At 51.5% G+C, this 51,029-nt stretch overlaps 4 protein-coding genes across 4 annotated transcripts; 2 read left to right on the top strand and 2 right to left on the bottom strand.

Moving 5' to 3' along the window:
- The first annotated feature begins 22,351 nt into the window (after nucleotides 1–22,351).
- LOC100901116 (trifunctional nucleotide phosphoesterase protein YfkN) lies at nucleotides 22,352–25,281 on the top strand. The gene is given in 11 exon segments (XM_018639468.2): nucleotides 22,352–22,502; nucleotides 22,629–22,715; nucleotides 22,809–22,836; nucleotides 22,838–22,946; nucleotides 23,045–23,480; nucleotides 23,568–23,770; nucleotides 23,928–24,047; nucleotides 24,478–24,657; nucleotides 24,747–24,874; nucleotides 25,010–25,115; nucleotides 25,207–25,281. Coding segments are annotated over 10 exon segments (1,446 nt in total). The 5' UTR covers nucleotides 22,352–22,502; nucleotides 22,629–22,654.
- Nucleotides 25,282–29,483: 4,202 nt separating this feature from the next.
- On the bottom strand, nucleotides 29,484–32,879 carry Hr39 (Nuclear hormone receptor FTZ-F1 beta). Its single transcript, XM_029111439.1, has 8 exons — nucleotides 32,723–32,879; nucleotides 32,039–32,451; nucleotides 31,495–31,939; nucleotides 31,233–31,400; nucleotides 30,942–31,143; nucleotides 30,518–30,842; nucleotides 29,869–30,400; nucleotides 29,484–29,740 (listed from the first exon to the last, which is right to left on the bottom strand). The coding sequence occupies exons 1-8, from the start codon at nucleotides 32,877–32,879 to the stop codon at nucleotides 29,484–29,486; spliced, it is 2,499 nt and encodes an 832-aa protein (XP_028967272.1).
- Nucleotides 32,880–40,253: 7,374 nt separating this feature from the next.
- Nucleotides 40,254–42,139, top strand: S2P (membrane-bound transcription factor site-2 protease). The gene is made up of 3 exons (XM_003743193.2): nucleotides 40,254–40,408; nucleotides 40,525–41,157; nucleotides 41,291–42,139. The coding sequence occupies exons 1-3, from the start codon at nucleotides 40,254–40,256 to the stop codon at nucleotides 41,925–41,927; spliced, it is 1,425 nt and encodes a 474-aa protein (XP_003743241.1). The 3' UTR covers nucleotides 41,928–42,139.
- A 453-nt stretch (nucleotides 42,140–42,592) lies between these two features.
- kel (kelch protein) lies at nucleotides 42,593–48,707 on the bottom strand. The gene is made up of 7 exons (XM_003743144.2): nucleotides 48,406–48,707; nucleotides 46,334–46,450; nucleotides 45,193–45,418; nucleotides 44,503–44,775; nucleotides 44,131–44,397; nucleotides 43,726–43,941; nucleotides 42,593–43,574 (listed from the first exon to the last, which is right to left on the bottom strand). Exons 1-7 carry the CDS (start codon nucleotides 48,435–48,437, stop codon nucleotides 42,894–42,896), a joined length of 1,812 nt encoding a protein of 603 aa, XP_003743192.1. The 5' UTR covers nucleotides 48,438–48,707; the 3' UTR covers nucleotides 42,593–42,893.
- Between the last annotated feature and the right edge of the window lie 2,322 nt (nucleotides 48,708–51,029).

The following is a 51,029-nucleotide window of genomic DNA, read 5'->3' on the forward strand; positions in this document are numbered from 1 at the left end:
CACGCACAAATTACACGCCCCTCTGGAGGCTGTTCGCGTACGTGAGCTCCCATAATCCCCGTGGAATGAAAGTCTAATTCAAATTTATCGTCGAAGCCGAAAGTCGACGGAGAGCTCTCGTCGGAACTCTCCGTCGTCGAACGTCCGCGGTAATTCGAATGAGTCGTCTCATCGACCCCCCTAAAGTCAGCTGCATGGAACGCATGTCTAAAGGGAACATCAGAAATTACGCCATGAAAAAAAAACGGTGACCGTGGGGTGTCCCGCGAAATGAGGCGATCACGTCATCTGTCGAGTCGTTCCGTTCGCAGAAGCCGCCGAGTTATTCATTCGTAAAGCTCAGTTTTGCGTCGTCACTCGTCGTTATTTTTGCCACGGCCCCAAGAGATCAACGCGCTCGAGAATTTCGTCGTTCGTGTTTCCCGGAGACTGCGTGGGTTGTCGATCGAATTAATTCATGCTGTTCGCTTCGTTCGCTCTCCCGGGAGCTGTCGCGCTCCGTGGGTCAGGTTGCACGTCCCTTAGTGAGTCTGGGGGTCGAAACAAAGTCCGGCGCGGTTCTGCGGCGATCGAAATCACAAGAGAGCCGCGTGGCCGGCGTACTTCGCCTTGGAATATACAGCAAGAAATTGAAATGCACTAAGTATGGATCCGTGGTTGAGGCACTATCAGAGGAATTTGAATCTGGATCAGGGGAAACATTCGCCAGAGTTATTTCGGTGGTACGACGACGGATACTCGAGCTCCCTTGATCTCTAATCTCAGACATGAAGTCGAAGTTGGATCGGCAAACACTAATGGCATCAATGTTCCCTGAAGAGCGACCGAAGCTATTCGATCCAGACTGAGACAGAACAATGAAGGCGCATTTGTTCAGCTCGATCAGGAAGCGGGAATACTCGCAATCGGTCGGATCCGGAAGATCTCGAGAGAGAGAACGCAATCTCGTTGGAAACATTAAGCTCCTTTCCAAGTAGAAAAGCTTTTCTGTCGGGGCATCTCCCCAATTCCTCATTGTTTCCGGAATTCTTCTCGGACCAGATGCGGTCCGCTGATGAGGTTATGATTGCGCAGGGAACTCTGGCGAAGCCGCGTTTCCATTTTCCTGGAGAAGAGCTGACATTTCATCAAATGTGCTCCAGGAATTTTTCCTCAAGCGCGGACCGCAGCGAAAGTCCGTTGAGCGGTCGTCGACGTCGACTCGGTGACGGCAGCTCTGACGATGCTCCCTCGGACGACTTTTGCACCCGTTACGACGCGCCCCAAACAAAAAACTTGCAACGAGTTTCGGAAGGAGAGGAAACGGCTTGCATAATCCCGGCGACCGACTCCTCGCCGAGGGAAAGTCAAGAAGCTTGCCGAGCAATTCTGATGTCCGCTCATCGCTCTACGACCATCGCGAAGTGGAGAAAAACATGGCTTCTACGAAACAAAGGGGAATCGGGTAAGTCCGGGCGAAACGTTGGCGCTCTCCTCTCGGAATTGCTTCGGGGCGTTTACTCATGTGTCTGTCCGCTTTGTTTGCTGAAAGTTTGACTCGACGCTACGACTTTCTACGCCGGAGCGACCGTGCGGAGATACAACGGAGAGTTTTCGCTTCCCGATGTTCCGGCGTTTGGAAGCCATTCTGAGGAAATGCTCCGAGGGTTCCGCGTACTTTCTGTCCTGCAGGCGCTCGACTACTTTTATTTTGGCTGAAAGGTCTGGTCCTCCACCGTGCTTCTCCACTTCGTTGCTCAGCCCGACACCTGTCTCGCCGCGTGACAATCTCCGCGAGTACCTCGTCGGAGAAGCAGTGTGATTTCCACGATTTCTCGCGGTTACAATCGATGCAGAAAGGTTTCGCGGATCGTACTCGGCTTTTCGCATTGGACTAGTGACAGAACGCTGGAACTCTGGAAGCATGAGCGATTGTGTATACGCGATACGTGACATTCCCCGATTATGGGGATTGGAGCCCGAGAGAAAAAACTGTTCTGTCCCCCTTCCCTCGTCCTGAGCTTTTTCCGTCACTCCGATCGCAGAGCGAGTACGTAGACGCGCATGAGCACTCGCGTTCGCTTTCATCCCGGGATTCGCCTTCCCTTTTTCGGCGTACTTGTCTCGGGAATGCTCCTCGCCGCGAGTCTATTCCAGGACTTGGAGCGTAACAATTTCAACCCCCACAGATAGACAGGCACGCTCGGGATTCCTCCCCCCAGGATGAACGGAGACGAAGAGGTGGCTCTCTGCCGTGCTCCGAACGGGCTCTCCACACGATAAAGGTGGAAAACATTCCTACTTTCCCTCGCGGTTAGCAGGATGCAACAACGACACAATGGAACGTCATTATTATTATTATTCCCGGGTTGCTTCGCACGGCTCATGTGATTCACGCTTGACAAACGTGCAAGGTATCGGTGACGTCGGTCGGCCTAACCCCCTCCTGTTCCACCGCCTCCGGCTGACAGAACCGGAGACGTTCCTCCTCCAATGATGAGGGGCGAATGTATAACATCTCCAGGGGTGCGAGCTTGTTTGGACGTTTCCGGCCGCTATTTCCGATTAGACGTCATGGGATTCAAATCCCGGAATCGGTCCTCTGGCGATATGAGAGCTAGCCGACATCGGGTCCCGATGCTTGGACGTTGTAAGGCTTCCGACATACACGGCAAGGCATCGCCGACGACGACGACGATTTACTAAACGAAGCAACGATTCGCTATCGAGAATAAATGGTTCCGGGGCTTATTTTTGGCTCGGTAAACCTTCTCGCAGCGTTCCTCCCAAACGCATATTTAAACACGGCATCGGCTGTCGAAATGGCGATCGGGACCTCCGAACCGACCGTTTCTTCTAAGAATAGCAGAGGAGTGCCGATGGTCGAACTGCGAGCGCGACCGAACGACCGACCGAGCGGTCGACCGGCGATCCGAACGCTCCTGATGCCTACGCTAAAAGCGGCCTACGTTGTCAGCCTCGTTTCCTATGGGAGCCGGTGGCCGAGTTCGTGGGACGGGAGCGGGCTTATCCTTCACCGTGAGGGTGGGCGGCCGTTTACGCAGCGAGTTAATTGGGTTGCTCGGCTGCGCCCAAGGACCACCAGCCGGGGTAGCGGCAAGCTAAGCCGTTGCTCTTGCCCGCCTTGTCTGAAATCTCCAGGACAGCCCTGTCATCGTAGTAAAACCGCGCGTTCTCCGACGACGAGCCTGTACTCATGGAGAGCTCCCATTCAAAATTTCCTCGCGGGAGAGCCTCTCACATTTTCAGGGCACGAGGACGTTGAGCGATGACAGTGCTCGCTCGGATCTCTGCGGAGAGGGAAGGCTACCAGGATCGTTACGAATGGAAGCGTTGTGGAGATCTCCGCTCAGGAGACCAGGATTGATTCTCTTCGATCGAGAGTTCCAGAACCCAGAAGTCGTGTTCCAATCGCAGACAGAAGAGAGAGAGCACCCTCAGGAGGGGAGAAGTAGCGACACAGTCCCCGGAATCTCGAAGATTCGGGTCAGAGGCGTAGTAGACTCCAGACGGAGAGAAATTGCAACGACTTGGGGAATTCTGCTCACTTCCTGCTTCCGCCGCACCACTGATCGCATTTCGGTCGTTGCTGCGATTGTCGAGCACAGGAGACTCGTGTTGTTGTCTTTTGAAGTCAGCCGACGCACGGGTGAACGAACGGACTCCGACCAACAAAGTCCTTCCGCTATCGGAATAAATCAAGTGTAATTTGTCGCCCGGCGAACGTCTGCTCCTGACAACAAGCCGGACGATAGATTTCCGCCTGTCAGCCCGCGTGCCTGCTTTTCGCCGCAAGTTCGGCATCGGTCGGGAGAAGCAAGAGTTTTCAACAGAAGAACAGAGTTTTCTTCTGTTGGAATCTCGAACGAACAGGGCGGACGCTCCTTCTATTCAACTTCTGCCTTTCGAATCACTGGCGACCGCTTCCCCCAGCTTCACTACCTCCCACGTCAGAAGAGAATCCATATCTGAAATCGAGACTTCCGAACCGAATTCCTGCGATTCCTGGAAATTATTACAATCTTCTCTCCATCGGAAAAGTGTCTGCTCTCTGCCCCTTCATTCCTTATGCCTAGCACACTTTCCCATCGTCTGTTCCTATCGATTCGAGCACCTGTTCCCCGCCGCCTGGAATTCCCCAGCTTCCGCATCGGGAAGGTTTCCCGATCGTTTCCGTGGGCTCCCACGATATGAGCAGCCCTGTATTGGAGTTTCGACGGTCCCTCTCCCGTGTGGGAATAATCAACGACATGACACCGCTCGCATGATGGGAATTTATGAGCTCAGGAAGTGCTGAGGTGTCGCTCGGAGTCTCGTCTCTGAGGACTCGGAGTTTCGAAGGAATCGAATCACTTGTCTCGTTCTCATTCTCTAAAACCTCGAGGCGTGGGTCATCCGATATCGGAGGCGACCTGCTCTCCAGAGAGCCCGAGAGAGATGAGAGCAGCTCGGGGGCGTTGTGTCCGTTGACCTCAGAGACAACCGCGTCCAGTGGGAGGCTGATGCCTCCTTAACGGTCAACCCGAGACTTGGCTCGGTCGACGATGGCCGTCGATCGGGACTTGTTTCGGCCTGGATTCAGTGAGGAGACTGATCGATTCGGCCCCGCGTACACGTTGGAGGGACATTCAAGGAAGTGGAAACCTCCGGTCCGACCGCCTCTCGTTTGACTGTTCAAAGAAGAAACGGCTGTGCTGAAAAGGAGCCGATTTTTGAATCGGCGGAACACTCTGAAGCTTCTGATTCGAATCACAGCGGAAATCCACCGCCTGAATCGCTCGTTCCAGAGAGTCTCCGGCGGAGGGTAAACGGAACCCGACCGAGAATCTGTAGCGCCTTCTGTTGAAGGAAGAGTTCTCGGAGCGAACACAATCCGAGTACGTGTTTATTGTAAGTACGTCGCGAGACCCTAATCCTCTCGAGCGTTTGTTTGCTCAGACGGGCACTCAATCGCAAATATGTATTTTGTAACATGACCGGCATAATTTCTGTATCGCTGAGTGAGAGCTATTCTCGATGGGGGAATTTTATTCGTCTCTTTCCAGGGATGACGAGTCTATTCCAATGGTCGAGTTTCTTCTGCTCTTGTCTCTGTCCGAGGGGGGGGGGGAAGGAACTTTGCAACTCGACGAAATGGAATCTCTCGGCCTTACGGCTCTCGGAGAACGCACCGCTCCGGTTGTACTGGCCCTCGAACGAGTCAGAGAAAGCAGGGAAGAAAGAAAAGGACCATGAACGAGCCGAGCACTGAAAGTACTAGCCGACTAGTCGCTCTAGCTGGACGTCGTCGAGCAGACGTGACGAACAATACGTGGGGTTCGCTCTTGTTTTTCCCCCTCCAAGTGGAACTCACTGCTGTGGGTCGACTTTGCGGTGGAGCTTCCTCCTCTTGACAGAGCTCCAGTCTGTTGTCGCTATGACTCAGATGACAAGCGACTATCGATTCGCATATCATACTTGACCGGGGGAAATTTCCGATAGCTATAACTCTGGTGATTCCTCGCTTGTTCCACGCGGGACCTCACAGTCAATCAAATCATTTGCGTGATCGAATCATGACTCCTCGTCTCACGAGCTCCATCGTGCACCTCGACTGGGGGCTCGCATCGCTTCTGCTCCCCGAAGCTCCCGAGTCGTGAACGATCACTTCGGCGAGTTCTTAGTCGTATTTGCGTAGGCGGGAACACGACAAGCGGAGTGGATGCACGATCCGTGTTCTCGTCTTGGGCGCCGGCTCAGAGCCCTTGGTCGCGAAGAACTGCACCCCGCATCGAGTATGCGTAGACTAGATCGCGGGGAGTACCGGAGCGCACCTATCCGTCGCGGGGAAGTCGCGAGGATGGCATCGGCTCGGCCGTTTTTACGAACTCGTTTGGAAGTCGGTGGGTGAAACGAGAGCCAATCGAGCCTCTGGTCCGCACCCACTCGTTAGGCCAGCGATGACAATTGTTTCCACCGAAAGAAAATGAGAGGTCTTTCAACGGGGTGTGTCATCTAATCTGCGGCGGGCGGGTGTGCGAGCCCCGGCCAGCCGTTCGCTTTTCCAGAATTGTCGAGGCTCGAGGAATGGTGAACTCGCGTGGCCCGCAACAGCGTTGACCACAGTCAAGTCATTGGCAATTATCGGCCGGACATGCATTCGTCAAAGGCCAAATAAGGCCCTCTTCAACGACGAACGTATCGTCTCTCCCATGATTGGGTGCGTCGATAAGGCAACAGCGGATTTCTGTTGATTTTTCTCTCGGCGTCGAAGAGCTGTGTCGCAATGATAACGTGTCGAAAGACGAATGTGGACTCTCGTGTAGTTTGGCGATGCTCTGGTGTCGTCGCCATCGACACGGGCGTTTAAGGCTCGGGCGGTCCGAAAATCGTTGATTCAGATAGAGCGCTTTCTACTCAATCCGGAATTCATTCAACAGCCATTGTTGGAGTTATCTCTACGAGACGCTCTTCACGAGAGCGTGCCTTCGGGGGCCTCTTCTACGTCGACTGCCGCTGTTGTCGACGCCTTCGGCCCGATCGCCGGACCGGACTTAACTCGACTTTTATGAGCTGAACCGAGCAGACTCCTGTAGGGACTGATAAGATTCGAGTAATGAGAACTTTCCGGTGGAGTTGAAACAATTCCCCAGACGGCAGCAGCCAGACCCTGATCCGCCAGAGAGGGAATGATTTACGCACTCTGGCACAACCTCGGCTCACAGACCTGATCTAGGAGCGCGTTATTCGAAATGAACGATGAGCCAAGAGTCGACTGCATATGCTTAGCTCATTTGCGATGAAGAGGAGGATCGCTCAGTGCGAAAGGAAGTCGTTCTCTGACCTCAACGAGCCCGATTGCATTTTTTGTGCTCGAGATAAACGGGAAATCGAAGTGTGAGATGTAGATTACTGGCAGCTTTCACTCTGTAACGATCCAAGGGAACTATTCGCTTCCCCGATGCTCCGAACTACCCCGCCGACGACTCTCTCTTCCCGCTCTCTCGTACTTTCGCGCTGAAAGAGTATGCCCGACCGAGGTACGCTTGTCCTTCCGTCTCAATTCGATATTTTTGTGAGAGATGAACAAGCGAACTATTGCAGCGTGACTGACAGCGTGTGCTGCCTTTCGAGTGCCAACTCTCACGTGATTCTCTGCCGCTTGTCCCTAACGAATGATGGAAAAGAACGTTCCGAAGCTAGCGGGATCGGAATGGCAGCGGACCGTAGGGAAAGGAAAAAAGTAGAGGGAAGCTACCATCGAATTGAAGAGAATTCTCGTTGTCGTCAGAGAAACTCTCGAGCGGAGTAGGCTTCCACAGCAAGATCGTGAAAATATCGAAACCAAAATTCCCTCAAAAAAGCAACCAGAGCTGTCTGGCTCATTCGCTCGCTCGGCTGCTTGGTCTGCTGCTGCTGCGTATCTGCGGGCGGCTGGTCGAGCGAACGGCCTGTTTGTCTGTTGTAAGGCAGCCGTTTCGCCGTATTTTGAGACTCGGAAACAGGTCTGGAAGAAGAACTAAACATAAGCTCACAAGCACGCCTCACACGAGCGAGAAGGAGCTTCTGCGTTTAGCAGTCTGGTTAGTCGCCTAGTTGGCTAGTTGCCACTCGGAACGGTGCTCCCGCAGGAATCCTGAGTGCGGAGCAGGAGGTGGAACACCCAGCGGAACGGCTCTGCCGGCAACCTTTGCAGCACAAGCCCTGGTCTCACAGCCGATTCCCCGCCGCGGTCAGAGTGACGCTATTCAGCCCTCAGCGTTTTAGACATTCTCTAAGAAGACTTCAATTATTATTATTACTCTCTGATGAATTCGTCTCTTCCATCCCGGCTCTCGATCCAACTCTCGAAAATCTTTTTAGCCTGATTGGAATACTCGCTCGATTGTCAGGAGTCGGGGTGCCCAGCTTGTTTCTCGCCTCAGAATAATTAGAGGTCTCTGTAGGAAGACAGCTGACTCGCAGAGCTCCAACTCCGAGACATTCCGTTTCTTACTTCACCTCTCGTCACATTATTCGTGGTCTCTCCACCCGTGGTGAACTCGCGTGAAATTTTCGCAATGTATGTATATTCGTGGTTCGATCGACGTAGCATTGAGAGATGAACTTCAAAGGGCACTGCTCAAAGAGAGACTCGTTTTCTGTCGGGAGCGTTCTTCGGTATCGGAATATATTCCCTCATAAACAGGACGGAGCCTTAAATACAGACCAGAGTGGTAGAAGCCGAACGTGCAGCAGAGGAGTTGAACTAGAGCATGCCAACGCTCGTTGGTCTTGCCGACCCGTCGCGTTGACGCTACAAAGCTTCCCGGACGGAGTCCTCGGACACCGAAGAGGAGTTTCGAAGGCAGGAGGAAAACGGTCAGCGCTATATTTAATTCCCGTGTCATGCAACGGGAATTATATATAGTACTCTCCCTCTGGGGTTTGTTCGGAACGGAAACGAGGCGCTCACTGCTAGAACGTCGGTGGCACGAGCAGAAACAACAACAGCTACAATGACGGAGGTTTCCCCTTTGTTCCCGAGAATGAACAAGTGCTGCGCTCCGATAGAGATTCTATCAAAGGGGAGAAGCATTGCGTAGATGCTATTGCCTCATAGAAAGAAAACGAAGTCGGCTCATTAATCCTGCAATCAAATGTCGAGGCAGCAGGCGTGCCCATGAGAGACCGAAACCAGGGACTCCATCGGGGATTCCTGGAAATCAGGACGTCTGTATTCGTTTGATTTGCCGGTGATGGACGGATATAGCATAGACGTCGACAACGTGAGCTCGTGCAGCGTGGGTCTCTCTCGAGGTTGGAAATACCTACATTGCAGAAGCCTTACACCGCAGAGGTCCGAATCGATTCGTTTCTCCGGCGGCTCATCGGGTTATCCTCACGCGTTTTATGGCAACACATCTTCATATGGTATGAAGAATCGAATTTATTTCCGATCTCGATGCCCCAGCCAGCTCCGCGCTGAGGATCTGAACTTTCGGGAGCCTGCGACCTTCCGAAAAAAAGTCTGTCCCGAACCGCAGGAATTTTGAGTCGGAATGAATATGCAGAATCGCGGGAGACGTGACAATCGTGGAAGTTTCCAAGAGGGAAGCATGGCTTCCCGCATGTGCTCGATGAATCGGCACGGATCGGTCTTGTTTTGCAGCAGGAGTGCAATCCTTCCTTCAACTTCGCTCTTGGACCGGAAACCCACAGACTCGTTGCGTAACTTTCAGAGCTAAATGTAAACCATGACCGAGCACGCCAGTGGACTAGTCGTCCTCGTTATCAAACGAGCAGGGTCTCAATGCAGAACCCTTATGCAATGAGCGTAGAAATACATTCAATCGAACCGCGGGCAGTCTACCCGATGAATGGACCGTTACATGAAAGGAAAGTTCCCACCGTGGCTGCAAGCATTCAATCAACTCGAGTGCTCGCTGCGAGACCCTGTTGCGTACGGCAAACGAACTCCCTCAACGAATTAAGCAATGTTGACATGATACGGGCGTTTGCAAAATCTCCTGAACATCCGATCTAGAAATGCACCGAAAGTGCGACGGAATATAAGAACGGAGCCCCGTACGTATATTCACGCGGTGAGTTTCTGTTGTCTTCACTTAGAATTTCCACCGGAGGAGCGGCGCGGTATCCGCGCCCGAGTGCAAATTCGGTTTCCGACGCCAACACCGCTGCAGTTCGTTGGACCGTTGGCGTATCGAGGCGGGTTTCAATCGCGGGGCTCGGACACGTATTCATGCGAGCTCCCTGAAGGAACGGGATCATTCGGGATGAAATGTTAAGACTCGTGTGGGCATAGCGCTCACTCGGTCGATCGATATGCTCACCGGTGTCGAAACACTAAGCTGATTCTTTCGGGCTATTCATCATGAAGAGCTCGTTTCACGAACCGCGAACTCGAACAATGCACTGGCTGAGGGTCCTTGCAGCCATTTTGGAAACAGTCAATAGTTTTGCATTTGCAGTTCTGTTTAGATGCTGTCAGCTGTCACGATGTTCCGCTCGCTTTGAGCTATCGCACACGCGGTTGTGCAGTCGCGAGCCACAATGTCTGCTGAGATCTCTGCGAGCTGCTGACTCTCCCCCACAATGGGTGAAGTGGTGGTAGGTACGCGTCGGAAAGGGCCGGGAGAGAGTCGAGACCCACCAGCCAGACTCTGCCACAGTGACCCCTGACATTTACCCGTAACGGACGAACCTACGTGCCTATAGGAAACGGCCCGACCTAGCCGACGAAACTCTCCCCGTCTGGCAACTGCCCGTCAGCATGATACCGCTGCTCTCCTCCACCTGACTACTCATTCACCGTCGACGTCCTCGATCGTTCTCCTACCCAATGCAGCCGCTTTCTAAAAAAAGGCGTCAGCTTACGTTCGAACAAATTAATTCACCGAGCTCGGAGCTCGAACGAGGTACTAGTGTTGCTCTTCGAATTAGGACAGCTGTGAGGCCGAGCCGGCTAATGATGAGGCTTATGCTGTAGAGTCTCATTGGCATCATGCCTTTTGACTTTTTATCTCACAAGGAGCGTGGATTTCGCATTTGGAGGATCAAGCTCTGGATGAACGAGCCGGACAATGCTCCGCGATCGCTGAGTTCTGAGCTCCTGGCTAACAGGGACCTTAAGCAGTGTTTCGCAAACGCATCGGCGGAGCTCTCAGTCGCGATTCGCGACTCTCCCCGTCATGCATGAGAGCTCGATCGTCGGAGCTCGATTGGGCGACACCACACGCTTCCCTAAGAAAAAAGGCGGATGTCGAAAATAATCTCTTTGGACCAGAGGTTCTCGACCTCTGTCTGTCTGTGCACCTCCTGGGGCGGACGAAATGACCTCTGCACCCCAAGTTCCGACAGGCAGCAAAGTACAAGACGTTCAATCAGAGGTGATCGACGGTGGAAAAAATGAAAAAATGTTGGAGCTTCGAACTCGAGGGAACGACTGGGCTTTTTAGACATTTCATCTCGATGCTCAACGACGCCAATGTTCGCATCGGCTTCGAACGTTCTTTCAGTACTATTCCGCGTCTGAGATCATCCTCGCGAGCTCAAATAGCGAGTGACTCACACTTGGGAAACTTCCCGTGCACCCCGGGAATTTCCTGTGCACCTCGGTCGAGAACCCCTGCCCTAGAAGTATTCCCGAGAGAAAAGTCAGCAAAATAAAAAGGAGATCTCTCTACGACGCGGCGTGATGCGTCGGTCACATTATTCGGCCGCCGCTGCTGCTGAACGCGACGCCAACCTCGAGTTTCAATCTCGGAACAAGGCCTCTGCAGAAATCTTGTGAAGAGAGCCGGGACCCTCCCTCAGGATGATTCTCGAAAGCCGGGGAGGGGTGGGGGAAGGGATAAGTTAATCCGACGTCAAACGATGAATTGTTTCGATCGGGAAGCTCGTGCTGCGGCAGAGCGGTAAAAATGTACCGACGAGGAAATGAAGTAGAATCGGTTTGAAGAATCCTAGAATAAATAGACCTCGTGAGCCCTACACTCCAGCTGCTTCCTTGACGCCCTTCCGACACATCGACTTGTATTGACCAGATTCCCTCCGAAAAACTTGCTCTTTCGCCGCGTGGTCTGGAATGCCTCCAAGCTTTCCTAGCAACTCCTCTCGAGGTTTCGCTCATGCAAATCAATCCCTCGCTTCGACGTACAGGAAACAGGGCCTGAGCGGAAGAGTTAGACTCAAGTCGTGCCTCGACGTCAATCGACCAGTCAAAAATTCAAATCACTTGCACGTCAGAAGGAATCGCGAACGTACGGAACACATCGTCCTGAGCCCATATTGGAGCTCTCGGAGCTGCCACCGAGCTTCTGTGTCGAGCAAATCTCAGGCCGTAGAAATCCCTCATGCGCTGCTCAGATTCATAAGGGAACTTTCAATGAAGTCGCGTCTCGGTGGTTAGCGTCCTTGAACGTTGAATATTGCGATTCAGGAGGTGCGCGTTCTCGCTTTCGGAGTCGAGTCTAGACGCCGAGTATTGAACCATGGTGATCGCGTTAATTATCCAGAGCGTGCGCCGAGTTGGTCAAATCCGAACGAAGACCGCTGCTGAACGTCCAGGCGCCGAGACGAGGGAGCCGTTTCCCCAAGAGGGAAGAAAAGAATCCCTGGCGACGTCAGCGGCGCGTACCTGGAACGGAACACATGGAGGCCTTCGGAGAAAGTTGTCTCTGTGCTCCACAGTTTTCAGACTTCCTTTTTGATCGGAACTCCGGAAACACATCCCTTCTCTTGGATCGTCGATCCCCTTCAACTGCAGTGACACCTTGCGTCGAGCGCGGAATTTCCGTAAGCCCCGAACTCAATCTGCGAGGGAATCCTATCTGGAAGAATAACGAGATGAACGGGATGAAGCCGTCCAGACAGCGATGCAACAAAGCGGCGGGAGCGGATGAGAGTCGTCGACCTTCTTCCCTCATGTTCTTCTTCCAGAGGCCTTCTCTAGGCGCAAGGCTTGTTTCACTTGAGGGAACTTCCGGGGTGCAATCTCCTTTGTGCGTCGAAGCAGCACGAGGAAAGCATTTCTACCAAAATGGTCGGGTGGAGGCAGCGAGGAAAAGGCCTCGTAAGCGAACATCCCACTGCGAGTTTACCGTGGGAAAAAAACTGTCAAGCCTCGTCCTAGAGGAGGGTCGCTGAAGAGCCCACAATTCCCTCGGTACTGCATGAGAGTGCTCACGCTCCCCCTTGCAAGGGGAACGCTGAGCTGTGTTCCAGCTGAGAGACGGGCTGATTACTCGGGATTCCAGGGAGCCGTCATTCGCTCATCATGAACATGCATGGAAGGGTCTCCATTGAAATAAATAGCGCTGGCGGCCCACGTTGGTATCAGGGAGATTCAACGAGCCGGTCTAGCCTTTTTTTTGTGTCGTCGTTACGTAATGCCGAGTGCTTAACATGTATTGATGGCATGCATACCGGTGCCTGTAAATAATCGTACTCTCTCCGTGGATGTAGACATTCGCTCGTCCGTCTGGCTGCCTAGTGATCGGCAAGCCTTTCATGAGTGTGCAGACGGCCCTCTTTTCTCTGCGAAAAGGGCTCCTCGAGGGCGTCATTGTGACGTCAGCTTGGCAGCTGGCCAACACCTGTGCAGTTGAATGTAGGAGTCTAAGAATGGAAGAAATGCCCGATATAGAATCGGCGACAGCTACGGAATCGACCAAATTAATGCGTGTGACAATGGTGCCTCCGACGACAACGCCGACACCTACAGCTTACTTCGAATCGGGAATTGTATAATGAGTTTCGTGTGGAGGAAGTGGATCGAAAATTCCAGAATTTTAGAGAAGGTCAGAGAGACAGAACCTAATCCAGCAATGCTCGCTGAGGCTTGTTTTCGATCGCCCGTGTACTGAAGAATCGCCATAGACTCCGTGGTGACAAAGAACCTTCTCGAGGTTTCCGATGACGTCAATCGGTCACGCCAGCATTTCGGCACGGACTCTGGCTGGTCGAAAGGAGAAAGGAAAAGGACGCTGAGCTCAGATTACCGCATCAGGCCTACTCTGAACTCGAGTTCGTAATATACAGACCGAGGGTCCGGGATGTCGAATGTGATTTCGCCCCCAGAAATCGCAGGCAATCATCGGTCTCCTTCTCCGAATTCGCGAAGGAAAACATCGTGACTCGATTCCACACCGGGCACCATCGCGCGGTCAGCTGACAGCTAGAATCGATTCCCGTCGAGGGAAAAGGCATCGAACGAAAGGAAATATTGTCTCAATGGATCCATCGGGGCCGAACGACTGTGCAAAGGTCGAAGTGTTCCATGCACGCAAGCAAGACCGCGACGCAGGACAGCTCTGGAGAGAAATATCAGCTCGGTCAGCCAAACGAGGGATGAGCCAGCGCACCGGTACGACTCGCTGCCTCTGCTAAGGTTTGAGGGTCACACCCAAGTAATGATATCCATCCACGAGTCGAGCCCGCACCCCGGGCCCATCCTCCTTTGTCAACGACAGCGAGTAGCGGCAGCCGCCCGAAACAAGTTCAAAATGTCAGAGATATTCTTTCGGTCCGCGGAATCGCCCGCTGAGGAAATCACCTGTTAGAAAGATCAAGGTCAATAGGAAAGTTCCATGGCTTACAGTGACATGTGGCAGATTGACGTTCGGAGTCAATGTTCTCAACTATATTCCCTGGGGACCGTCTCGCCTCCATTGATGACCCTTCAATAAGCTAGGCGGTTAGAACCTCTTCGGCCTTGGCTTTGCGGACCGCGAACACTATCTGACGTTAGACCTGACACCGGATTCTTGTGTTTGAGATATCAAGGCCCTGAGTCAAGACTGTGGAAACTCACGGATTCCGTCGATGACGGAAACGGCAACTTTATCGGGAGACGTTCCTGTCCACCCCTGTGAAGAGAAGGGTCATCTTTCTACAGCGCTGCGCGACGGTCTCACATTTTCGATTATGAGGGTACAGCGTGCACTCCTTGGTGTTGCACTCCGTCCGCATGTAATAACCGCTGAATATCCGCGTTCTCAGCCTACCAAGAGAGATTCGTTTCCGCATCGGGCGAAGTCGATGGCACTCGGTGAGCACGCACTCTCCCGAGACTCCATAAGCAATATATGCATCAGGAGAGAGGCAGCAATATATTTGCCTGATGGAATTCTCTGTCCATGGGGGTTCGATGGAGTTTCTGGGACTTCAAAATCTCATATGCGATGGAGCAACCAGGGTGGCGCTATGTCGCGCAGGGATCCGTCTCCAGAGTATCTAGAGGTCAAGACTCTCAGCAGATCACCCAGCCCTGATACCGACCGCAAGCCAACCCGACTAGATCTACCCTAAGTAGATTCATCTACATATGTAGTTCTGTCAACGAGCCAGTCAAATTCTAAGCTTGGGATTGGACAACCAAGCAATGGCTAATCCAAGAACGCTTCGAGGGGGAACGTGAGACTCCACATAGTGTACAATATTATTTTTCTCTGAGGAATATGATTGGAGACAGCTCTCTCTGGCGAGAGGAGACATCGCCGCTGGAGTCGCAGACAGGACGCGGAGCTCAAAATCGGAGCATCTCGCGGAATCGTTCCGACTTGAAGGATATCTCGACGGGAATTCGTATTTCGGAGGAAAAAATCCTCAGAATGAATTGGGGGGAATCTGGCGGGGAGAATCGAACGCGCGAACGTTGGTCTCGAGCGACCTTCGCGCGCTCGATTCTGCTCGCACCGCTGCTCATATGCATTCATGTAGGCTCAAGCGCAACAAGCTCCGGGACGCCATGATGGTCACTGGTGACGACCTAGATTAGTTATGCTTGTCCGGAAATAAACTGGAAGAAATGGAGGAGGGAGTCTGTTTACTCAGAATATGACAGTTTCACAGACCACGGCGCGGCGCCTTGTGCAGTCTCATCAAATTAGGACCGAGTTGCCCGGTCTACTGTACTTGCGTTGCCAGGAAGTCCGACCCCGTGTCTGGACGCGGAGGCATGAGCCGGAACTGGAGTCCTTAGCGGCCCCTTCAGACTCCGTGTGGAACTGTTAATACGACCGAAACTTTCACTAGTTGGATTCCAAGGAAACGTTCTCTAGGTCACCGTTAATTCAATTGAATATACCGTTCTTTCCACGTGGCTTCTCGAGAAGGTTTCACCCCAACGAGTTCCTGCTCATGACGAACAGGGGGAAGCGCCAAGAGTTGCCCACGCAGACGTACTCGGAGCAAACGAACAGGCTGAGTGACGGAAAAGGGACCTCTCTGTGAACCGGAACAAATCAACTTCGCCGTTCCAAGCTACCAACGCTCGAGTTCGCAACACTCCATCTTCGAGGAACAGAGAAGGAGACGCGGATCATATTTAGGAAGCACTAACGAAACGTTGGCAAAATTCTCCCACAAACTTCATAGGTCAAAGTAGAGCCCGGGAAGGCGCCTTTGCCACGCTTATAAGACAGACGCAGAACTATAATTAAGCCGTGGCCCACGGAAATAGGATCATAAAACTTTTCCACCACGTGACCTATCAAACTCTGCGACTGGGTTCTCTGAAGACGGCGGACCTGAGCCCGACTCCATGGCTCGGAAACTCGGGAATTTCGGAATTCGAAAAGATATGGCAGCGCCTCCGGAGCATCTGTTTCTCCCCGGAGCTCCGATTCATTGATCTACATTCATTGATCGCGTCCTACCGAAAGAAAAGAGTTGCTTATCTGAATGAAGGAATACGGAATCATTATCATAATAATAACGATGAGCTCGACTCGAGGCATTCTTCATGATATGTCTTCAACCGACCGTCGAGAAGTTTCGATCCCGTTCATCCAAATGCGTAATTCAAAGCGGTTCGAGGAACGCCGCAGGAGATGCACATGAACATTAGTGATGCACATGAACGATTAATAACGGGCGTCTTCGTGTGATTCAGAAGGCCTCACAACGATTTTTTTCCGATCTTGTCGCCTGAATTGACGCGGCGGCCGACTCCGTCGTGCGAGCCGACTGTCGCAAGCTCGTCTAAGGATTCTCCCTAATGAGGTGACCTCGAAAGACTCCACCACAAAGAAGCGTCTGATTGAGTTGAGGCAATTTAGTGATGAACTATATCATTCAAAATCGGCGTTTCAGGTCGTTGCTGGTCGTATTTCACGCGGATTTTCCAAAGCCACCTAACGGAGCTCGAATGATTGACATACGGAAGCCAACAATTGACTGCCAATCAAACGACGAGCCATCAGCGAAGTCTGACTTGCTGAGCCACGACCTGAGTTGGTGACCTTTGCTCGGAAAGTGTGAAGCGAACCACAGATTCCGAGGGATAGTGGGTGTTCACAGTAGCCGGAGTCATCGCAGAGGTTCTGACGAGGTCTCTCGAGAAAGTCCCCCTATCGGCCAGGAGAAACTCATCCACTATTATACCACGAGGCTCATCAGCCAGAGCGGGCTTCGCCGCGAGGCCATCTCAATGATTGGGACTCGACAGAGTGGTCGTCGCCGCCTCCCTCTCGTCACCCGCTACAAGATCCCGCCGATAAATCCGGATTGTAGCCAAGAGAAGAAGGGCTCGTACGGATAGAATAAAACAGTTGAAGGCACACCTCAAACACCGAAACGAGAGGTGGCAAACCTAAAACCATGAGGTACGTCGCCCTCTTGCTCTCAGCGCTCACGGCATCAGCTCGGGCACAGGGTGAGTACGTCCGCACGTCTGATCGAGACAGGCAAAACGCTTCCGCGGATTGAGCCTCGTACTCGATCCGTCGTCCATACATAAACGCTCTGACGAGAGTCTCGAGTTTTTCTTCTGACATGCCCCGCTGAGGTACTCCCGACGTTGGTTGCCGGTCGGCTGAGAATCTCTCGTGGAGAAAAGAGAAAACACTTGTCCGCCCTCAGCTTGATGGCCCGGTCTCTCTTTTCGAGACCGAAATCCAATATCCTTTGTGGACAGCAGCTTGAGGCGTCCCGATTCCGAGTGGTATTATTGATAGCCGTTCGAAAATCCCCTACACATCGGGCTCTCCCTCTCCCTGGGTCATCCACGGGGAAGGCGGGGGATGAGATTGAAGAAAAACATGTCTCCTCAACGTACCGTCTCAGCTGATCGATGAGAAAAGTACTTTATCTGATAGGACGAAGCTCACCGACATGCTAGATCCAAACACCTGGACTGAGCATGTATGAGAGGAAAGCGATCAATGGTATTGGCAAAGTGTCTGGCGTCCCTTTCTGCGAGCAGGGCTGAACTCATGGCTTTTTCTTCCAACTCAAAAGTAAGTTTCTCCCAGGACCGTCCACGCCCGCTGTTACTTCGATCAACGTTTCCGTCCCTGTCGTGCCTGGGTCAGTCACCGTGACGATTCCATCGATTACGTCGATCCCAGCAGCGACCGTAAATGTCACGGGAGTTCCGGGCTTGTCGATCAACACGACGGGTACAACGACGAGCATCAGTATCATCAATCCTCTCAAGTGCGAACAATCGACTCTGAAGTGTCCGGAGGGTTTCACGATGGCCTTCTGCACGCCTTGCATGGCCAAGTGCACTAGAACTATCGGGGCTCTGAGCCTGTCCGCCCTCATCGACCACAAGCGCATCGTAATGGCTCCGGACGGAACGAATTGCACTACGAACTTCGTACGTCATCGCAATGATCCTACGATAATTTACCTCGGGCCAGATTTGAATTCATCCCAGGTGAGTTTTCTGACCGAAAAGTCCTCACCGCTACTTGATTTTCAGTTCGCAGTTAGTCGCCAGGGCGTTTGCCGTCGAGGGAACTGCGTGTCGAACTTGTTCAGGAGGAATATGCTCAAACTGTGTCCCTTCGGCTTCTTCACTTGCTGAGCACTAGTTTCGCACCCTCCACGAAGTCATCCTCTCAACGCAGATGTTTATTTATCTTTCGGGTTGGCAAATAAAACTCGAACCCGCCCGGACTCGAATTGAAAGCTCGGATTTTCGCAAATCAATTCGAGAGAGACTCTCCATGAGCTTCCGTGTGCGTATGCTCCTCGCCGCCAACAGATAATCAATACAGATCTCTGCTCCTCTTTTCGTCTTCTTGGAAAAGAGCCAAAACCTTGCCGCTCAATCGAGCGCAGGATAATCATCTCAGTGAGAGACCTAGAAGTCCCGGGAGGCTCCATTGAAAAGGCTCGGATCCCGGAATTCAAGTGCACTCTAAGATCACCTGGTTTCCGAGAGTCTCTCGAGTAGAGATCTTCCTCGACTCGGCAGGGCACCCGCTGGAATGTCAGAGCCAATCTGATTTGAACTGCAACAGCTGAAATGTCGAGGCTTGATGTGTCTCTACCGGCACGACGCTAGACTGCCGCCTCCGGAAGAGCGCTTGGCACAATATGCAGGCATACAGGGCGGCAGGCTCCGGTGCGTATCGATCGATATCTCCAGCCAGCGTTGCGCCGACTCCGAAGATCCCTCCCTTCATCCATCTATTCAGCTGTTTTCGGCTTGATCAGCTCCGACAGATATACGATGCAACCTGGAGCGGAAGTGCTCCCAAAAGGTCAGGCAACACGAATGCCCTTTGATGCGTTGGGATGGTCTCACTGCTCAGGCGCGACGGGCAGATTAGAAGGGATGGAGTTCCGCCTCTCTACTCCGAGCGACATCGGAAAATGAAGCAAAGAGAAAATATCGAATCTCTCTCGATGTATAGTTCTGTTTCGAGCTTTTGTGTGATCAGGCTTGCCTAATACTGTCCCCATCGATATCGCATTCTGAATAGGGCTAAAAAGAAACAGAACGCTCAGATCTGGAGATGGGGTTCGCTTGCTATGGCGGCGCTCAGATTTAAACGCGAGCCTGTCGATGAACGGACGAGAGAAATGCTTCAGTGAGCTCTGCTATTCTCATCGGATCACTCAGAGGGGATTTCGATGAGCAGCCATCTACTCTCGATATCGTCCTTCTTCCGTAAGAGGAAGCCTTCCCCTCGGGCACGGTATCGCTCCCGGAGTCGTATTTTGTGCGTGAAAATCGGGAGCAGACTCCGGGAAGCGACTGGCGGGAGAAATTCGACTCATGAGGAAAACACGCCGGGAAAAACAGAATTAGACGAAAAGGCCACACTTCCCGATCTTTCGCGGGAGTTCCCAGAGGAGAGAAATCGCGATCGGAAGATCCACTGGAAAAAGTTAATTCGAGCTGCTAGCGCAGAATTGGATCATGAATCATGATTCTAAGGAGATCCTAGGGCGACGCAGCGGTTGATCGTGAGTGCAATGAAGCCTCCATTATCTGGTTCCGAATATTTTCCGGATTGCTCGATCTTTGCCTCAGGCTTCTTGATCCGGAAGAGAGCGCCAACTCGAGTCCGACGCTTCGCCCACAAATTCATTGAGCTCTCGCAGGGTGCGGTGCGGCGGGCGTGACCTGTCAGGGTCTCCGTCCGGAGCATCACCGCACACATGATGATTTCCTAATTCGAACTTTCCGCCAACTCGATCGCGATACGAAACTCTTATGACTTATGACATGATGACTTTTCTGACAAGGGCAGCGTCCCCTCATCGAGGCCGACCGCCGCTTCTCGCGGTCAAGTTGGGAGGATTCCATTCAAGAAGCAGAAAGACGACACCTCTTGATCGCCTCTCGCTTGAAATCACAAAGTCCCGAGTGATGTCCTCTTTTCTTCCGGAAGAGTCGCTTGGAAAAGCCGTCAGTTCACTCGTTTCGTTCACCGCGAGGGGGGCGTAAGGCTTCGAGTTGTATCTTGCTTCTTCAAAACTTCTCCCCTTCCACGGAAAGAGCAGGAACGAATCGCGTTCTCGATTGACGATTGAACGCATTGACGCCATATGATGGCGAGGACAGGCTGATGATGTCCTACAATTATTGTAGACGCGCAGAGAATGGCGTGGAATGGTCGTCTCAGGAGCGGGAGCCAGAAATATACCGCGTATGAAGCAGCTTCGTTCCACGTCTGACAAGTCCTCCGCATGCTGTCGCGTCGAGTCGAAAAAAAAGATCCATAGGTCTATCGCTTCATAGCATAATCTGCAACTCTTGACATTGCTGAATGACTCGCGAGCTTGCTCAGGAGCATCGCATCGTCTGAACTCCCCAATCGGGCTCGGAGATCCGAGAGGGCGGAAGGGGCTCCGAACCGAAGTTCCTCATGAACGTCCGCCGCAGGTTCCCCAGACGGGGTTGCTCGAGGCTGCCACGAGGGATCAGAGCCTAAAATTCAATACTCCCTGAGCCGCCGATGCTTGTCTTTTTGACGAAGGACTGCAGTCCTACGGGAATTCACTCTTCGGTCACGACCAAAGATACGCCTGCGATCTTTTTTTCTCCGACTCCCGCCGATGCGGAGGGCGTTCTTCTCTTCGCGAGTTTGGAGAATCGTTGATGCCGCGAAGACTCCTCTTGCAAAGGGTCTTTTAGGGTCTCGCGCGAGGACCTCCTCCAGAGCAGACGGAAGGGGACTCGATCTCGGCTGGTTTCGAATGTTGGACGTCAACGGCCCCGATAAGATTGGATCGTCCATGGAACTGTATTCGGAGCTGCGGAGATTCTCGACCATTGGCTGACACGGCAGCTCTTTTCTACATTTGTTCGAGGAGAATCGCAATTTGAACTGGCCACTGAGGAGGCACAGGGCTTCGAGAATGACGCAGCTTTTATCTACTCCGGGAAGGCGCGTTTTTGAAGTCGAAGCCTGGGAAGAAATCGCAAGCGTTTCCAAATGAAAAAGCGTTCCTCTTGCTCCCCAATTTTTACGAGAGTGAGTTGCAGTAAGGTGAGCTCCACTACGATAGTTTTCCGATAGAGGAATGGCATTTCGACGCAACAATAGTTTTTGCCCCTCTCCGTGACGATTTTTTCCCGAACCGAGCCGTACGGCGTAGTTCTACGCCAAAAATGGATCGAGACGTGGGAATGACGTCATTCATGAGTAAAGCGCACTCCATGTTGCCGCGTGATTGAGAGCCACGGAGTAATTTTCCAGAGCTCTGTTCAGTGTCACTGATCAACGTCCGGAAGTGCGCGCGCTCTCTTTTCGCCGCGCGCTCACTTTTCGCCGCGCGTTCTGGCCGCTGTAATCTGTCCCGTGGTCTATGCGCTATGCAGTGCTTTGTTTGGTGTCTGCCTCCTCTCTTACACAATGAATGTTTGCTTTGATTCCGTTCGAAGGTCGTCTGCTGCCCGGTCGTTCGTTCTGCCTCTGCTTTAGTTGCAATCTCCGGCGGAGTAGAGGGTCCGTAATGTGAGGAGAGAAACCCTTTTCCCCCAGGCTGGATTATAGCCTCTGTCGGCATTAGGATTATACCGCCGTGCTTAATAAAACATGAGTTGCCGCGCCATCTTGTGGAAGCGCCAGTTTCACTCAGGTTCTCGAAACGATCGCGTCGTCTCTCGAGTGGTTAGGGTTTGATATAACTTCAACAGTTATCAGCCTCCCTGGCTAGCATAAGCGTCGATGGATGGACTGCTGAACGCGGCGTGATCGAGTTCATTGACAGATCAAGCGCTGCTCGTCAAAACCACTTGTAGAGGTCAGAGTCCGAAGCAGGCACCGTAGGCAGTATTCCGAGAGGATCGATCTCAGAGTCCTCGCAGGCACGTTTCAGAGATGTGTGGAAAAACTCACAGACAGGTGCCGAGGGTGAGCTGCCTCGGCGGTACCATTCTATCTGTTTTCGGTCTCTTTTGAAGATAGTGAGCTCTTCCCCGAAAACAGAGGAACGGCGGTGAGCGCCGAGGATGATAGAGGAAATACCTCATCTGCGTTTGGCTTTGCAGGTAGCGAGGGATCGGGCTCGGATGGTGATCCCAGCTCTCCTCATGAGAATACATGCTCCTGATTTTTCAGATCGGGATCCGATCGGAATCGTGGAGATGGCTAAGAGCGGAGGGGATCGAGAATGCGTCGTCACTCTTCTACATTTCAACGACTGCTATAATATAGAGCCGCAGAAACAAGAACCTGTCGGCGGTGCGGCTCGATTCAAATCGGTATTGAAGTCATTTGAATCCGTGGAGCCCTTGGTTCTCTTCAGCGGGGATATCGTTTCTCCGTCGAGCAGTGAGTTTCAGTCATCTCCGTAGATCCTCTCGACTCGTCGCGGAGTCGGTCATGAATAATAATCACCGCTCGCAAAAGCTCGATCATTCATAGTTCTGTGGATAATAAGCTATATTTCTCAATCAGTTAGCACATTCACCAAGGGTGAACAGATGATCACAGTGCTCAATTCCTTCGGTGTCGCCTGTGCGGTCTACGGCAACCATGACTTCGGTGAGTCGTACCGCATCACATGTTCGAGCCGAGTCGATCCTTGATGAAGGATGTCTCAGAACGCTGTGTTCTTACGGGAGTCTGTTTTCGTAGATTTCGGTATCGAGAATCTGATCAACTTCAAGAACAAGTGTCTTCCCGTGGCTCATGAGCAATGTGTTGGACAAGGGAACTCAGACGCTCTTGGCGGAAGGCCTCGAGTTAGTCATCTTAGAGAACAAAGGGAAGAAGGTATGCGTTGCCCATCTCTCAAGGCTTGAATTGAGACATGGGTGTTTTTCTCCGGAGGATGGAGATGCTCCGGCTGAGAATTATTCTTCCCTTCGTAGATCGGTCTCATCGGTCTCGTCGAGAAGGAGTGGATCGAAACTTTAGCAACGATAGAACCTGAGGACGTAGACTTTCGGGATTTTGTCGATGAAGGCAGACGTCTGGCACGACGCCTCAAAAGTCCCGCTTTCGGATGCGACTATGTGATCGCTCTTACTCACATGCGCTTTCCCAACGACTGTCGCTTAGCTGAAAACGTTGAAGAGATCGATCTGATTCTCGGCGGTCACGATCACGTGTACGATGTCCGGAAAATCTCCAATCGTTACGTTGTCAAATCAGGGACAGACTTCCGTCAGATGTCGAAGATTGAACTCACGTTCAAGGTTGATGGGACGGTGGCTTTCAAAATAGAGGAAATTGATGTAACATCTGTTTACCCAGAGGACACGGATCTCGTTGAGCAGCTCAAGAAGTACAACGATATCATCGAAGGTACTTGAGACCATGCCCATAAGACTCGATTTCCAGTTCCCAATCGAACTCTTTGCTTCTGAAATCCATCGAATTCGCTGATTGCAGGACAGATGGATGCGATCGTTGGGTATTTCTCTACCCAAGTCGACGGGCGGTTCCAATCGAACAGAACAGAAGAAACGAATCTTGGGAGCTTCGTGGCAGATATTCTGCGGGCTTCCACGCACGCAGATCTAGCCATCATAAATTCTGGAACTTTTCGATCGGATAGAGTGCACGAGCCGGGAATCTTCACGATGTGCGACATCGTACGTATTTAGCGTTCTATCACGACCTGGTCAAACCTCGGACGCCTCAGGGCAGAGCTCAGCTTGGCTCTACTCGATGTAATTTGGGAGCATCTTATTCTCAGCATATGTATATGTATATCATAATCCCATGCCTCAATCAGTCATTGGTCTATAGATTTCGATTTTCCCCGCCGACGATCCCATTATGGTTTATGAAGTGACGGGACAGCAAATCAGAGCGGCGTTGGAGAACGGAGTCAGCCAGTACCCGAAGCTTGAGGGTCGGTTCCCGCAGGTAATCTATATGCATTGAAACGTAGGTCTGTCTGTTTGTCTGTTTGTATGTCCGGGGTACCCTATAGACTCGAAAACGGCTGAACCGATCGTCGTGAAAATTTAGGAGCGTGTTCTGGGGGATACAGCGGTGGTTACAAGCGGGTCAGTTCTCCGATGCGATGGGTCCTTCTACCATGAAAAAATTATTTGAGTGCTCCTCCCACGAAATTGTTGTCATGTGATGGGTCCTCCCACCATAAAAAAATTTGTCGAGTGGTCTTCTCACCGAGAATCAAAGATTTCATCAAGGGAAAGGCGGGTATTCGCCGGATTTCTCATCGGCTGGACCGATCACCATGAGGATTTGATAAGAGTTCTCCTAGATACCTTGCCCTGAAACCCACAGCGACCGGGACTTCATCCGCAAACCAAACTTATTCTGAATCTAGGTGTCCGGAGTGGCCTTCGCCTTCGATCCGAAGAAGCCTCCCGGAGAGCGTATCAGAAGTGAGCACATCAAGATCGGCGACGAGCAGCTCGACCTCACATCACGCTATCGCCTTGCGTCCAAAGAGTTCATCTGGACTGGACGCGACGGATACGATGTCTTGAAAAACTCTCTGGTCCTCGTGAGTACGGCTTGGGATATCCGTTCTTAGAGCCCGCGGAGCTTCGAAAACGACTTTCTCTTGACCAATCAATCGGACGTTTATCATAGGTGGACCCCGATGAGTTGCCTCCCTTGCGCACAGCCGTGCAATGTTATCTATCAGCGATGCAGAGCTTCCTTGGAGCTGAAAAGACTCCACGAGGCCATCATCGACCGAGCCTGGTCGCGTCGTGCAGGTCGGTGGCAATAAAGCGAATGGGGCTCTTTTATCGTTAATCCGCGGTATTGTATCCGGGGGGAGCCGTTGTATCATGGATCACTTATAGAGGTGAATCCGATCCCTGATAGTGACCGGAATTTTCCACGCACAGTTTCGATAGTGGACCAGCGGAGCCATCTTCAGGTCCAGAATCAGAAAGCGAGGTCGTCAAGTTCCATCCGGTCATCGATGGCAGGATCATAGCGCTCACGAAAGAGGTGAGAATTATCACTCCGCTGGAATCCGGGTGTTGCTCGATCATTCTGAAAGGCTCGGGTGAAAGACAATTCCGTTGATTTTCGTTTTCAGTGGTACGCGGAGAAATCTGGCTTGTTGAACCAGTCCCCGAGTTGTCCGAGCGTGGAACCTGAGGATTTCTTGTAGCAACGTCTCGAGCCACCCACCCACCTATGCAAAAGTCCGAACTGAATATCCGTAGAGTGATATACGTCTTACTTTCGAAGATGTTCGGCGTGATTGGAGCGTACCCGAGACTTTGCGAGTTTGCTCACGTTCACGTTCACTTCGTGAGTTCAGACTGCGCCAGGAGGGTCTGGGGCGCATCGATTTCGATTGCGCTGAGACCTTGCGTTGGGATGATTCCTCGAATCCCGGGAATCGCCTGGTGCATACCTGCGGTTCGTCGGCTCTTCCGGAAGGTTGAAACTCTACGAGGGCACAACTAGAATTTTTGAAGGGCCATCCACCCTGGCTTTACGACTCGTCGGCGTGCACTTTTGTACCAGTGCCCTCAGAGAACGAAAAATCTTGGGAATGGAAATATTCCTAATGTTGGCTCAACGCCGATCGCCCGAGAGCTCGCAGCATAGATTTACTCCTCTCGTCGATTGCGACGCGTGGGTTTTTCATGTTTCTTTGTTGCACCTAATTTATTCCAGGGAATGGAGAGTTCACTGGTCTTCCAGTCGGATATATTTATAGCTGCAGTCTGTTGTATTAACGTGCTGTAATCATTTCTCCACAGAACTACTGCGAAATAAAATAGAGCAAGAAATCGCATCGAGGTCAATCCGAGATTCGGAGTTTTTTGCTCTTCTCTCCTAGTAGCCTTGTCCCAATAGTGGTGATCAGTCCCGGGAATATGGAGCGTCTAGGTTGGTCTTAGGGGAAAGTCCCAGCAAAAATCTCACCACGAATCGGTGGAGACAATACCTAAAATACCGTCGCTGACCTGGGCCCGCTCTGCATAGATCCCCCCGCACGGCCTGGCCGAGCGCTCTTATGATTTCGGAAGACTCCTCTTTGAGACTTCTCTTCTCCATGATGAGTTGGTATATGTTCTCGAATTTTTGAGGTTTTGAGTGAGCGTCTGGAATCATTTTCTCCTCACGCAATCGGGGCGTGGTGGCTCCCGCTGCATCTGATCCGAAAGGCTTCCTAGCGATAAGCTGCCCGCTCTTCCTCGACTAGACTGTCAATTCGAATTTCTGCTCGCGAAGCTCGACTGATATGCTGACTACCCCGCTTTCTCTCCTGACACATCATGGGAGACATCGGGGATATACAGGGGATTCCGGTCATGCTTTATTGATGAAATCAAGAAACGAATTCAGCTTGATGTGCATCTTGGATTTATTGTACCCATCATTAGACAACTCTCGTCCATGAAATTTTTATCTCCCTCCTGGTCAGATTTCCTTCCCAGTTCTCCCTATATCCGAACGGGTTGTCGGATTCATCCAGTCATTACTGCTGGCTTTGCTCCCCTCGGGTTCTCCGTGTATATATTATTTTAGATCAAAGTACAAAAAATCTCGACTATGTACAACTACTCCTATTGACCGCTCACGCGAACCTAGATCTAGGGCAAATTTATCAGATTGGTAGCTCCAATGACATCATTGTTCAACTGAGGAGATTCGTCGTAGAAGTTATTTCATTCATCACTTTCAAGCATCCTCCTCCATGGTGATTCATTGCCCTCAACACTCGCTCTTCTCATTCTGAACGACGCGATGTGGTGGCTGGCGATTGCACGCAGATCCTCTTAGGAGCTGATGAAAGTCATGTTCGAAGTGAGATATTCAGGTATATATATATGCGTATGTTCAATGTTCCCCCAGCGCCTCACAATCCGTACATCACTCATCCCTTTTAGCAGAATTAGTAAGTACCTCTCCGGGTCTCGGAGCCGGCCTCACGCTTCGCTCCCGATAATCATTCTCAGGACCAATGTCGTGAATTCGAAAAGGTGATTTCTGAATCGGAATCGCCGAACTCGACGTTTACCCCTGTTTTTGTACAATACATCCCGAATCATATTCGTCGACTCTATTGGATTTCAGGTTGAAGAATGCTTGGATGGAAGCGAGACCTCCGCATCAGAGCCCGGAGTCTCTCTCATCTGATGCCACTCGAGCGCAGTGCAATCTCTGTCAACGCCTCACGTCTGTCGCGTTTCAATCGCTAGTGATTTGATATGCATTCCTTTTGTCGTTGTGAAGACGGTGTACACATTCGCTATAAGTTCTGCATACAATGAAGGAGTGAAAAATAGACGATCGTCAAAAATAATCTATGGAATTCACCAAAAATACAGGATACGCTGTTTGTGTCGTCGGTCTTCTCGAGGAATCGATATTGAGAAAAAAGTTAGAGTCCCAAGATCAGCCTCATCCTTTTACAGAAATCGAGGTTTTACATTTGGCAGAATTCGAAGAACTTCCTTACTCGCCTCTTTCAGACTTACCCGCCAGACAAAATTTCATTCAATCACTCGTTTGTTCAAACATCTGGATCCAATTGTGACAACCCTTATTGTGTCCCTGCTGACCGCATGCTTTCACGGCAGATAACATTTCTCCGATTTAAGAACTCGTCAAAATTCACTTCTAGCATTTCCGAAACCATCATATTGTAATTGCTTTCCAGGGAAACCGATTGCCTAGATTACTGTGTAATCTTTTATAATGCGTAGGTATAATTGTGTAGATTTGTATGCACCCGTAGATTCCGCGAGAGAGACTCGATTCTGCGCGAATGGCTTTACATGATCGTTGGATGGTCCTCAGGTGAAATATTGTTGAATTGATTTCTCGACGTCGACGGGTCGAAATCTGCCACGGAAAATATTTGTTGTCTCTGTTCGGAACTGGCTGGTACGTGAGGCGATTTCCGCAGCTCTCGAAGAGCACAGTACGGGAGTAGCCTTTCGAGAGCTACAGATAGCGGTCCCGTAGACTACGGGCCCATGTCAAGACCATATTATTCATCCTTAGGGCTTGGTCGAGGCTTGGGAATCATTATCCAAAATAAATTAGAGCGATTATATGCTTGGTTTGTATATGTATAGAGTGTACAGAGCCCATGTATAAACCGCCTTCTGCCGATTGCGGACTTCTAACGTCACAACACCGCTTGGTGCATTGCATATGGTCAAAAAATTGCATATGGTCTCACCATCATGCTGGCGCCGCTTAAGTAAGAAAAATATGATTCGCTTTCCGTAGCATCAGCAGCGAATTAATGTAGGCAAAGGCGTTCGTGTCTGATCGTAAGTTCTCAACCTCCAAAATGCAGATGGCGACGGTGCTCTGGGTGGGGGAACCGGGATTTTCTGCTTACGCGCGGCCTTTTATATCTGCTCCCGGGAACAGCCGGCCGTCATGTCTGGGCAGGAAAGAGGCATCCCCCGAAAGAGATAAGAAAGAGAATGGTGCACCGGGACAATTTTTCGGGGAATCAGAGAAACGAAGAAGCTCTCCCGTCTCTCTCGGAGCGGAGACGATCAGACATGGAGGACAGTGGGGAGCTCCCCGCTCGAATAGTTCGAGTGACACGGCAGAAGGAACAGAAGTGTCCAGAATTCCCACCTCGTAACCTGATCGCTCGATGATTCGGGCGAAGGATCCCCGCGGTCCTCCCTGGACCTTTCCCCCACCCAACCGGCCACTTACACAATTAGGTTAGATTAGTTCGTTTCGTTATTCTATGGCTGCTTAACCCATTGCCGTTTTCGTCATGGATATTGAACTATATCTAGAGTTTAGTTGCTTGGAGCTCTCTGTGGATTATCATTGTAGTAATCAATGGATTGAGTTTCTCAGAATCCGCCCATTGATTTCTCGATTGCACTCAGACTAGCAAGTTAGACACGTGGCCCTAAGTTCTGTGGGCATTCCTCCACCAAGACTCAGAGTGAAATCGTCATCGCGATCGCCATCTCACAACCATCGACACGCAGCCGTGTCGACCCGTCGATCGAATCCGCATGGTCGGACGAAGCTATTCAAAATTGAGAATTACAGCTACCTAAATTGTACAGAGTCGCATCAATTCCTGCAACGCTTCGAGCGCCTGACGATTTCTCTCTACGATAAAGTTGAAAATTGCCAGAGGAAATCCAAAAACTGGTGACTCGTTCAGGGGGGTATTTCTCTTACAGCCCTCCGAGAGAGTTCGTGTTCTTTCGGCCATACGGAGCTCGAGTCGTCGTCACGATCAGAGAACGCCGCTCGGATTGGTCCGCCGACTCTCGGCAGCGAGAGCTAGGATCATCACCAGTTTAGATGGATCGTCCCAAAAATAATGTGTTGCTTGCACTGCGTTCCCGATAGTTAAAGTGGTCAATGGTCTCCTCTGAGTAGCTCCATGAGAAGATTAAAACCTGGTGCCGCATCGCCCCTGCTCTTGGCTTGTCGGGAAGCCGCAAGGCTCTCCTTGGAGATCTGGCATGCGCGCTCGAGTTCAGGAATGCAGAGGAGGAGCTCGCCAAACTTGGCTGCGTTCGATGGATAGTGATTTGAAGTATACGATTGCAGAGCTTCAAGCACTTGTTTTTTACAAACACGAACCTTCTCCGCTTCCTTGAGACCAGAAGCATCTGAAAATGAGAGAGAGAATTGCTTCAGGAACCGGAGCCAGCGGAATACAGCATTCGGGGTGCGGCTCGTGATTCGTGAGTTTACCGCACGCCACCCGGGACCAAACCCCGGGAACGGGGATACGTACCCGAAGTGAGCAGCACAATGACCTTGAGGCAGACAAATTCGCAGTGATCAACGTGAAGTCTACGAAGATGTTCGGTGAGGTTCAGCATTCTCTCCACGACGGGCCCCATACCACATTGCTGGGCCTGGTGGAGAGTTACGCTTCGACCCCGAGAAACGCGAAGTTCACCCTGCGTGACCATAGAGCGGAAGCAACAGGACAACAGTAGGAGTTCGCACCACGAGTTAATTAGGAGAGCTATTTGATCATCGACGGTAATGTCTCTGAACAGTGGCAGACTCTTGCACCATTTGACGATTTTGTACAATCGATGATCCGCAATATTGCACAACGAGCTGAGCAGATCGGTTGTCGCTCCATTCGGGGGAGAAGAGTCGTCCATCGCCATAGCTTCTTCTTGTTTTATGAACATCTGACCGTCAGAGCTCGCGTCGTTCTCTTTTTCGCGCAGGTGCTGTTGTTTTTCCTTTTCGGTGTAGTGCCACAGGTGTTCAACGGAAAGAATGTCCTGGATCAGCGAAGGAATCCCAGCCTAGAAAGCGGGTAGGAGTAAGTTATTGGTGAGGAAGACTAAACCATCTCGGCCGATGTTCAGATTCGGAATAAACGGGACGCTTCAACTGGAAATCGATCGGCAACCAGGACTTACATCGTTAACAGCGGCATCTTCAGGAGGTAGGGTAGCACCGCCAGAGCTCCCGGATGAATCTCTCCTGCCTCCATGACCGTTACTGTTACCGTTGGATTCACCGGCTGCCACGCCGTGTGAGAATTTATGGTTTCCGTTGTCCAAGCTGAGATTGTGCGGCGACATCAGGAGTGAGGTCACAAGCGATGGCGAGTAGCCCAGAGACGAGTCCACTAGACCTCCAACGAGGCCGGCAAGAGAACCATTGCTATGTTTTATTGCCGAAGCCACTCGAGGCTCCGAAGATGTGATCACACTGGAAGATGAGGTGCGGGCAATCTTCACGCTGGAAGCATCGATTGATCGGTGTCAAGCGGTGTGCGGATTGCTACAGGATGGGATCGCGGCATGATCGAAAAGAAAATGATCCACAAACTCAACGAACCTATTGGATTTCTGCACGAGAGCGATTGGTTGGTGCACAGAATCTCGATTATCCTGCGCAGAAGCCGGTCGCGCGTTCGACGACGGGGCGTCTGAGGACGGCGTTGACGGAAGTCCTGGGTGGGGTGGGGTTGTCAGCGAGGGGAATCCATACGAACACTGATATGTGGAGCGGCCACCTCTGGTACGATCTTCTCGAATAGCTGGAAGATTTCGGGAATTCAGCGGTCAGAAGCTTCCGAGCCGGTATCGTATTCTCCGATGCCAGACTCCAAACATGCTAAGAAGTTACCTTCGAGTTTCATGCCCATCTTGAGACACTTGTCAAAGCGACAGGCTGGACACTTTTTGCGCGTGGCAACTTGCACGGCACAGTTGCCTCCGCGGAGACAGACATAGTGTTTCTTGTTCTGCACAGTACGCTTAAAAAAGCCTTTGCAAGACTCGCATGAAAAGATTCCTGCAGAGGGAACGAGGAATGGTTGAGCTTCGTGCTGATAACGCTCGAAATTCAGGATATTCCGAGAGGTTCCCTATCTGATCGATATGCTTACCGTAATGGAAACCAGAGATTCTATCACCACATATCGGACAAGGCCCCGATAGAAGTTGTTGCCGACTAAAACCACCCGCGGCATTAAATAGAGCCGTCGGGAACGCGTCCAAGTCACCGGGGGCGCCGTGCATTCCTCCGTAGTCGTTGCTTTCATCAGACGTCGATGAAGCCGTAGAGGACATTCCGCCGCCGCTCATTATGACACCTTGAGCCTGAGCGACTTTCAAAGCTGCAGCGGCGAAATCCCCCATTGTGAACAAGTGTCCTGGAGTAGATGAGGGGGGATTGGCTTCGTGGGGTGTTGGCGTTGCGGAGTTCCGAGACGATTCGACCGAGGTGCCCGAGCCCATGGTCAGGTTCCTCATATGGACGCCAGGACTACTTGAAGGAGAGTACACAGAATTCGCTGTGGGTCCGCCGGCGTACATTTGACCCGCTGCTCGCTGCTGTGAAAACAAGCATCGAATCAGTCTCCGCACCTTCACGAATTGGCGATAGTGATTGTGTCCTCCAGGAAGATTGAGATAGAGCAATGTAGATACCTGGAGAAGAGGACTTTGCGAGGGACTGTAGCAGGACGACCTGGAACTCGAACTCGAGGTTGGTCTCGGACTGCTCCGATGCTTGAGATGATGACCATTAGGAGCCCCGTTTTTCGTCAAAGCCACCGGGGCCGGCATTTCCCTCCCCGTAGTTATTTCACATTCGTTCTTGACGACAGTCAGAGAAAGCGGTTTCGGATCGTCGTCGGCTTCTTCCTCATCGTGATCCTCAACATCCTCCATCTCCGAATCCTGCTGATGATGAACTCCCATGGATTCATTCTGTCCTGGACTGTGAGGATCGTCCTTCGTCGATGATGATGGCGCTTGGTCGTCATCGTCCCACGACATAGACCGTGGCGGGGGGAATGTCGAGGATCCGCCGCTCGTCGGCGACGAGCTCGAGGCCGTCCCTGTCGGACGCGAACAAATATTTGTCATTAGTTCCGTGAACCCCGTTGCGAACCTCTCATTCTCCGGCTGGAGCGCATGCGTCATGAGGGAGAGCCGTTACGCCCGATCGGTACAAGGGAGGAGAGCATTGCCGGCGGTATTTCGAGAATGAGAGCCGTGCGGCGACACAAGACGCTACAACTACTCGAAAATGATGATTACGGAAATAGATAACGACCGCGCATTTTTCTCCTTATCCCGTATCTCCGACACTCGAGCTTGACAGCTTACCATTACTCGAAACCTCAGCTTCCCGTTTGGTGTGATCTTCGTCGACGCTCGGCGAGCCCGCGGACGTCGCGAACGCGTTCACAACATCCGCCTCGGCATCCGATGTGTCGCACTTGTGCACTGAGGAGTCCATCTGAGCAGTACATGGGGCGACCATGTTGAGTAGCTGTCGACGGCGGATCTCGAAAACCGGCTGCGTGCAGCAGAAACCGCGCGACTTTTGGCCGAACTGCCAAACAGCTCTCGAACCCCTCAACCACAGATCATCCTTGTACTTCGGGACGCCGGTGCTGGAAAGAATAGAAAGAAAATTGCTTGAACTCCTCGTTGCCAACGCAAGCGAACAGGGCTATCAGACATGGGGTTCGAAGGGAAAAGGCGAGCAAATCGGACGGGCGGTCGAAGACTTGAGCGGGTTTCGATCCGTTCCACAGCGAATTTTCCCTGTGACAACTCGAACGAAAGCAGCTTTGCGCGGACATCTTGCACTCCGTCAACTCGAACAGCAAGAACGGTCATCGTTCACGGCTGAGTTGCGTCGATGTGAGCCGCTCACCGTTGACCAATGAATACCGAATGAGACAGTGGATTTCGACTCGACAAGTGGAAACAACAAACGCGGCAGTAAGTTGAACTCGACCCTTCGAGAATTATTTCTCTCTAGACGCATCAAGTGCAGCCTCTCCGTCGACGATATCCTCGTAGAACGCGGATGCGGCCCACATGATGGAAGAAAGGTCACGGCGATACGGCATTTCCGAATCTCCATCTGGATCTCAGTGACTCGCTCCTGGAGAAATCCATTTTAGCTCCGACGTCGCTGTCTTGTCTCCAGCGACCTGCGCCCGCTACTCTTCCTTAAGATACATTTCTTGGTAAACATTCCCGACTATCACTGATGGGCAGATTAAGCGACCGCGATGGAAGCGTCGAGAGCAATCGACGATAATAATGTTAGCCTTCTACGCGGTGTCGATCAAGGCTGTCTGCGGCAATGGCTCCCTCGCGACGTCCTCGGGAAAGGGCTGGCGGCCCTGACATTGACGGAGGCCGTCCTTGGCCGTGAACTAGCGACTGTCCCAAGGATGACAGCATTTACTCACTCACTCACTCGAGCGGCCACCGTGAATATCTCTGTGTCTGCATATCGAGAGTCGTCGGCCGTCCTGTCTGTCCGCCCGACGTACCCTCGCAGTCGATTCCGTCCAGGCTGTGAGAAGGAGCGGGCAATCCCCCTCTCCCGCGCGTTGCGTGGAAAAGCCGTCTTCGAGTTCGTCGACGGCTGCTCGGTCGGGTGAACGCTGTCGCCATCCAGTCTACAACGATCCACACAAATACGAGGGCCTGTATAGATTGCCGGAAAGAGCGTCAGATACCGTCAGCGGGCCGAAGGCGCGCGGGAGACAGCGCGTCCGTCCGGCTCTCAACGACCCCGGCTTGCATCATTGAGCACCAGATTACAGACCCCATTCATGTGTACACGCTCGTCCTGAATTCCTCTCTGACAAGACGAGAATTTCTGTGAGAACATGAAGCCAAGCATCGGGACAACTATCATAGAATGAACTCTTCGAGTTAAAGCGGTTCACATTCTGAGGTCTGAATTTTCTATGCGGTCGACCTTCCCAAAACGTCATCTAGCCGGCTGACAGCAGCACATCCTGCCGAGTTGACTACCCATTCAACGTGCCGTAAATCATTGAGCCTATGCAAAGTACGCTGTCGTCGAATCGTCATCGCTCTACATGAGTCAGAGATCCTCGCCGCGATTGTAGAAGCATCGTTCTTCTTCGAACTTCCATAGCCATACCGGTTGAGACAGCAACTACACCGGCGGCGGCGGCTGCAAAGACGTTCTAAAGCTCTTTGTCGGTCTGGACGCCCGCTTGCTTGCTTGCCTGGTGGCTTGCTGGCTGGCCGCTCAGTCAAGACGTTGGGGTCGACGACTCATCAAGGTTTGCCCAGAGACACTTTCGCTGACAGCGCAGAAGTGCGAGCGTCCAGAAAATCGGACAGCTCGGAAGAGCATAGTGCGTTCAAAAAACCGACGAGAATCAAAGAGAACTCCGCCGCTTACGCGATATGTGTACAACTCGTTGAGAAGTCGTATATGAAGCGAAGCTTGAAAAACCCGAGAGGTTCATACCCGAGCCCGCATCGAAAGTTGACGACGAAACAAATTTTCTGAAGCTCTTCGGGTTTCTCTCTGGTTGGACCACGTCGTGCGCATCTTCATTTTTTCCCTTCTTCAGCCCGTCGAAAGATATTCGGAATACGTCGGGAGTACTTCGAGGGACGTCGCGAGCCGGGGCTTCACCTCCTCCGATTTACCGAGCCCGATTTCCCCGAGTACCCGTCAAAACGGAATTCCGAAAATTCCCTCTTCGATTTGCCCCTATCAACTCTTCGGAAGGAAGAAGTCTGATCTCAGTGCCCAGCTGGCGTCGAGCAAAAATGCACATGTTGAACAAATGTCTTCTGAAGGCTTTTGTCTGGTGTGAACTCCAATGACCTTCCGATGTCCGCCCGCTGACGCAACGACGCCGCATGAGTAAGGGGTAACTACCGAAACTCAACTCATGACCGAGACGTGGTATTCATCGAGGAGAAGTACTCACCCTCACGTGGTCTATCCGAGTTTTGATTCTAGACACAGAAGATTTATAGAAATCATGGGCTCGGGTCGCTCAGAGGGAAGGAGCTAACCAAATGGGCTGGTCTCATCCCAGACCGCGAAAACAGACCCAAATGGAAAAGTCGAGCCTCGAGAGATACTCCGGCAAGTTCAAGGGACCCCACGTCTCATTCTACCACGCTGTTTTACTACGAGCACTTGTGAGGATTCCTCTTCCCGACCTTTTCAAGAACGCTCCAATCGCCACTATCGTTGATCCATCTCTTTATCCTTCGAGTCTATCAAACGCCCGAATATCGCCGCTAAAAATACTCGCACGTAGCCTCTCACTCGCTCTCTTCCCGGCTCACGCATACCTCTCGGTTTGAGCTTGCCGCTCTGATTGACGCTTCGCGAGCCCTGTACGCGAATCTCGAGGAGATCTCGATCTCGCGTTCGATATGGATTGCGAGCCGGCCCGCGACAGAAATTATCGCATTCGACTCCACCGTCGTGTCGAACGCCGCGAGCACCGATGCACAGACACCAGCGGTTTTCTCGTCATTTTCGTGTGGTGGGCAACACCTCGGACTTGAAAGCTCCCATTGACTACCTGATTGTAGGCGATCATCAACGTTTTGGGACCGACTGCCGACAAGAATGGCACTGGTACAATTCCATGGTAGCTGCATGGGCCCCTCAAGCTGAGTACACAGCGATTGCTGCTCGGGGCTCAGTTCAATAACCATGACAACCTGAGGCGATCTCCGGTTGAAAACTCCAAATTACGTACGCATTTTGCATTGATTGATCGGCTCCTTGACGTAATCGACGATTTCCTAAGGCACTGAGTCGCACGATTCACCTGTATTCCAAGTTACTGCGGTGACCACATGGCACAACAGCAAAAGGTAAAGAGAAGCGTTGTCTAGACGGTGCTGGAGGAGTGGGTTCGTTCGCAGTGCAGTGACCCTAGCGACGGCGGACGTCCATCTCCGTTGCGCTGCAGGCGCTACAAAGTACGGCGGCTTCAACGCTTCGCGAAATACACTTCGGGAACCGATGGCTCAAACACCGAACACTTTCAGCCGCACTTCGAAATTGAACGAACTCAGCTGAGATCGCGCATTCATATAAACAGGGAGGCTAGGCCTAACCAGCATACTTCAAACTCGACAGAGCCGATACCCGGTCATCGCTCGCAACCGCTCTCTAGGATTCATCGCTGCGTCCCCGTCTTGGAGCTCTCGGAACGAGTACTCCTCATAAGGCGTACAATTCATCCGGGAAAATCGCAATCACGAGAATATCCATTTGTCATAGACACACCACACTCACTCACTCACTGCTGGCAGTCAGTCAGTGAGTTAGACAGTCGGAGACAGTGGCACGGAACGCTTACGGCTAAAGCTTCAAACTTCTGCTTACTTCTGCTCTTCGAGCCATCCAGGAGGACAATGGTGTACTGGAGAATCACTTAACCGTCCGCACGATGCAACAGCCCTGATTTAACGTAGAAAACGTGCTGCGAGGACACGCTAGCGAAACAAGCACGGACCGAGATGTAAACAGATCTGCATCACCACAGTGCAGACAACCTTAACGTCAGGCCGCTTGCTCAAATCAAAACAAGGGGTCGGCTTCGCTTTTTCGTACTTCCCGTCGCGACTTCCGAGTCTCGGCGACTTCGGAGCTTGTAGCTTGGCTCCGAATGTCCAGAACATCATCGATACTGTTGCAGAAAGTCGTCAGCTTCCCGCTCGATTCAATTCATATATTTTGGCAGCTCAATCCGCTGCACCCCCACCTCCCCGTAAAAGGCTCAGTTTTCTAACTAGAAGTAAACTTCACGCTCGAATAGCGGAGAATGACTTGAATTGGGGCCCAGAATGCGACGAGAATATCGAAATCCTTGTAAAGGTAAAACCATCGGGGGTCACGGTCAAGGCCCCTTCGAGTTGTCCGCACTGTGATTTACCGGCGAGACTCGAGCGCTCATTCCGGCTTGCAAACGTAAATGCCGTTACGGGTGCTGTCACGGGGCATTACGGCTCCCGGAATCAATGGGGGTTAAGAAACGGGAGGATATCAGGCGATTTCAGGCCAAATCACGAGATCCGAGGCGGACTGCTCTTTGCACTTGCTCTCTCGAAGCTTCTCTACTCGGGAGGGTCAATGAGCGCTATGAATATAGAGGCGGTCTTCGAGTTTTGCAGTATGCTCATGGTCAGATTCATCTCAATGTCATCGGAGGTTCTTTTTCCTGCTCCCTTCCGGATCTGGACGAGATTGGACATTTCTTCCCTACCGCGGGGAACTAGGATCTCTCTCCATCCTCATCCTGCCGCGACCGGATTTTCTTCTGGCGACTCCCGATTCGGACGGGGTGCTCCAGGACGTTGTCCTTCCTCCCGCTCAACATTCTTGACGTTCTCCTCTCCTTCACCGGGACGCCTCATTTATTCTGAGGATATTCTACGGGATGATGTCCGGCCACTTCTCGAGTGGTCATTTGACTATATACAGTGATGCGTGTCCGGATAGTACACCACGGGATTCGAGATCACTCCACAACCAACTCTTCGGGCTCGTGATGTGTTTAGAGCTTCGCTGTTCTGCGGAAGGCGGGAACGATCCCAGTCAGAGAATGCATTAAATATGTATCTCTTCCATTATGGAAAACTACCCCGTGGGCCTCCGCCGTACGCATCACATGAAGCGGACTGATGCAGAATTTCCATACCGTCCCTTTGGGAATGGCAAAGACAATCGTCCCCCTCCAAGACCACCATTTGCGGGGGCGGGTATTCGCCAACCTCCCGTGAAGTGGCAGGGCTATTGACCATGAGTCGGTGCCCGAGTCTCCCGGAAGTCAGGTGTTCCGTGACCTTACCGACGGAGAAGATATCGTCAGGAATCCCTTCATCAAACACTATACCGAAAGACCATGATTTTCTCGGGTTTGATCGGTGTCTCCGTTTTCTCGCGCGTTCGCAAGAGCGCTCATCAAGACGGGTCGGCCGGGATGACTTACAGAGGACGGAGCTGAAAGTCACCCGACGACCTCCCTCTTGGCGGGAGACTGTCCGAGGAATCGTTGCGTTTTGACGATTGGAAAGATCTCGACAAAACTCCGGCAACCCTTCCGAGGAAAGGATTCGACTCTGTAGGTTCCAGTCTCTCGAATCCTCTCAATGTTAATTCCTCATAATTAAGCAGTTCGGAGTCTGGACCGCAGTAGGCTGTCAGGCAGAGAGCTTCGGTAGCCCGAATGTTACAATGCCCGAATGTTGTCCCAATCAGGAACGGATATTCGATTGAATCCGCGAAGCATCGGGTTCTCTCAGTTGTTTCACTCGATGATCGTGAGCGATAGGACAGAAGGTCAAGAATCGGAATTCGGCGACTGCGACCGCTTTCGGCGATGCATCAACACCTTTCACTGCCGCCTAATTCTGACAGAGCTGCAAAAACACGAAAGGACCGGAGAGTCGCATAATTATTTCCTTCCCGGCAGAGATCACGGTCATCATGGCCGTGGAGTGTGGAGGGGATATCCTGCTGCGAGTCCGTCTGCAGTCTGACTTATGACTTCATTCCATTCACTGAGTCTGTCTCCTGGCCCTGCACGCGGGTCGCGTGAAAAAGCATTTATATTCCTTCCCCATCGACTCCCTCATCCCACGGGAAGTCGAAATAGGGGGAGGTCTCACTTTGAGGACTCGTTCTTGTGGTAGTCCTCGAAGCCGAATTTTGTACTCCCTCCGTAAGGAGTCGCGCTGCTTGACCGAGCGCCTAGAACGCCGTCCGACCATCGACTCGGGCGGCTTCAGAGGATGCTTGCCGATACGCGGAGGGTTGCTTGGAATGGAGCTCCCGATGGAAAATTCATACTGCCCGCCGCAGCTTGAGAGAGAACCTAGCTCGATTCCCCCGCTAAGCCCGCCGGCGCGGGCAAATACTTGAGATGCATGCTTTGCAGATGATAGACGGGAGAGCCCCGGAAGGATTCCCAGTCCGAAATCGGTTTCGATTTAGGATCGGGCTGCTTGGGGATCTGATATTCGACTCGAGTATTCATGGTCGCAGGCATCGCCCTCGGACCAATAACGTCTTGACGGCGTCAGCGGACCGCACAGCAGCAGGTTCAGCGGCCGCAGCGGCGAGGTGAGAGACTGGGAACGCCGCTGTTTCGGCATTACACGTTGTATTGCGTCGAACTCGGGAGCGCGTGGAGTTGCTCACCATCTTTGACAGCCACCTGATGTAGACAGGTTAGCAACTTGAAACACTTCGAAGTTCGGGCATTCCCCTTGCAGTGGTCGGAAGCTGATCCCGATAGATTATCACCATTCCGAAGATACTGTCCTGGAGCCGGATCAGCTGATACCAGATGATTCCGGTTCGAGTCCAGAACAGCTGATGCGGCATTTGAATGAATCTCTTGAGGATCGAGACTCGAGACCCGACGGGATTCCCGTCATCGTTCATATATCTGTGTGAATATTCACAAATAAACATGCATCCGTAGGGGGGGAAGCTTTGATGCTTCTGCTTCCTGCAAGGAAAAAAATTCTATCCTTCTGTGACCTTTCGAACCCTGGGAATGCCGAAGGGAAGAACTGAATGTCTGTCCGATCATTCCGTTCTCCTGAACGGGATCCGCTTGCTCGTCCCGCTCCAAATTTGATCTCTGGCCCTCGGAGTGTTCCCCTCATGTCTTTTTTACCCTCGATCGATGTCGGATGGGAATGATGACTATTCGATGCAATGCCCATGATTATTCGCGTCCGTTCTGAAGCCATACCACGGAAGTCATTATCAATCATCACAATCCTCTCCTTTCAGTGTGCCAAAAATGATCGGAGCAGGATGAGTCCATGACGGAGACGTGAAGTTTCTGTCCCCATCGAAACCATGCTCACATTTATCGTGTTGACGGTGTCCATCTGGACGCTGCTCAATCTCACAGATCTTATACTAAGATCTTGCATGTGTCAACCTTACATAGATTTTTTAAGTTACCGAAATCTAGAGGTGAAATCATTCCGCATAGAATGGTTCACGACAAGGTGAGAGAGTTTGGTACAGACATTGTTCCACGCACTCATCATTAACCTTCCTGAATATCTCCCTCCTCGCCAAAAATCGGAGCAATTTAATGATTCTTTCTCTTCCCTCGCCTTAGATTGAATCACTATTTCAATTGCAACAGCCGGCGACAGTCCCAGTGGTTCGAAGTAGGGACCATTGTCTCCCTATGCCTTATGCCGGTCTCGTTCATATTCTTGATACGAACGGTTGCGTCCCTGGTCTCTGAAATTCTCTATGCCGCGCCGTCTTCGTCATCGATGGATCTCACGCCTGTCCTTCCCGGAGTCAACATTCCCCTGTCCGACTTGCCCTTTTACCTGAGCACGTTGGTCCTTTGCGGCGTGCTCCACGAGTTCGGACACGCTTTAGCTGCTTCGTGGGAAGGTGTTAGAATAAACAAAGTTGGAGCATTCATAATCATAATATTCCCGGGTGCTTACGTCGACCTGTCGTCGGAAGTTCTGAGCAAGGTCTCACCGTGGAGACGCATCAAGATCTTCAGCGCGGGGATATGGCACAATTTAGTCATAGCCGCCGTAGCTTGGACGCTCCTTGTAGTCGATCCCGTGGTCCTGACTCCTGTTTTCCGCGCCGGGGTCTCGGTGGTATCCGTTGTGCCCGATAGTGGTGCAGACGGGCCTTCGGGACTCTGGCCCGGCGATGAGATTCTCTCCGTGAACGAATGCAAGGTTGACGGCTACAACGACTGGCAGACTTGTCTCATGCTGTTAGTATCAGAGATTCGGTTTTTTTTGAAAAAAACATTTGAAACAAGATGTCTTCCGACCATTGGTTCGTGCAATCCTCATTGGCAAACGACAAGAAAAACATGGAAAATTATCTATCACTACCCTCGACAGGTACATGCGACAGCCCCAATTGGGCGGTTGTCTAGAGCGGAACTACGTCGTTGGCGCGGCCACTTCCGCGAGCAATTCTTGCTGTTCCGGCCTGGAATCAGGATCCGAGCTCTGCTTCAGCCTCCAACCATCCTTCAGGAGTTCAGAAGAGTGCCTGTCAGCCCGGAGAACGATCATAAAATTCACGCGTCCTTGCCTGAACGAAACCACGTGCGGGGAGACCGAAGTCTGCGCGACGCCTAAACTGCCTCATCCGAAGCACCGGCTCGTCATCATACATCGAGCGAACGTTCGTCAGGACATGCTCTTCCTCGGCCCCCCTGAGCATCTCTGGAAGTTCGTCAGGGTTGCGCCTTACGTGCCTAGGACTCCGATAGTTTCTGTACAGACTCTTTTTTACTGGGAAACCTTTCTCAAATATGTGATGTCCTTTTCTGGCGCTCTGGCTTTCCTCAATCTCATGCCGTGCTACTCGTTAGACGGAACGTGGATCTTGAGCGCTCTCATTGAACTATTGTGGGGACGCAGGAGTCCAACACGTAATCAAAGGCTGTATAATGTTATAATGTTCATCGGCACGACGTTAGTGGGAGTCACGGTGACTCTAGGTCTTCGAAAACTGTTTTATATTATCTGAATTTCTCGAGTATGGACTACTGGAGAAGAGTCACGCTTCGGGATGCAGGAATCGTCGGAGATTGAAAGGCGCCCAATTTCCGCTGATCTGCGCTCCGATGTCCCGTTCGAAGGAAGACCCCGAATTCTCGCATTCCCGTCGTTTCGCAGGAGAAGACAGGCAGCTGGGAGTCATGTGTTATGATCCTGTTGAGCTCAGTCAGTCAGTCAGTTCTCTTCTTGAAGGATCGAAGTCGGTACTGGGTGTATATTATATCTTATCTCATCTCACAAGGGCTGCTGTGTGCAGAAAATCTCTGAGGATTTGTGTGGCCAGCCAAAACCATACCGTTTCTACACGTGACCTTGCATGAGAGCCTTTTGTGACGCCTGTCTGTGAACGATCGTTCAGATTCAGACATTTAAGTACGACAGAAAGAATTGGATGAATACATGGATGAGATCGACTGAGCCATTTGAATTACCAACCCCCTCCCCATCATGGAGCTTGACTCCCAGCAATCAACCTCCTTCCCTAGAGGATCTAGTCGTCGACACTGACCCGTATCGGCGATCCGGCAGGTCTTGAGACAACTCATGCCGCGAGCTGGATGGCTCGATTCTACACTAGAGGGGGACTCGACCTTAGATATATATGGAAACAAAGCGTCATTTATTCGGATATGTACAATATCGGAGCTCATGAGCGAAGTCTAAAGATCTTTACGTGAGTTTTCCGATCACCGAAGTGGGCAAGATTGTCTTTCCATCTTCCTAGACTATTGCACACTATCTGAACGAGATTCTTCTCCACGAATAAGAGTAGGCATGGTGTGTACACGGTACGGTAGATTGTTCGGTCCCGGCGGATGAGCCCCACCTTTCCGCTGTCGGGATCCAGAGGAGAAATGGAGCGGGAGGCCACCAACGAAACGGGATATCTGTCCAGATCCCCACGTAACCACGAGGCTCTGTGAGGTTGCGATGACTAGAACGGATTCAATTCATTGCAGGTCCATTTGTCTTTGACAGGACTGTCTATGATCGCCACTCCCGCGTAGCTTCGTCCTTGTTGCATAAAGCTGTTCAACATGCTCCACGAGTTCGTTTTAGGGTCGTAGACTTCCACGCTCGCCAAGTTGCAAGTTCCGTCATCGCCACCAACCACGTATAGTAAGCCGTCGTGCGCTATAACTCCAGCATTCCGACGAGCTAACATCATATCGGGAATGCAAGTCCACGTTTGTTTGCTCGGGCAGTAGCATTCAACGCTCTTCCGGACCACAGGTCCATCGTGTCCTCCGACTGCGTACAGTAAGTCCCCAAGCACGCCGACTCCGGCTCCACTCCTCCGCCAAATCATATTCGTGCACGCTTTCCACTCGTTTAATTTAGGATCGTAAACCTCGACCGAGTTGAGGCACTGTCTGCTGGCGCCATCGTAACCGCCGATTGCGTAGAGGAGCCCCGCGAGAACCCCCACACCTACGCTGCTGCGCCTGATCGACATGGGCGGTATCTCCTTCCATTCTGAGAGCTTCGCGTCATAGCATTCGGCGCTATTCAATCCTGTAGCGCCGTCGAAACCTCCAACCGCGTAAATGACGTTGTTCAGAACAGCAACCCCAAGAGTTGATCGTCGCGCCTCCAACTGGGCGGTCTGCGTCCACTGCAATGAAAATCGAAATGATCTAGGGTCACGATAAGGTGTGTAAGATGAGATGGCTCTACTGATATTCGTATTTCACTCTGATCCCATGCCGATATATGGATGGGTCTTCTCGCTTATTCGAGATGCGAAAAACAAGAAAGGAACAGACCTGGTCACGCTGGGGGTCGTAGAGGTCCACTGTCCGCACCCTTAGAGATCCGTTGAAACCACCGACGGCATAAACTTGCCCATTTAGAACGGCGATTCCGGCTCGACATCTTCTTGACGGGAGATCAGGCAGATTGATCCATCGATCCCTTTTGAAATCGTATCCTTCAACTGATCGTATGGCTTTGGGAGCTTGGCCGCCAACAACCATGAGGATCTGGAGACGGAATCAACAGTCATGAAGTACTGCTAATCATCAATTTCCCTCGAGGTCATGTCCTGCTCCGAGGGTCGTGTGAGGAAAATCGCCAGCACCGAAAATCTTCAGTATCTCCAGACATAGGGAAGGCACGATCTTTGATAGCTCTAAAGCCAGCTTATCGGGGAATGAATCCAGAACGCTGACCTTGGGTTTGCCTCTTGGTTGTCTTGGTTTGGCTCGGGATACACTTGCTTCGAAAACATGTTTTTCGTCGTCCTTAAGCAAATGGTATTTCATCGCCTCGATGAGCAAATCTTTACAATCGTGATTCTTCTTCAAATCTGACTCGACTCTGGTAACGAGGAAATTCTGAGGGAGGAGCGGCAGCCTCACATGCGGCATGAGATCAACCAGTTCTTTTTGTCGCGTGCTCGGGTCGAACCGAACCCAGAACATGACCGCATTATACACCTGCAATGCGGAACGAGTGAGAACCTGGAACGTCTACAGCAGAAGTTCTATCTGTCTTACACGAGACAGCACTAAGCGACGTGTGATAAGGAAGAAGCGACTCACCTGTTCTTCGCTAGGTACGCTGAGTTTGTCGCTGCGGATAAGCTGAGCGACTTGGCTCGCGGTGAGAGTGAGAAATTCTTCGTGCTGTACCACTTCGACGAAGTTCTGCTCAATGAAACTGTCAGCCAGAGCAACGAGCTTGTGACATCCGTGAATATCGGCGAAGCTACGGATGCCTAAGCAATTGGACGGATGGAGCTGATGATGCAGGAAACCACAACAGGCATTCTTAACATCGGTCAACTGAAGAATGTTCGCTGCCGGAAGGACCAGCTGCGAAAGAGGAAAAACATGTCTTGAACTTCCGTTATTCCGAGTCGAGACCTATATTCTCGTCCGAGGAGCAGCAGTTATCTCAACACAGTCCAACTCAAAAGCGACACGCTTCCTCGAATATTCCATTAACCGCCGAATACGCAGCATATGGAACTATGAAAAATTTCCAACATTTCCCCCGCGCGGAATCTGACTGATGATGACATCACTCCATCGGAATAAAGCAATATGGACACTCAGCTACAAATGCTCATGGTTGGACCACACCCGAAGCAATTCCGAGAGGGTCGTGCTCGTCAAAAAATAGCTGAGATAGTCTCCACCCATGGAGGCACTTATGCATCGTTGAGCATCTTGGATTGTTGCTTCTGGGTTCGAAACTCCATCTGAGGCTGTCTCGAAAAGAAGACTCACCTGTACGTTTTCTTCGTTCACATGAATTTGACTTGTGTACATATAATCAAGCAATAGGAGCAGAGCCTCTCCCTCGAGACTTTGAAGGGTAATTCGATCCTGTCGTTGTTCTTCGAAAGCCGTGAACATCGCATAAAAATAGGCGGAGCAGGATGCGAGCAACATTTTATGAGCAGGAGCCTCGACGCGTCCTGCTACGAGGGTCACATCGCATAGTAGTCCTTGTCTGAAGGAGTATGAGAGGGAGTGTTAGCCTAATCAGAAGGTTCGGTTTCTTCGGAGGGCTAAAATATTCTGTGACAGAAGTAGATGGAGGAGACGTAATCGATGTACGCTAGGTATGCATGCCGCAGTTGTGAGCTCAATCCGACCGACACCCTCGCAATTCCACGGGAGGAAAATGAAAGCGGGTCGTCGATTTCGCTCGTGTCACTAGGCCAGCCCCACGCGATCCGTAAGCACAGACAATGTATCCTCTTTTACAATTTTCCACTGCTATGTGTCGAAGAACTCATTTGCTCGACAGTCGATGATTTTCAGGATATCAGACAACAGTAGAGCCGTAGAATGCTCCGTCCTTGTCAGACGATGATAATCAAAGTCGGACGGAGCAACGTGAGGTCCTCTATGTACTTCCCAATCCCAGACTCGCACCGAACGCCTCCTCGCAGTTCATATGAGCCTGACAAAATGACTGACAGTAGAATCATTGTCCCGAATTGGATCAAACTTTCTGTGAGCGTAAGCTTCGAGGACGCAGCCCGACGAGATCAATCGAGCTTGTTGAGCTTTCACTCATATTAATCCACCACAGAATCATATTGCGGCACCCGGAGCTTTTCGAGAACCTTCAAGAAGGTATTGAAACGATCAAAGCGAACAAGGAAGATTTTGTGCAAAGTAGAGGAAGCTGATCTTGAGCTGTTCTGATGGCGGTATTGGTGGGCTTTCCTCTATTCCGATGCCAGAATTGCCGACAAGATTTCAGCCATTGATAAGTTTGCCACTCGATTACCGAGGAAGTGAAGTAGGTTGACGAGCAATTCCCAGACAATATTCTGGTTTCGTCACGATTGGAAGGTGACCAATAAACCTCCGCAGAGAAATCGTGAATATGGCGTTTCGCTGAAGAAAAACTCACTTTCGCAGTTGATTCATGGTCTCAAACGCTTTCTTCGAGTGTTCAGGGTTCCGATACGGCATCGGTGGACCGCGGGGTTCGACATTTTGATCTAATTTCAATGCCAAATCCGATTGCCTGCAATAAGAGAATTCACCTCGAGATGATTTCCTTCCACGACTGAGCCGTTATAAGATTAACGCATGTTCCCCGCCTACGACTAAAAGTATTGCTCAAGAATACGTCAGGATAGTCCCCTCGAGGATGGAGACAAAGAAGAGCTGTGTTGTATCGCACCTCTGACTGACCAGAAAGACTAGGAGAGAAACAGAATATTATTCAACCGTTCCACATTTCACATTTTTTCAAATATCAGAGACCCAACATTTGAGACAAGTTTCAATTCCGAGCTCGCTCATCACCTCGAGGACTTCCCTTGTGAAACTTTCGAGGCTCTCATATTTCTCGGGAAACGGGTTATCGGCATAAGGCGTTTTCCACTCCGCGATCGTCGTCTGCTCCTAGTTCCTCAGTACGTCTTGAAATATCTCGACAGTAGGCAGTAAATTTTGAGAGTAGAGCTTGAGGATGTTGCTTCTCGAGTTAAGTGAGCCATTGCGATACCGAGGGTTTTCGCGCGACTGAGCTTACGGCGAGGAGTCGTACAGTGATGGACGATGGGATACACAACAGTGCCACGCGATCGTCAGGAGCCCCATATTCCGGAAGGCTTCGAGATTGACGAAGTTATCCAAGAAAGATCGCCTAAGGAGCTCCGACGAGCATAGCGCATCTATGAGCGAAGTTAGATCGAATCTTGAAGTTTCGTCTTCATCCAGAGAAAAAGTCTCTTGTTCCACTCTTCGCTCTTTGCGCATACGAGCATTGTCAGCGAAGCGTCGCAATTCGAAACATGTTCGCCTCCCGCTTCCTGATGCCGGAAATTCTGTTGGCCTTGGCGCCGATGAAACATTGGACTTGAAAACTAGCGTTCTCGCTCATCGTGGAGCTATTCGCGGATGACGCTTCTGCTACACGCCACCAACCAGCTACCACGAGCTTGGAAGAATCGATACCTCCGGGCTGCGGTCACCTTCCAGAGTATAGATCGCCAGAAAACGGCGTCGATTAAGAATCATCATTTTGAACGCTTGAACGCTCTGAGACAGGCGACGCCAAGGTGAGCGCGGAAAGAAAGCGACTCAGTAATGAAACTTCTTCGCGCAGCCCTCCACTTCTCACGAGCCCCATGGATGGCACACAAGGTGCCCATAGCCCGCCAGATCTCTGCAGAACTCGCGGAAAGCCGGCGCCGAGTACCCGACCCCGCAAGATTACAATGTTGAATGTAAACCGATGCTTGATCATCGTCACTAATTGTCTCCGCTCGGAGAATATCAGAGCCCCGCCTCGAGACTGAGCGATCTCCGCAGCGATTCAACCCCTTTACCCCGAATTTGCGCGGCGATTCCGCGGTGAAGCGATGCGGGGTGGCTTTTTTTCCGAACTCCCAGGTCCGAATCGAGGTTGCCGCCACAGGCGAGACGAACTTGTTCCAGAGTTCGCTCCAGCGACGCGACACTAGCAGCTCACTGGAAAAGTACTCGACAATGCAATTGTCATGAAACAATGCAGTTCCGCTTTCCGCCCTACTTTCGAACGGGATTCCACACGGTTTTCCATTCTCTCCGAGCCTCGCTCGATCCTCAGCCGTCTGTTCCTGCAGTTTATCTCTCAGTTCCGTCGAGCTTGAAATCAAACTTTCGATTCGCTATCGACGACGTAGTATCCGATTGCTCGTGGAAGCATCGAGCACTGTGACAGATTCCATATTGTATGACGCCGCAGCATTCGATCACAATCCTTGACTTGGGAGGCTTTCCCGAAAGCAATGCCATTGAATTCACTAATCCGATCATCGCGTCGAATGTATAGAGGGATTATCGATAACGTTGTCGGTCCTCGGAGACTTCGGAATAAAATCGAGATCCTCTGAGGTTTGCAGTCCCGTCGCTCGTTCCATTCGACCACAGAACATATGATCTCGGTAGGTGAGGTAGAGGGACAGGGTGGTTGAAGCGATGGAAACTTACGTGAGATAGTCCGAGGACTCCGGCATCGACATCTTAACGGTGTGGCATCGAGCCAAAAAGCACAAACTCGTTCCACCCAATCCTCTGAATCACGCAGTTGCGCCTGGTGCACACAAAAGACTGCTCCTCCTTTGAACCCACAAGCTCGATGTTTCGTAACTTCCGGAGCACGGATCGAAGGGCTTCTTTCCTTGGCTCCCGTTAACGGGAATCCTGTGACGATAGTCGCTCTTGTTCTTCTTGTTTTGTGTGGGTTTCGCTTCAACACGGCGACTCGCCGCTTGTCCACTGTTTCTGTGTTTGACGATGCCACCGCTGCTGCGGCCACAACGACGACGAGGAGGAGGACGACGACTGTTGAGAGAGGATCACGAGCGCCAACACTCAAATTCTATGTGGATCCCTTGGGTGTATGTTTTGATCCTACTCGTGGAGGACCTCTCACTTCAACTGCAGAGTTCGCGGAATAATGCCAGTATTTGGGCAAAAGCCTCGAAATCAGATAAAAGTGATTTGGTTCAAGGTGAATGGTAGCATCCACTCGAGACTAGAGGACTGGAGTATCCTCAACCGATATTGCATCATCGACTCAGCGAGCGGTTGTCTGAATAGTTCCATTTATAAAGCCGATGCTGTATTGGGGGTAAGGTGCATGACATCAAACTTTATTCCTGACTCGGGCGTTCCTGGACTCACAATCCTTTGGCAGCAGAAAGCTTCCAGATTTTCGGCAGGAGGGATTGAACTCCAACGCGATACCATCGCTGAATGAGAGGGTAGGATTTCCACGACGGTAGGAATCCGAGTCACACCGGACAAGAAAAGGTCCATCCAATCGGATCCGACAACTGCGAACGGAGAGCGGGATAACATTTGCTGGCGCTGGTGTTCGAGCCGCGATTTTTGGAGACTGATCAAACAGTCCTGTTGGTTATGCGGCATTGCTCCGATGCCGGGTGAGAGGGTCTACGCAGCCGATCATTATAGAAAGCAACTACCTGATTGAGTCTGTTAACACGATCTTTTCCATATGTATCTCTAGAACGGCATGCCCGGGAATCGAAAGTGGAACCAAGCCCGAGGAAGCATTCAGTCGAATTGAATTAGCTGTCGAGCTCTACTCCGCGACAGACGCGGGGAACCCGATGCTTTGCAGGGAGAAGCCACATTTTCGAAGGTAGACTTCTGAGAGACCGCCGGACGGCGCGAGGTCAGCCCTAGTATGGATGCCGAAGAGGATTTATCCTCCCTGATGCAGTATCGGGCGACCGGCCATCCAAACCCCGGATGATCGCTCGGCAACTATCGATAGCGCGCTTTCCCTCCTGAGCACGAGGACATTCTCCATGTTTCGGGACGAGATTATCCCCTGAGGAACTCCATCCCGAGACTGGGCAAGCTGACCCATGACGATACCAAAGCCTAGAACATAGAACGTATGCGGTCCTTGAGAGCTCTGATTGGACGCTCATGAACTATGAGAGCTATTTCGAGTATCGGGGTACCTATTCCCGACAATGGCTCCACCGATCTTCCTTTCTCTGAAGTCATGGAGCACTTAACTCGCAGCCGAAAGGGGATGATCTCCCTTGCGCGTCAGCTCCTATACCCAAGCGATGATTCCGGCGTTCAGGAAAGGGTTTTCCGTTTGACCCGAATCAAAATCGGTGCTCCATGTTCCGTCGACCGTTCGAAAAAACCCCGTCCGTGGCACACGCCGACCATTAGACCTGACCGAGTAAGTGACACTCGAGGGATCGAGTACTCAATATATACCATTGGCAAAGCTCAACGAATGGAGCTTCATGTTCTTCCTCCCTATGCGTAGTATTGTTCGCCACTGAGCCGTACGAGATTTGCGCACCGCATTACGAATGCTTCATCGTCGCTCAATCGCCAATTGATGAGATGTTCTCTGGGATCACATCAAATCAAGTTCATAGCCCGAGTCACGAACCCCTCAGAGTTGTGTGAATAAATTGAACTGGGTCGATCGAAAATGTATTTGGCTTTTATTCATGTATATCCAGGTTGAATTCGGTTGATTCCGGAATTGAATAAATAAAATTCATCAAGAGCTGCTCGCGATCACTTCCCGAATAGAAGATGTGTCCTTAATTTCGCATCCTTACTCCCGAATCATTGCCGAGGAGATTTGTTCTCGCGTTTCTGCTTCGTGCATGTGTTTCGCCCTCACGTTTCCCGTGTCGGTTCTTCTCATCATCAATCACGAGACCACCGCGACTGAAGTTCATCTGGATAATCACCCACTTAAGCCAAATTTAGTTTTAACGAACGAGAAGTACAAAATCCTTTCATTTGTTTCACTTATTACACTTTACATTTTTATGTACAGTCGGAGATGCTCGCGCGCTTAAAAAATCGCTCGAACCTCTCCCCCAAAAGTCCAGAGAATTATCGCTTTATACACAGGAGAACAGAGATGCACCGACATCTGAGCAGCGCTGCTGAGGTCGGTGCTGTTTCGGACACGCGTCCGAACCGCGCTCGTCAACTATTGTTCTCAGGCATCGAATCGAAGCCGTCGGATTCCTGATCATGTATATTTATGTACGTACACATTAGTCTATCAATGAAGTCGGAAGAAGACTATTCAGGAGATG

This window comes from Galendromus occidentalis, unplaced genomic scaffold, assembly GCF_000255335.2.
Source record: "Galendromus occidentalis unplaced genomic scaffold, Mocc_1.1 scf7180000077440, whole genome shotgun sequence".
Taxonomy (NCBI): domain Eukaryota; kingdom Metazoa; phylum Arthropoda; class Arachnida; order Mesostigmata; family Phytoseiidae; genus Galendromus; species Galendromus occidentalis.

What these genes read in the sequence shown, in the direction of transcription:
- S2P (XM_003743193.2), top strand. Translation starts at nt 40,254, where the DNA reads ATGCTCACATTTATCGTGTTGACGGTGTCCATCTGGACGCTGCTCAAT. An exon ending in ATAGAATGGTTCACGACAAG is followed by an intron (nt 40,409 to 40,524) that starts GTGAGAGAGTTT and finishes CCCTCGCCTTAG; the next exon opens with ATTGAATCACTATTTCAATT. An exon ending in TGGCAGACTTGTCTCATGCT is followed by an intron (nt 41,158 to 41,290) that starts GTTAGTATCAGA and finishes TACCCTCGACAG; the next exon opens with GTACATGCGACAGCCCCAAT.
- Hr39 (XM_029111439.1), bottom strand. Translation starts at nt 32,879, where the DNA reads ATGGTCGCCCCATGTACTGCTCAGATGGACTCCTCAGTGCACAAGTGC. An exon ending in AGCTGAGGTTTCGAGTAATG is followed by an intron (nt 32,452 to 32,722) that starts GTAAGCTGTCAA and finishes CGCGTCCGACAG; the next exon opens with GGACGGCCTCGAGCTCGTCG. An exon ending in CTCGTGCAGAAATCCAATAG is followed by an intron (nt 30,843 to 30,941) that starts GTTCGTTGAGTT and finishes CGATGCTTCCAG; the next exon opens with CGTGAAGATTGCCCGCACCT.
- kel (XM_003743144.2), bottom strand. Translation starts at nt 48,437, where the DNA reads ATGTCGATGCCGGAGTCCTCGGACTATCTCAC. An exon ending in TGAACGAAGAAAACGTACAG is followed by an intron (nt 44,776 to 45,192) that starts GTGAGTCTTCTT and finishes CCTCTTTCGCAG; the next exon opens with CTGGTCCTTCCGGCAGCGAA. An exon ending in ACGACCCCCAGCGTGACCAG is followed by an intron (nt 43,575 to 43,725) that starts GTCTGTTCCTTT and finishes TTTTCATTGCAG; the next exon opens with TGGACGCAGACCGCCCAGTT.